Here is a 72089-nt window from a genome sequence, read left to right on the forward strand (position 1 = left end):
AATAGTAAATAGTGGTATCTTATATCCAATGACAACCAAGGACTTTGTGGGGACAAATAGTATAAACAGTAAATAATAACATAATACAATATAATATAAAGTAAACAGACAAAAAATGTATCACCATTTCTCCAGTCTATGTTATCTATGTTATCTGATAGAGAGGGGGCGTGTGCCTGCCCCTTCTCTCCTCATTCATGGCGGCACCCACTCCTAGATCTATACAAAATCCCTGCCTCCTGAGCAGACCATTCTAGCACGAACCTTTGGACAACCACAACATGGCCGCCATTTCAATGGATTATTATGGCAACATCCTATCTAGAGTTATTTCTATGTTGTGCTCCTTCTTAAAGCTGTGGTCCAATCCGCGGCGGGCAGAGCGTAAACGCGGAAGTGGAGTCTCCTTCTGCCTCTGAACGCTCACCGCTAACTCTCACCGGTGGGTCGTTCGTGTCAGGAATATGGCGGCCATCAGTAAATATTTGACTGTCAAAAACTCTTCCATAGGAGCTGGAGTATTGTTGCTTTTATACTTGGTCAAACAGAGACGACGGGCGAGCCGACGGCACAGGTACAGGAACACATGAGCGCCCATTGGCCTGCGCTGCACTGATTGACACGAGTTGGATGCAGGTGCCCAAACAATGATATCATGTTTACAATTGCGTCTTTTCTTTGCACATTTCCATCCATCTGAGCCTCATGTGTAGCCTTCTTTTGATAAATACAGCGTTAGAACACCAGTAGGTCTTCGTTGTAGCTCAATTATTCACCTCAGAGTTACTGAGTTGTCGCGTTACGGCATACATTGTGCTTTCGAACTTTCAATTATTAGCTTATTTCGACCCCTCGTCTAAATGGTTCGGTCATTGAAAAGCTATAACAGAAGCGAATTGTAGCCTGTTTGCTTGAGACGGAGAGGCCATCTAAAACCGAGTCAAACTTTATCCATGCCTTGTCTGATGTAGTAGTGGTAGTACCCATGCAGTACTGTAAGTATGAGCAGCAGTGCTCAGACTGTAGTCGTTATTTCAGAGTTCAGAGTTCAAACTATAGCTGTCTATGACTTATTGTCTTGTGTTTTGTTTCTTAGACAGGGATCCACAGAGCTCCTCCAGACCACAGAGGTAAGTGCTTGCTCTGAAACATGTGCCTGAGGGAGCTGACCTTTCACCTGACACCTGTCTCAGTCTGTGCATTACCTGTTGCAGTCACATGTTCATATCATTAGGTGTGTTTAAGATGAGCGAGGCGGGCCCTGCAGGTGAGCGGTGCATGCCTGTCAGAGTCGTGTCCAAGATGCCACCGCCTCGCTCTAACGCCATACGTGTTCAGTGTTCTCGTGAGTGCGAGGCGGCTGCAGCGGCGCCACCAGGCGGGACAAGTTGCTTTTCACTGCCTGGGCATGAAAGGGATGATTGGAAGTGACGTGCCCTGACAGCAGACTGACAGACGATTGGGTCTGAGTTGGGTTTTGATCAGACACGCGTCGCCCTGGCGGTCTTTTCTCATCTAACTCTACTTGGATCTGCAGAAACGCTTCAAATTTGGCAGAAAATCCAGAGGATGTTGTTTATATACATTTGAAATAAGTCATAGGAGGAGATTCCATGATAATTCTTTCTGTGGAAGTGTTGATATTTTGTAGTTGTAGATCTGTAGCTCATCTCCGCAGTGTCACTGTGATCTAGATCCTTCAGTTAAGTGCTAAGTGAATTTAGCGAACAAAAAGGAGCGGAGAGAAGAACGATCTTATGATGTTTGCTCCTTAGTAAAGAGTTAAATCTTACTTTGTGTCCAGCAAATCCTTTTTGTCCCTCTCTACTGGGTACTTTTGGACTGTACATGTACATTTAGTGGTGCGCGAGGATAGCAGCCAGCGGGCTGACATTGCTGCAATACCACCACCTTGTGACTAGGTGCAAATTCAGAAGCGCCACTTCAATGTGAAAACCAATGGGACACATGTCAAAAACAACTTTAAAGCCTGACTTTAAAGAAATAAGACGTTAATGTGATAACTGTGGGGTGGGTACAGTTTATTAAACTTCGTGGGTTTTTGTTGTATGGATTTGCCGCAAAACAGTTTTTTTAAATTGCCATATCTTTAGCTGTACAAAACTGTATGGGGGCATCTCAGTCTGTTCATTTTTTTAATGGATTTTTCCTATTTCTCTTCCTCAGAATGGTAACAGGAATGAGGTAGCCTGGCCTTCTGTAAACTCCGGTCAATTATCATGTACATGTACGTCTGGGTCTGTTGAATTCAATCCTACCATTCAGCGAGCGGGGGAGGCGGGTGTTGTAGGTGACGTGACGTCAAGCATTTGCGCCGCAATTGGTTGTAGTTTGGCAATGGCGGCGGACACGAAAGTAATGGAAGCTCTTTATTCCGTTCTGGCTCGGCTCCAAATATCGAGAAATTTAAAATGAAGCCTTTGAATGTGCAAGGAATGGCCCCAAGAGTTAGGCTAGAGTTAGGCTAGAGTTAGGCTAGAGTTAGGCTAGAGTTAGGCTAGAGTTAGGCTAGAGTTAGGCCAGAGTTAGGCCAGAGTTAGGCCAGAGTTAGGCCAGAGTTAGGCCAGAGTTAGGCCAGAGTTAGGCCAGAGTTAGGCCAGAGTTAGGCCAGAGTTAGGCCAGAGTTAGGCCAGAGTTAGGCCAGAGTTAGGCCAGAGTTAGGCTTCTTCTCCTACGAAGAACCACGCATGCACCAAGAAAGGCAGAAAGTTGTGGTCTTGTTGTAGTGCCGGTAGCTTTTCAGTGTTGTGTGTAAGTGTTAATAATACACCAGCCTGATGTGGTTTAGATGCACGGCTGAATGCTGGCTTTTCCTCCTCCCTCCGCGGCCGAGTCTGAAGGAGTCGCTAATCAGCACAACTAGGGCTGTGCAATGAGTCGAAATTCGATTACGATTTCGATTATTACACTAGACGATCACAAAAATAGCATAATCGAGAACAAACGACTATTAAGGATGCCCTCCCGCTCGTCCATCCAAAGCGCAAAATGTCCGCCCTGTGCGGTTTGTGTGACGCGTCTGATCAGCAGAAACACCAGCGCAGTGACAGAACTGTAAATAATATCGTACTAATATTTTTTATACCTAACTCTCGAGAAAACGCCACTGTTAAGAGCTCACCTTGTGCTGAAGGAGAACAGCTGTTTAGAAGCCTCGACATCCTTTGCTCAGGCCCTGGTTTTGTTTAGTAGAAAAGTCTAAAACTCTTCTTCAGGCTTTGGTTTGACATAAAAACATTAGCGCTGTGTGATGTCATCAGGCCACGCGGCTCTGATGGACAGATGTGAGGGGGGCAGGTGACCCCTGCTGGCCAGCAGGATTAGTTTAGAAACGTGAGCATATAAAAAAATAAAAATGCTTTTATTGTCCAAAGAAAATGTAGTCCATAGTTATTTTTTAAAATAATAATAAAAATGAATAAATAAAATAAATAATTTTTTTTTAAGGCAACAAATCGTTTGAATAATCGTGATTTCAATTATTACTAAAATAATCGTGATTATTATTTTTTCTATAATCGAGCAGCCCTAAGCACAACAACTAAAAAACAAATCAGATCCCTCCCACATCATTCTGATTATTTCTAATTTCTTTCTTTCTTACTGTGATAAACACTGCTGAATACTGGCCTGATGAAACATTTCCTTCACAGTCATGTGTTCACAGCGTCACGGGTGACTTTGGATCAGGATGCCCTTGTGTTTTAATATTGTGCTTTTAATTTACAGAAAGATGGGCGAAAGGACAAAGCTGCTGTGGACTGGGCGTTCTTCATGCGGATCTTACGGATACTGCGCGTCATGGTGCCGAGGGTCTTCTGTGTGGAGGTATATTCTGCGGGCTCTCAGTTTATGAAGTTTATGAGAATAATTCAAGTTCACATCATGGACAACACAGCAAAGAGCAACGCAAACACACACACACAGATACAATAATAGACCAATACAAATTTAAAAGCAGATAAAAAGATGTGGTTTATACAAACCAAATGTCTTTGTTCTGATTGACATTTCCAATCTGTCATGATTTTTTGAAGCGTATCAGTGTAGTGACAACTGACAAATAATGATCACAGCAGCCACAAAAGATGCACCAATCTAAGCACACCTGACTCTTTTCTTATGCTCTTTTTATGGTGCCATGGCCTATGTTACCCCCTGATAGTAAACATGAGCTAATCCTGTCCACTGCAGTGTCATCTGTCACCTCTGGCCCAGACTCCTGGTTCCAGAAGTCCACATGAGAGCCCACGTGACCTCCCCAATCGAGCCTTCAGAGAGCTGATAGCACCAAGGCCATCCTGATAGTAACTTTATGATGTGCAGCTCTGGTTAACTCTGCTGTGTCTCTCCACAGACTGGGTGCCTGCTCCTCATCGCTGCCATGTTGGTGACTCGCACCTACTGTGACGTGTGGATGATCCAGAACGGCACCATGATAGAAAGGTGACCCTGGGCACTAAAGGGAAAACCCCTGGGCTTTTGCCGTACTCCAACTGCCCCTCAGTTATTCATTAAAAAGTAGTTCTAGTAGTATTATTATTATTATTATTATCATTTATATCAGTGTCGTTTGATTTGACGTTTAAATATTCAAACTTGTGTCCAAATATTTCGACTTTCATGTATTTGATTTGAAAAAGAAAAAAAAACAAAGATTCAGTCTCTTTATTTGATAATAGTGGTAATTTTGTATCAGTTTCATTCAACTGTATTCAACTTAAACTAATCTGAAATAAGATTCCCCTGGAATAGCCCTCGAGTGTCTTTCCTCCGAGTTTGGAAACAACTAAAGATCATATGAGAGGATTTTTAGGGTCTGATACGATATGTAGGGGGTTGGCATGGTCCTTATATGACGATCAACCAACTGCTACTATCAGTTTGAAAATGATGGACCAAAGCTTAAGATGCCTCTTCTGAATGTAATTATTTGTTCCGATTTGATTAATGCCTCGATTAGACCAGCCACAGCATCCAGTGGATAAACAGGTTTCACTTAGTAGAGCGTTTATTCAGGATTCTCATTTAAGTTTGAGAATTTCCAGCAGGTCTTTTTGGAAGCTAAGTAGCCCCAGCAGTAGCATTGGTAAGGCAGTGTGTGCCATGACAGCGTACAACACTGTCTTCCTTTTACGTGACTCAGGTCTGTGAAAGCTTGTGCTTCGCGTTCCCTCTTTGACTTGTCGAGCTGGAGTGGCAACTTTTAGTCCACAGGGGCTTCAGCTGGGAACTGGTTTGCTCTGTTCAGTTCTGTCTGCCCCATCTTCACATTTATTAGGTTTCTACTTTCCAGCTCTAAATAAAAAATAATGGCAGCAATGCATTAGGGATCCCGTCAGATCTGAAAGCTAAGCCTGTTTGGTACTTGGATGGGAGACTGTTTGGAAACACCATTGAAGCCTGGGGTGAATGCAGTGTGTGAGTGGGTGGTGGACTGATATAAGCTGCATGTGGTGATCACCTTTGCTTTGTTTCACTCTAGTGCAATTATTGGCCGCTCCACGAAAGACTTCAAGACTTTTCTCTTCAGTTTTATCAAATTCATGCCAGTGGTAAGTTGAAGCTCTCACACTTAACATGTTTATGCTTGTTGGAAGATTATGCTGGTATTTCCTATTGGTTTGCTTACCCCATTGAAGTATTGATTGATTTATTTTCCCTGTGGTGTGTGTGTGCAGATAGCCTTAGTAAACAACTTCCTCAAGCTGGGCCTGAATGAGCTGAAGCTGCGATTTAGAGAGAGACTCAGCAAGCACCTGTATGACCAGTACCTGCAGTGAGTACCACACTTGCCTCCATCTACAGCTATGGGGACGAGGATCTGCTATAGCAGAAGCTCCCAGAACGGAAAACGTGACACAAACGTACATATTATCACAATATCCTAAGTCTTTCACCAGAGTATTGACCTTTTTATCTCACGGGAGGGTCCTCGGGCTAAAATGCAGTTGCAGAGAGAAGTAACACTTTTACTGCCATATTCTTTGCATATTGTGGTAACCCTGTGTGTACTTCCGGAGCTCTCAGATCAATCATTTGCATATAGAAAGTAGGTGAGGGTGCACAAAAGAAGCCTGGTATGATCCAAAATGATCCATCAGAAAAAGTTTTCTAAGGACATTGGTCTTCAGCAGGCATATGTTTTGGTAATGGCACTTGTCCAAGTACCTCAAAATGCTTGGATGTCAAGCCCTGCAGTTACACTCATGTAATCTATGGAGTACTTATACACTGCTTTTACCTTTTTATATTGTTAATCCAAATAAGTGCCAGTGATAAAGAACCAAATCCTTTTTCTGACCATTACTTGTTTCTTTCCCTGGGCCCCAGAGGGTACACCTATTACAAAATGGGAAACCTGGACACCCGGATCGCCAACGTAGACCAGCTGCTCACACAGGACGTGGAGAAGTTCTGCAACAGTGTGGTAGACCTCTACTCCAACCTCAGCAAGGTGACTCCGCCTGTATACTGAGAAGCACAGTTTCGCTGGACCTCTTCTCCAAAGTGCAGCATTTATTGAATAATAATTACCTTTTGCGTTATTTTGCAGCCGCTGCTGGATATTGGTCTTTACATTTTCAAACTCACAAGTGCCATTGGAGCCCAAGTAAGTGTCCACCTGTGCATAGTGTCCTTGTACCTATGTGTTCTTCGTTTTTCATGTTCTGTGATTTCAGTCTGCAAGGTCTGCAGATTGAAATCAGCCCAGCCCTAGAATCTGGCATATTTACATTTGCTTTAGAGGGAGTTTAAAAATGCTCCAGCAATGTCCTAATTTGTAGAATGAGCTCAGACCTGTTCACCACAGTTGCCTCTAAAATCCTGCACTGTCACTCAAAAAGGTATTGATTCGTGTCTGAAGTAGCCTGGCCTCAGCCTTCCGTGAACTAATTTCCCTACATGTACATCTGGGTCTGATCTCAGTGGCCGCGTTACATCGGTTGAATTTCAACCTACCATTCAGCGAGCGAGGGAGACGGGTGTTGGAGTGACGTCAACCATTTGTGCTGCATTTGCTGGTTGTAGTTTTGGTAATGGCGGCAGATGCGAAAGTAATAGAAGCTCTTCAATCCGTCCTGGCTCAGCTCCCAAATATCCAGAAATTAAAATTTAAGCCTTGGAATGCGCAAGGAATGCCCCCAAGAGTTATGATAGCTGCTTCACTCACTTGACCAGGCTGAGTCCGTAGTGCCGTCATGCACGAGCTTAATATAGAAACTGCAGTTGCACATAAGACCTAAGGGGGCAGTAGTGAGTATAAAATGACCAACTTGCATCTAAGTCCCTTTTAATGTTCAGTAACAGTGGGTTGAAAAAGTATCCCCCTTTTAACTTTCCAACATTTTGCCATGCTATGGACCACAAACATCAATATATTTAGTCTAAATTTTTCGTAAAAGACACACGCTAAGTGACACACAATCGTGAAGAGAAATGAAATTTATATATGATTTAGATTTTTTTGGGGGGGATTTTTATAAAAAATGGATAAGTGTGATGTGCATAAGTACCGGCTCCCCTTTCCTTTTATTGCAACCAATTGCCTTCAGAAGTTGGACTATTGACTAATAGTCATACACTGCGCAAATCTGGCGTTTGTGCGGCTAGAACAGGGGTCGGCAACCTTTAACACCGAAAGAGCCATTTGATCCGGTTTCCACGGAAAAGAAAACACTGGGAGCCGCAAATACTTTTTGACATCTAATGCTGGGTTTACACATAACGACGACAGGTCACGAATGCCACGAATCCACATTCGTGGCCGAGGATCACGAATGTGAGTGATTCGGGGTAGAGGTTTCACGCGCCGCCACGAACTGTTGCGACCTGTTACTGCGTGTTACGATTAATGGCACGAATTATTACGCACGGTCACGAATATGCGTCTCTCACTGCTGCGTGCGGTGGCGCGCTGCTGCGAGTTATTGGGAATTGTCGCGGGTTGGAGGCGGAGCAGAGACGTCTCGCTCCGCCGTGCGCCCCTGACTCGTTGGGCTCTTGCCAAATCGGGTTAAACAAAAAGCAAATAGACCAGCTCAGTGTCGGGCCTGTATGCTGAAGAATAGCAATAGTTTTTCAGTCTATGGGACAGTCACACCAGTTCAACCCCACTCCTGTCAACGTGTAACACGGGCAAACTCAGACTGAATCTATCAAGACAAACGCATCAACAAACGCACGGGCTTCATGTCAGATAAGTCCGTGCAACAGCCACACATTAAGGGCTATAGATACTTTTGCACACCCCACTTTTCAGTTTTTTTTTAATTCATAAATAAAGTTCAGCATCATGTATAAATTTCACTTCACAATTGTGTGTCAGTTAGTGTGCATCTTATACATATGCTTAAAATGTTATGTGAATGTAGAGTATGAGATTGTGGACCGTAGCGTGACAAAATGTCAAAGTTAAAGGGGTACAGACGGATACTTTTGCAACCCACTGTATATGCAATGTTTTGACTTATTTCTCTTAAACAGTTTGTCATTACACCCAGATGTTTCGAAGACTCCATCTGATTGTTGTATCAGTGACCACAGGACAGACATGGTTTAATTTAAAGGAATAGGCCACCGTTTTTACATACTAAGATATGTTCTTACCTCACTTTAGTCGAGTTAATATATCCCCGTCTGGTCTTTGTCCGCGCGCTCTGTCAGGCAAACGGAGCACATACGCAGCCTCTCCCACATGTCATATAGCTCCGAAAAAGCTCACGATAGAAGCTACCAAGCTCTTCCATGTGTTCCCTATTTAAATAAAGTTACGTGAAGTGTTTTCATGCGAAGTATATTTACACAGAAATGTAACATGTCGATTTTATAAGCAGATAAAAAGGGGTACTATATTGTGAGGCGTAATGATACGAGGAGCAAAACGTCCGCGCAGTAACTCCTAAAGGTTATTGACGGAAGTGAGCGGGGGAAGTCTTTAGGAGTTACTACGCGGACGCTGTGCTCCTCGTATCATTACGCCTCACAATATAGTCCCCCTTTTTATCTGCTTATAAAATCGACATGTTACATTTCTGTGTAAATATACTTCGCATGAAAACACTTCACGTAACTTTATTTAAATAGGGAACACGTGGAAGAGCTTGGTAGCTTCTATCGTGAGCTTTTTCGGAGCTATGTGACATGTGGGAGAGGCTGCGTATGTGCTCCGTTTGCCTGGCAGAGCGCACGGACAAAGACCAGACGGGGATATATTAACACGTCTAAAGTGAGGTAAGAACATATCTTAGTATGTTAAAACGGTGGCCTATTCCTTTAAGTAGGTGACTGTATGTACAGGCTGTGACAACATGCAAGTTTAGTCCTACACCTCTGGCAAAAATCGAGTACAAAAATGTTGAATCAAACCAGAGTCATTCATGCGCCTCAGCATCACACTACTGCAGAAGGGAACTCCCCTGTTGTGCATTCACTCAAGAAAAGTCCACATTTGCGTTGTTTCCCGGGTATGTCCAGAGAGGTGCGGTCCTTCGATTGTTCTGTCATATCCAAAACACAGCTGGCTTGGTGTGCTGCCGCGGTCCAGCCGCCACACCAAAACGATCCACCATTATAAACACATGCCTTATTCATGGATTCTACAAGCGACATGCTATTAACATGGAAACAGAGCGGCAAGTGAATAAATACAGTTAAGCTACACCTAGCTTATCTCGCTGCTTGTGTAGGCTGTTTTACTTTATGTAGAGAATATATATATGTGATACAGTTTTTGCCCTTTGGCTTAGGGCCCAGCGGTCATGATGGCCTACCTGCTGATCTCCGGTTATTTTCTGACCAGACTGAGGAGGCCCATGGGAAAGATGACGATGATAGAGCAGAAATATGAAGGAGAGTACCGCTACGTCAACTCCAGACTCATCACCAACAGGTAACTGCATTTCAACACACATTTTTCCCAGAGAGGAAAAATAAAAGCTTTGCCCTTGCAGTTGACTCTGCCTCACTTACATGGGCCTGTTCAGAAGGTGGGCCACAGGTGGGCCACAGGTGGGCCACAGGTGGGCCACAGGTGGGCCACAGGTGTGCCACAGGTGGGCCTGGCAAATTCTGCAGCGGAAATGGTTTTAACCTGCTGGAATAGCCAAGTGTTTGTATTTAGTTTATGAAATGCTGTGAAAATATAGCTGATCTTATACATATCTATCGATCTATCGATCGAAACTTTAAAACATTTTAGGGCATACCAAAAATAAAATGGCACATTCAATCAATCTACTAAACATCACATTTTAGCGGTGAACAGGAAATTTGCAGTTAAATAGTAAAAGTACAATAAGTAAAAGCAAAAATCTTAAGGGGCAGAAATCTTCACAGTCTTACTGTACAGTAACAGCAGTGGGGTTGAAGGCCTTGTGGTAGTGATCCTTCTTGCACTGAGGGTGTCTCAGTCTGCCACTGAAAGAGCTGCTCAGCTCCTCTACAGTGGGTGGGAGGTGTTGTCCCTCACCACCTCCAGAGTCCAGGAGCAGCCCAGGATGGAGCTGGCCGTCCTGACCAGCTTGTTAGGCCTGAGTGCCATCAGGGCTGGCGAAGGGCCTCTTGTAATCGTATACTCTCCCAAAGTGCGCGGAGCGCACATGAAATGAGCACGACAAATGATACAACCTGGCTAACACCAGGCTGCTGTGTGCGCTCGAATCATTTGGAACTGCACAGCAGCCTGGGGACCATGGCCCAAATTTTCGCATGGATTTGGGAACCAATCACAGAGCGAGGAGGGACCAAGACGATGACGCACAATTCTATATAAGGAAGCTTGTAGTTTATTTACGGATAAAAAAAAAAAAAAAAGTGTATTTATGGATCCAACATGACAGCAGCAGACGCGATGGTATTTTTCGATCAAGCTTTAGACCTTGTTCTAAATAGTTTAGCTCAAAAGTTTACAGCGGGTACGTCATACGTCATCTCATACGATGATACGATTGGCTGTGGCCTCGTGCAGACGCATGATAGACATTTTTTTTTCGTGTCGCCCAATAAACGACTATGGACGATCGTAAACCACACCTCTCCTACGAGAAAATGAATTGGTGTCCCCAGACTAAATATCACTTGTGATTTTAGTCTGGCGTTAGCCAGGCTAGTGCACATACATGTATAATGCAGATTTTGGCCCAAAATTCAAACCCGATCCAATGAAGTTTGTTGTAGAAGCATAAAAATCGGTACAGACGTGCATCATGACAATTTGTCCAAAAAATATTATTACGGCAACGCCGTCGGCCATATTGGATGTCAGCCATTTTGGATGACAGCCCGCAAAGCGGGAATATGCCTCTATTTTTCACTTCGTACAAAATCGATCTCCTCCTAGAGCGTTTATCGGAACAAGCTAGTTTTGGGTGGAAAATGATCTTGAGAAGTAGAACTTTAAAAGTTATCCAAATTACTTTTCGAAGTTTTACGTTTTTTATGCGGCGAAGCCGCAAACTGGACGAAGTATTTTGCTATTTTTTGCAAACAATAAATGGCTCCCATTCGCACATATGAAGCCCGATATTGATAATTTTTTTTATCAGTTGTTAAAGTCACAGTCCTAAACACTCTCATTAGGCAAAATTCAAATTTGGCGCGATAGCGCCCCCTATAGGAATTATATGGTGAGTACAAATTTTAGTTTTACGAAAATTAAAATAATATGGCACAAAATTATATTTGGTCGCTCCGATCAGAAAAGTCAATCACACCTATGCCATATTTTTCACGGCGTTGGCTCAGCCATGTGTTAAACTCCATAATTCAGCAACATGTGCTTTTTCTATCTCCTCCGAGGAAGACCTGGTGAAGAAGTTCTAGAGAAGTTAGGAACCAAAGGTTATCCAATCCATCCTATAGTGTGATACAAATTCATACACCACCTTCTAAATTATTATGCAAATTGTATTTCAGTGTCCAAAAAGGTAAAAAAAAAACTTTAATGGATTTAAGAATCTTGAAGCTGCTCAAAGAAGGTCTCCTATGTCAAAATATAACTTGACCTATTGAGATGTTTTTGATTGAAATAGGATTTGATTTCAGTAAATATGACCTCCTAATGCTGCAAATTCAACAAATAACCATCTTCAGCTAATTACAAGGTTTAAAATATATTGAAACGATGAGTTGCATAATAATTTGGAACTGTAGATTTTGAGTTTTTTATCACTGGGAGATTTTTTCAACCGCATTTAAATGATCCTCTACCAGTTAAAGACTTGAAAATTGACTCTGTGCATTAAGCTAGCGGTTAAGTCGCCGCCCAAAAAAACGACTGCCGGTTTCAAAATAAAAGCACCGGCTCATTCATTAGTTCAGCAGGTACTTGCTACTGTAACGCAATCGAGACACATGTCCGCTCTGACTTTATCCAGTGACAATAATAAAAAAAGGTGAAGCTCAGCAGCATGTTTACGATAAGGACCAGTCTTTTCAGAGCCAGGTTTACATTTGTTGCAGCGTGAGCAGATAAACAGTGGATTTTAAAGGATAACTTGCCTGATAAGCACTTTTATAATTAGAAAGATACACAAATAAACCAGCAGCAACAGCTTAAAGTTTAGACATAGCTAGCAGCAGAGCTAGCGTTAGCATTTGACCTGTTGTACAAAATTTACCTTAGAAAAGTTCCATGCTAGAAGAGTAAGGGGAGAGATGGTACAGGCTGCAGAGCGAGGACGAGCCAAATCATCCAAAAATAACTTTCTTTCAGTTGAGATATTCATTGTGTTTTGTCTGTTAATAGTCAGACATAAAAAAAAGTTGAACTAACGAACTGCTGAACAAACTAATGAATGAGGCGGTGCTTTTATTTTGACGTGCTAGCAAAACCGAATGTTGTTTTTTGGGTGGCGAGGAATGCACAGAGTCAATTATGCTGACTCTCATTTAAGTTGACAAAAAATGTCATTTGCATAATTAAAAATAAAACGCGGTGTACACATTTTTCTCTGTATAATGTATAAATGAATAGCAGAGTTCTCAGCATTGTCAAAAAACTCTTCTTTTTTTTTCTGAAAAAAACTTTGTTTTTTAAATTTTTTCCATAATGTGTCCTCTCGGTATCTGACAAACATAAAGGCAGTAGCAATACCGTAAATTTAGATTGAGGGAGACAAAATGGCGCGAAGCGCCCCCTTGCTTTGGGCAGGGCGGTCGGCGAAGGCCAATAATCGCCACTTGCGGCTATATTTCAGTCTGTTCTTGTGCCGCTCTGTGCGGCCGGGGCCCAGCACACGGCAGCGTAGTGGAGAGCAGAGGCCACCACAGAGTCATCAAAAGTCCTGAGCAGAGGCCTGCTCACTCCGAACGACCTCAGTCTCCTCAGAAGGTGGAGGCCACTTTAGCCCTTCTTGTACAGGGAGTTGGTGTTGTGGGACCAGTCCAGTTTATTGTTGAGGTGAACACCCAGGTACTTGAAGCTGTCCACCTCCTCAATGTCCTCCCCCTGGATGTTCAGTTGTGTGTGCGGTAGTGTCTTCCTCCTGAAGTCTATCGCCATCTCCTTCGTATTACTGGTGTTTATTATTTATAGAGTTAATTGGAAATATGCAACATCTTGTTTGCATAGGACACTTTTTCACTCACAGCAGCCACTTTAAGTATCAAATGTTGGTGTTTACTCAAACCCCCAGTATCGGTGCATCTCCAAATCGGGCGTTCTGCTTTCCCAAAATTTCATCCACAGAGCGGCACTGTGATAAAAAATGACACCGTTTGTTGTTTAGCGCACTTCCTGTTGCTGTTATTCTGCATTCAGACTGAACGCGATGGAGACTTTTCTGTTCTGTTTTATTGCCTTAATGGTTTGTGCAACCCTGTGAGGCGACTCCTGTTGTGATATTGGGCTTTACAAAACCACTGATTGATTTAGACGTCAGGGGCGAGTGATTTTGAATGTGTTCTGAAGCAGGAAGGAGCTGCTGCTTTAGTTCTAACTAGTCCCTCTTTGTTACTGCCATGTCCTATGGATCTTCAACTATAGCTACATACGATCTACGCAAGGATCTCCCTAGTATTTAAGCTCATATCCAGCCCATACGTCAGAATAAAGGACTGTTATTTGTGTCAGTGGACAATGGTTATTTCAGGTTAGCCCCGTTAGCTTGTTACAATCGCCTAAAGCTCATTGTTGATGAAAAGTCCTCAATAAACCACAAATGCATCAAGCCCGGCTCAGTGTGTGATCATCTCAAAGGCAGCTTTATATAGTTACCGGCTGTATTGACGTTATTATTGCATAATACTTGTTTTCACCGGATCTATGCGCTGCTAAGGAGCTAGTTAGCTCCGGCCGAGCGGTTAGCAGCTCGGCTACAGACTTATTTTTTGACATGGCTGATGTTCTCACGTTGAAAACACAGACTCAATAAAGTTGTATTGGGCAGAGAGATAATCAGAGGCTGTCAGTGCTTATGAAATGGCTGCTTTTTTACTATAGTCTCCCAGGGACAGCTCAGACCCCAGGGGCAACGGTTAGCTATCCCGCCCAGCCTTCGAGGCTCAGTTGCTCCCCCGCCCATCGGATGAAATTTTGGGAGAGCAGAACGCCCTAATTGAAAGGATTGTAATAAACGATGCAGTATGTCTTGTGTGTAGTGAGGAGATAGCCTTCTACAATGGGAACCTGAGGGAGAAACTGACCATGCACAGCACCTTTAAGAAGCTGGTAGGTACTGGCTCTATATGTTTACCATGGTATTAAGTCGACTGTAACCCTCTGTCCTTCCTTCATGTGCTCAGGTGGACCACCTACACAGCTTCATCTTCTTCCGCTTCTCCATGGGCTTCGTGGACAGCATCATTGCTAAGTGTAGGTTGTTTACTCTACTGTAATACCTATTCCACATAAGTATTACATAAAAACCCCAAAGAAAACATAATTAATTATTGTAATAAATATTGTGAATTTATTTGTATTTTTCTAAACGGATCAATAAATTCAAACTGATCAAAAACAATTGATCAGTTTGATTGGTCATTTGAACGTTAAACCGTTGCGGCTCTTTGAGACTCTCAATTGGTTTGAAATCGTCCAAAATGGTTCGTTTGATGGTTGCAGACCCCTGGGCTATAGATAGATGGATGGATAGAAGGAGCAGGCATTTCAATACAAACTGTAGAATTTGCACATGCATATTATAAATTGGCATAGCGGCCCATTCATTCCTATAGGTAGCTTAGCATGAGTAGCTTCCATTATGCCGGCTAACGTAATGCTATGGAGAAATAAATTTGTGGTGGCTGCATCATAGACGCTGATATTTTCACTGTCCATGCACGATCTACTGCGCACCTTAACTAGACTGAGAAATAAACAAAAACATGCACGTCGCCGTCTCTCTCGCAGCTTCATTCACTCCTATGGGCCGCGGCCGTCATCTGTATGGGGCAAAATTGTGTGCCTCTACGATTTGGAAATTGCCTTGTGTAATATCGCGATAAAATTGCAAATGCAATTAATTGTTCAGTCCTAGTTAGCATAGGCTTTTAAGCGTTATTTTTCTCCAATAAATGATTGTGCATTCACATGCAAACATCTATTTTTTGTACAACCAGACCTAGTTTAAAATCAAATCAAGACTTGAAAGCGAGTCTAAAATGGACCATAAAGCGCCTAAACCAGTAAAACATTAATGCATTACTTTAATGCATATTCTTTGTTTTCTACATCATGGCCAGGGGACTACTGATGAGAATAACCCTCTGACTAATTCTGACTTAAAAAAAAAAAAAAAATCCATATGGAATGTTTTATTAAATTGCCATGTCCACTTTAAAATAAACAGATTTAGCTAATTTCTAAAGCAGTCAACCCTTGGAGCCATGACTCCGATTATAACAATGAATGGAGTTCATGACCCCCGCACGCTGCTGTAGGGTCACATTGTAGGAAGCGTACATTAGCCTATATAATTCTTAAACAAATGAAAAAATCCTCCTAATCAGCTCAACACAGAAAATACAATTTCTACAGTGAGTAATCAGAGAAGTGATTTGGATGAGAACTTAACGTATTTAACCTCTTACCACCTGCCAAAACCAAATGCATTCACTCCTCTTTGCCATTGTCGTCACTTTTTATTATTATTTATGTGTTTTTGTCACTTTTTTATGGCACTTTTGGTTTTTTTGGTACTTTTTGATGCATTTTTGTCACATTTTTGTTGGATTTTTGTCACTTTTTTGCTGGAATTCTGTCACATTTTTGTTGGATTTTTGTCACTTTTCTTGCTGGATTATTATTATTTTTTTGCTGGATTTTTGTCATTTTTGTCAATTTACATCCTCATTTTCTTCTCGTTTTTTGTCGCTATTTTGAAGAAGCTTTTAGATTTGGAGAATTTGGAGAACAGAAAACGTGTTCAGGTGGGAGTTAAGAAGTTAAATCTCAAATTCTCCAATTCACATCTCCATGGAGACGAGCAGGAGACGTACCTACTCCCGTTAAAGTTGCAGTCATGTCTAAGTGGAGCTGAGCCGCTCCTAGCAAAGGCACATGTTCATTTCTGATGTATTTTTCAATGATGAACATCTGTCATAAAATAAATGCTCGCATTTAAATTTTATTTATTGGGTAAAATTCTACGCAGTGTGGCTTTAAATCAAATTAAGAACAAATAATGACACTGTGAAAATGGCACACACATGCTACAATAAAATAATACAAATAAAAAGCATTTTATTTCATCTACATGATCTGGCAACCCCACCCACCTGAAATTTTGTCCCAACTCCCAGGTTGAGACCCACTTTTCTCAAGCATCAATGAAAATATCTCTGAAATGGATGCTTAAAATGCAGATGGCCCTAGGTACCACCTGAAGGAGCCACATTGTGAACTGAATACCTACTTGTGAGGTAGTTTAGCGGGATGTGGCCAAAAAGTGGCTTTCGAAGGAAACATCAGAAGAAAAAAAACATTTTCCTAAGTTGGGAATTTATTCACAGTGTTGCCAGACTTTTACAGGTTTCACGTCACTTCATGGTTCCCTCACTGTCCTCCCCAAAAAGCAGCCCACACCTGCCTAAAACAATGGCCCATTCCACTTCATTGGAAGAATTACAATAACACACAACCATATCTTCTGGCTGCGATTCACACACAACTGCAATACAGTAATGAGTAACTTAACATTATTTGACAAATTTAATGCAATAACCAGATAATTCTCCTACGATAATAAATGGAGGAAATGTTTGTGTGACCCCTCCCCAAGCACCTCCCAGGTGGAAACCAAGGAAAAGGGTACTAACACACAACAACCTTAACCAAAACAATACACTTAAATTAGATCAACCTTTGTTATTGACTGTACAGGAGATATTTATGTAGAATAAGAATTGAACTAATAAGACAAAGGCAAACAAAACCCGAGATATGCATGTGCAGCTTATTAGACTATTGCAGAAAACTAAGGGACAACTGCAGTGTAAATCGCACTTCGTCACACTTCCTTACTTCGTGTCTATTTAAATAATTGTTTCATTTCGTACTACAGTCATAATGTGCAAGGTTGGCGACGGCAAAGGCCTCCCCTGTGGTCAGTTAAAGGCAGGAGGAATGTTTGAGTTTTTTGTCCTACTTTACTACAGTCAGTCTTGCATTAACAGTCCTGCCTGTTTGTCCTGTGTGTTCCTGTGTGCAGACATAGCTACAGTAGTGGGATACCTCGTAGTGAGCCGCCCATTCCTCAACCTGTCTGACCCAAGATACCTGCACAGCACCCAATCTGAGCTGCTGGAGGTGAGTGAGTGCACGGTGTTCTGCCATGGGCCTCTTACCTGTGTGATGAGTGACTATGGGGCTTTTTTTGCCCCAAGCCGTTCCTTTTCCAACTGTGCTAAATTTTTATCTTAATCTTCTGATCAGGATGTTATGAAATCCGATCTGAGCTTCCACAGTGTACAAACTTGTCACTGGTTTTCACTGCAATGTAGTGATGGGTAGAATATACCTCAAAGGGAGTTACAGACTTTTACAAATTGTCACACTGTATCACGCAGTGTTGGCAGGCTTATAGGCGCCACCTGGTGGTGAAAAAGCATTGCACCAGTGAGCCTTAAAACAGAAAACTCAACACTGAAGGCCTGAGCTAATTGATGCTCGTGCAGCAATGTGAACCAAATCATCAGGACTGAGAGTAGAAACAAAAGAATGAGAATGAATGAAAAGTATCAGTGATAACAACCATCATATTTCTGCTGTTGGTGTCACTTCCCTTTCCCCTGGGTAGGATGGACGGATTAGGCAAAATAGCTCTGAAGCTGTAGTTCACTAACTGCACAGATCTAACAGTCGACCCCATGAAAGGTTAAGGATTAGTTGCTAGTGTTAGTGCTGAGAGGCTACAATTTGATGGTTTCGGACGCAGCCACTGACTGTCGGTCACGTGACCTTCCTTAAAATGGTACACTCGGTGAAACAGCTCGGCTGAGGCATTACTTTCTGTGCATGATACGTGTATCGCTGCCTCGGCTCGTTTAGCCCATCACTACAATGTCTCTCTGCTCCCATGAGGCCTAGGCAGCTTTGGGAGGGCTCATTTAACAGCTCAAACTAAGACCTTACAATGCGAAATTCAGGAAGTCTGTATCACATTTGATTCCTAAACTATCCCCTGTACACTCCTGTCCTAAAGCCAACATCCCCCTGTGCGCTCCTGTCCTAAAGCCAACATCCCCCTGTACGCTCCTGTCCTAAAGCCTATACCCCCTGTACGCTCCTGTCCTAAAGCATGCATCCCCCTGTACGCTCCTGTCCTAAAGCCTATACCCCTGTACGCTCCTGTCCTAAAGCCTATACCCCTGTACTCTCCTGTCCTAAAGCCTATACCCCCTGTACGCTCCTGTCCTAAAGCCTACATCCCCCTGTACGCTCCTGTCCTAAAGCCTACATCCCCCTGTACGCCCCTGTCCTAAAGCCTATACCCCCTGTACGCTCCTGTCCTAAAGCCTATACCCTCTGTACGCTCCTGTCCTAAAGCCTATACCCTCTGTACGCTCCTGTCCTAAAGCCTACATCCCCCTGTACGCCCCTGTCCTAAAGCCTATACCCTCTGTACGCTCCTGTCCTAAAGCCTATACCCTCTGTACGCTCCTGTCCTAAAGCCTATACCCCCTGTACGCTCCTGTCCTAAAGCCTATATCCCCCTGTACGCTCCTGTCCTAAAGCCTACATCCCCCTGTACGCCCCTGTCCTAAAGCCTATACCCTCTGTACGCTCCTGTCCTAAAGCCTATACCCCCTGTACGCTCCTGTCCTAAAGCCTATACCCCCTGTACGCTCCTGTCCTAAAGCCTTTACCCCCTGTACGCTCCTGTCCTAAAGCCTATATCCTTTGTACGCTCCTGTCCTAAAGCCTATACCCCCTGTACGCTCCTGTCCTAAAGCCTTTACCCCCTGTACGCTCCTGTCCTAAAGCCTACACCCCCTGTACTCTCCTGTCCTAAAGCCTATACCCCCTGTACGCCCCTGTCCTAAAGCCTATACCCCCTGTACGCCCCTCTCCTAAAGCCTATACCCCCTGTACGCTCCTGTCCTAAAGCCTATACCCCCTGTACGCCCCTGTCCTAAAGCCTATACCCCCTGTACGCCCCTCTCCTAAAGCCTATACCCCCTGTACGCTCCTGTCCTAAAGCCTACACCCCCTGTACGCTCCTGTCCTAAAGCCTACACCCCCTGTACGCTCCTGTCCTAAAGCCTACACCCCCTGTACGCTCCTGTCCTAAAGCCTATACCCCCTGTACGCCCCTGTACTAAAGCCTATACCCCCTGTACGCCCCTCTCCTAAAGCCTATACCCCCTGTACGCCCCTGTCCTAAAGCCTATACCCCCTGTACGCTCCTGTCCTAAAGCCTTTACCCCCTGTACGCTCCTGTCCTAAAGCCTACATCCCCCTGTACTCTCCTGTCCTAAAGCCTACATCCCCCTGTACTCTCCTGTCCTAAAGCCTATACCCCCTGTACTCTCCTGTCCTAAAGCCTATACCCCCTGTACGCTCCTGTCCTAAAGCCTATACCCCCTGTACGCTCCTGTCCTAAAGCCTACACCCCCTGTACGCTCCTGTCCTAAAGCCTACACCCCCTGTACGCTCCTGTCCTAAAGCCTATACCCCCTGTACGCTCCTGTCCTAAAGCCTACACCCCCTGTACGCTCCTGTCCTAAAGCCTATATCCCCTGTACGCTCCTGTCCTAAAGCCTATACCCCCTGTACGCTCCTGTCCTAAAGCCTACATCCCCCTGTACGCCCCTGTACTAAAGCCTATACCCCCTGTACGCCCCTGTACTAAAGCCTATACCCCCTGTACGCCCCTCTCCTAAAGCCTATACCCCCTGTACGCCCCTGTCCTAAAGCCTATACCCCCTGTACGCTCCTGTCCTAAAGCCTATACCCCCTGTACACCCCTGTCCCGAGGCTGCTGCAGGGTGAAAGTGGCCCTCGTGAGGCCTGGGAAGTAACTGCTGGTCTGTGCTGCAGGACTATTACCAGAGCGGGCGCATGCTGCTGAGGTTGTCCCAGGCCCTGGGCAGGATCGTCCTAGCAGGGAGGGAGATGACCCGCCTCTCTGGGTGAGTTGCAAATACTTTCTATGAGAAAACGGTGCCCTGTTCCTTTTGAGATATGTTCTTGCCTTAGACGAGTTGACGCATAACTGTCTATGTACAGTATATTACAAATACATAAATAAAGTCAGTCTGGCTTTATGCCAGACTAAAACTGGAGTGCACTGAGGCTTTTTCAAACCGTACAAGTCGAGAGCCCCCTCTCAAAAATCCCCCTCCCCCCCTCCCCCTATCGGGCTCGGTTTGGATTCGATCACTGCTGTCGGACAAAAAACGGCTCGTGTTTATTCAAAAAAAAGTTTCTTTGACGGGAGAATTATCCTCCAGACCAGAAGTTACTATCAACAAAGAAAAAATAGTCATTCGACAGACTAAAAAAAATGGATACGCCACTACTCAAAATGTACCTCCAAAACACACATGCCTGTGCCCAGGTTCACGGTGCGGATCACAGAGCTGATGAAGGTGCTGAAGGAGCTGAACTCAGGCAGATACCAGCGCACCATGGTCCAGCAGAACGAAGGTACTGTCACATTCAATATCTTCCTCTTCACACTCCATTTTGATCTTTTTCCTTTGAAACCAAACTGCAAATAATTTGACCTAAGCAATGAAACATGTGTCTTTACTGTCAATGCTTTATGGTGAGCTAAACGTATAGCCTGGAGTGTTCTGCAGTGTGCCTTTTATTATTGGGTACATGTTTTATATTAAATGATCTTAAATGTTATATCCATTCATTTGCTCACAATAAATGAAATATTGTTTATTTTTCTGCCATGCTGTGTGTTCTAGAGTCTGCCACTGAGAGGCTCCAGCTGACGCCAGGCAGCGGTCGAGTCATCAACCAGGACAACATCATCAAGTACGTTTGCTCTCTGGTTTCTGTGTGGGGAGGAAGAGGAGTAGATTGATAGGCTGAAGAGGGGGTTTGCACATAAAGCAACAAGAGTGAGAGACTGTCTTGGGAGGTGATTGGTTCAGAGGCAAAGATAGCAGGCTGTGATTGGCTGACAGTGACAGGTAGTTGACAGGAGGGAGGAACAAGCAGCAAATGCTGGATTCTTAGATTTCATGAAAAGGGAAGCAGAGTATGAGGGAGCGCAAAGTCCTAAGAAACCTAAGTAACCAAGTTACACAAAAGGCTTGTGTAGTCAGGCACAATTTAGGAAATTCCACTTTTTCATAGTTACTTTTTCATGCCCGTTTAGATGGAGAGATCACATTTGACAGGAACATGATTTTTTTTTCCTGTGAGAAAGTGATATCCAAAAAACTCTGCACTCTGGAGCTTGTATCGCTCTTCCTGACTCAGATTGCTTCGAAACACTGTCAGAGCCTCTTTCAGTAACATCTGCTCACGTGACCGTCTCAAACTGCTTCATTCTGCGAGTTGCGTATCGTGTCTCAAAGCGGGTCATCAGCCTTTAGCGGCGAGGCGCTAAACAGCGGATGTTTCCTCGTCCATATAATGATGTAAATCATTAGTGATAGATAAATATATGTGCTGTATTTCACCCATTTGGCGAAAGTGGCTGGCATGGCATCGCGATGGTGGCTCTCCATCGTGATGTTCTTCACTCATCACGATGGACGGAACAACCCTAATAGTGATCATGCACTCAGATGAAGTCTGAGTAAGACTATCTGAAAAACTAGTCAAATGTATCCTGTGTTTTTGCAGGTTTGAGCACACGCCATTGGCAACGCCCAATGGAGACGTCCTCATCAGAGACCTGTCCTTTGAGGTAAAGCAATACTGTAACGCTGTCGTGTTTCAGTGTTAAATATATCAATATTGCAGTGCTACAGTATGTCTTAGGATCGATTTGTACTCAAGTATGAACGGGAAAAGTAGACGTCCAAATGGACATTTAGTCTAGAGTCTAGCTGGTATCACTGCTTTGTGGTTCCCTCTGTCTGTTTGACGTGCACATTCTCACTCTGTTCCATCTGCCATCTACAGGAAGCACAAAATGGACTGGCACTTTAAAAAGTTCCTGTATTTCTGTTCGCAATTTCCCCTGGGTTTTTCCCCAATGCACTCCAAATGGGCACTTTATCCTCCACTTCAAGTCCCAGACTGAGCTGCTCACTCCAAACAACTACTTAAATATGTGATGCCTATACACATATTTATAATTGTCTGCGAAGAATAGAATGTGCAGAAATTATTCACGTATCCACAGAGCACAGCTGTGACTGTGTCCTAAAAACATAGTTTGTGTGAGATTAGGGGTTAGCGATAACCCTGTTTTTTTTTTTCCAATCCCTCAATGATCGCAAAAATATCGTCTGAATATCGATAAAGACATGTGTGCAATCTTGCAAAGGTCGTCCTGGCCTTTTGACTTGACGCGTCTGACCCATTATTGTATTGAGTTTGCTGTACATAAAGATATTAGTCATTACTGATGGAATACTTGAATACTTGAATAATTACTAATGGGGGCGACAGTGGCGCAGATGGTAGAGCGGGTCGTCTCATGATCGGAAGGTCGGGGGTTCGAATCCCACCTCCTGAAGGTGCACACTGTCGTTGTGTCCTTGGGCAAGACACTTCACCCACATTGCCCCCAGTGTCTGCATACATTGGTGTATGAATGCGAGAGTGAATGGGTGAGTGGATCCTTGCTGTAAAGCGCTTTGAGTGCCTAATGTAGGTGGAAAAACGCTATATAAGTTGAGACCATTTACCATTACCATCAGTACAGAAACACGTTTCAGACAGCTTTTGGGTCGTCAGAATTAAATATCAGACTCGCGATTGTGCCCATTTGTTCTGTGTCAAAATGTTGTTGCTGTTTTTGCTTAGCATATTTTATTTAGAATCTACTGGTCTAGTTGCACAGTGTATGTGTCAGGCTTAGCCCTGTGTTGCTAACAGGTGCAGTCTGGTACCAATGTGCTGGTGTGTGGACCCAATGGCTGTGGGAAGAGCTCCCTGTTCAGAGTCCTTGGAGAGGTCTGACATATCCACTACAACATGAATGTATATTCATAAAAGAATGTATTACTCCTTACAAACTGTTGCTTTTTTTGTTTTTTCAGCTGTGGCCTTTGTTTGGAGGGGAGCTGACCAAACCAGATCGAGGGAAGCTCTTCTATGTCCCACAGGTGACACAGCAGACTCCTGCTCAAGTCAGGAATCTCCTCTCCACACACTGAAAAAATGAAAGTCTGTTTTCTTCTGCAGAGGCCGTACATGACCCTGGGCTCTCTTCGGGACCAGGTGATTTACCCTGACACCCAGGAGGATCAGAGGAGGAAAGGCATCTCCGACCAGGTACAGCCCTCCCACAATCAAACAACAATCCTCTAACTTTCCTGCCCAGTAGTGACGCACAGGTCAGGTCAATGGCCCTTTCCCAACTCCGCACTTGTACCTCTCAACTGTGCGTTCCGATGGATGGGGACTACTGTGTAGAGTGGCCTATCACCCCGCCCTCTTTGCGCCCGTCATCCACACCTGCAGTTTGGGTCATATAGGTCACAAGAGTCGCTACAGGAAACAAAAGGACAAATGTGGAGGTTCAGGGCTGATATCGCAGCCTGTAAACGGAGTGTTTCTATATGCAGGTGCTGAACCAGTATCTGGACAACGTGCAGCTGGGACACATCCTGGACAGGGAGAGAAGCTGGGACTCTGTGCAGGACTGGATGGACGTGCTGAGCGGAGGAGAGAAGCAGAGGATGGCAGTGAGGACCACACTACACCAGGACATGCACACTGACATCTACTCAGGAGCCCCCCCTGGAGCCCGAACAGAGCCTCAACCTGGGCTTCAACATTTTGTATTTTTTCATAATTATCTGTAATAAATATAGAAGCTATAGGCTTAGTCTATTGGTCACACAATGTGATGATACTTATTAGAAATTAGAGGAGTCATTCTGTAGTTCAGCCATGTTTGGTGCTGCGCTTTGGGGGAGTGCGTATACCAAGGGTAGGAAGGTTTGCATTGGGGAGATGATTTTCATTGTCGCCAAAACACCAAGGACCTCACCATTGTAGTCCAAAGTAAAGAACCATTTTCTGCAAACGCCAGTGTTTTACATTATATATGACCAAATGGGATCTTCTGCCTGGAAATGAAGGTGGGAAATACTGTCAGTATTTTTTTTTGAGTACTTTAATAGGTATTCTATCTCTTATTGTCGTTATATTTCTTAAAATCATCCTCGGGGCCAGAGGTTCCCTTATTTGGCCCCCTGGGCCTGTCGTTGCCTACCCCGATGTATACAAACATGCCATGTTGGTCATGTTTCCCGAAACATGGAGAGGCCACTGGCCAGCGCTTTGACATTGGGACCATCGCTATAAGCTCTCTCTGTGGGCAGTGGAACTCAGTGGCTGAAGCCAGCAGTTTGGTTTCTGTTTGTGCGTAAGAAGTTTGGTAAATGTTGGGCTATGTTTATGAACGATGGAGAAGAGGGACTGTTAAGTGTAGCGACTTAAACTCCAATCGATAGAATATCTAACGTTACCTGTGTTCCTCTCCAGATGGCCCGCCTGTTCTACCACAAGCCTCAGTTTGCCATCCTGGACGAGTGCACCAGTGCTGTGAGCGTGGACGTGGAGGACTTCATCTACAGCCACTGCCGCACGGTACAGCAGGAGGAATCCATTTGCCGATAGAGAGAATAAAGAATAATGTGACCTCTTTCATGTGTGCAGGTTGGCATCACTCTGTTCACAGTGTCTCACCGACGGTCTCTTTGGAAGCACCATGAGGTAAGCTCTATATTCTGTTGTACAATATCCTTCTGAAAGCAAGATTCAAACTGAGGAACTTTACACCCAATGATGAAAATGCTTCACCCGGCCCACAAATGGCTACACATGCTAACTCATTCCCAATTCCCAGCAAAATTTAAGGGGAGAGGACAAATAAATGAATTTGGTCAGCGGTTACTGCGGTTACTGTTATTTAGCTCATGCAAATAAAGTGATTGGGTTCAGATGAAGTGTATTCATGAGATATTATTAAAAGTATTCTTTAGTCTTGGGTATAGGGCCATAGTGGTTGCAGATGGTGCTGCATTGACAAATCAATGCAGCTTTTATACAAGTAAGAACTAAGCCATGACCAGTAGGATGGTTACGAACCCAGTATCATATCGGCCACATAGGCTCCAGCCTTAACGGTCTTATCGAGGCTGACGAGTCGCGCTAGTCATGTGTGTTCAAATAGTCCCTTTAAGAAGACTCTCCTTACTTAGATGCACAGAGACGTGCAGAAGGCAAATTAGCACCAAGCTTTAAATGTCACTATTGCCCTGCCCACACAGTTACACTAGCCTGACTCAGGACGCAGTGTCTGGAACACTCCATAATACCATCGCTGACTCCACTGAGCTGTCTTCATTCTGTGGCCTGTTTGACTCTCCAGCGCTGTGTCAGATGAAGTCCTTCAGTTTCACAGCCACATATTCCAGAGCCCGAAGTGCGAGAGCCTCAGGTGATGCTCACTTCATGGGCTGAAAGTCTGGATAAGCCACAGTTTGCCGATACCTGACCTCGACTGAGACCAGGGCACTTTCAGCAATAGTAGATGATTTATGGTCCATGTCAGGGAATTGGTATGCAGTGAGTGATAACCGGATGTTCCTACACTAAATACAGGTCAATTTGAAAATGATCCTATTGGATAATTGAACTTAATAGCTTAACTTAAAAGCCAAAGCAAATGTCTGAATTTCAGTCAAATCCTTTTGAGTCCAGTCTAACCTTGCAGTGACCTAGGCCTCACAGTAAACCTGACTGCTGTGATCAGACACTCTCGGTACACGTCTGAAGCACTAGTCGTTAGTTAGGGGATATAGGATTGTTTTTGGTAAATGTATCGAACATGTTGTAGGATGGAAAAGTTGTTTGGATAATACTCAAAACTGTGAACAAACAGAAATGAGACCCGCACTTTGCTAGCTGCTATGACTACACCAATCAGCAATCAACATGAAGCGGGTCCAAGGACCTGCTCATCATGTGGTCCTTAGTGCTAGTGCAGCCTGCAGTAGTTAAAGCTCAGTGACTGAACTCTGTTGTGACTTAAGTCTTGTTTCCTGTGTGCGCAGTACTACCTCCACATGGACGGCAGAGGAAACTACCAGTTCAGGCCCATCACTGATGACACGGTGGAGTTCGGCTCCTAACACTATTTATTGACAGTGCTCGGTGCCCTGACCCAGCCAGGCCTCATTTGCACTCGACATGTGAGCAAATGAAGTCACTAAACATTTTTAATGCCTGCACCAGTTTCCACCTATTACCATTAGAGCTGTGGCCTTGTTTAATCACTTTTTATAATTATTTATGTCATTTATACGGTTAGCTGCTTTCTGGGGCTAGCTAGCCACTTGCTAGCCCCAGAAACTATTAACTATTAACACATTTGATGAGTATTAAAATTAAGTAAACAGTATTTTTACACTAAGTGCTTCTGTAAATGTAGGATTTACCAAACTGTAAATCCTGTATTTACTAGTTACCCTGGTAACACTTTAGAATAACTACACCTTTTTATTTAGCCTTAGTAAATGAATTAACACTTAATTCATCATGAACAGTTCATTAGTTAAGTGTCACTAACACTTAATAACCTACTACAGTTAATGCCTAACTCATAATGAATAGTTCTTCACATACTTCACTTATTCGTGGTTAAGTAGTTATTAAGTGTTAGTCTCACTTAACTAATGAATTGTTGATGATGAATTAAGGGTTGATTCATCATTTATTAAGGCTAAATAAGGTGTAGTTATTATAACGTGTTACTGTGCGCGCTTGTAACATTTGGCGACAAAAATGAGCAGTTTTCCTAATGCTCCTTAGCGCTGCGACCACAGAAAAACACTGCTACAGGCACACTTTCTAACAAATACTAATATTGAATGGATGTGATCTTGCAGCTGGTTGAACCTCCAGAAAAAGACGGGTCTTACTGAGAAGTAACGGTGTGCTCCAAGCGACTGGTCACTGGTTTACATGTTGTAATTACCACTTGGAGCGGCGTTCCAAGGCAGAGTTCAGATATGTGATGAAGACGGAGAGTCGCAGCTAGTGGTAAAACTTTACTCTTGGTCACAGCCTTCAATATAACATGTCTGGTGTGGAGAAGCATTCCTAAAACGTTCTCTCGTATCGTACTAGCTAGCTGTTGTAGCATTAGCCATTTTGTTTCCATATGACTTTATTCAGCTGGAACGCTCTGTGGGAAGAATACTAGTGACCAGTCGCCTGGAACACACCATGAGAGGTCTGCCTGTGACTGCACCGGGATGACAGCTCGTGTCTGAAAGGACCAGCAAAGTTAATTTCAGCGTTTTATATATTGATCATGAAGTTTTGTTTGAAATGTATGACCATTGCTTTGTTTCTTAGAAAGATCTGTCCTGCGTTTAACTCGACATAGTTAAACCCACACTGGCCTACATGTGTAAAATGTTGATATTTGGCCTAAAGGGGCATTTAATTAAAAGCTATTCTGTAAAATACTCTTGTTTTACATGTATGTAATTTTATTGTATGGAATAGGGATTGTATGAAGTGCAATGGCCACATGACAGTCTTCCTCAATAGAACCATGTCTTAGTTTTTAAATCGTGCTCTTCTAATCAGACTGAAAATAAAAGAATCGTTTGAATAAAGAACTGACTGATGGTCTTTTTATTTCCACAAATGTACTGTCATGGTTATACAGTGCATCTGGAACCATTTTCCACATTTTGACATGCTACAACTCTTCTGTTTTCAGAATCAATCTTTTTTTATTGCCATTGCCTGTAAAAAGGTTAAAATAGATTTAAAAGAAGTCAAATATAAGACGACAAAAATGTCATAGAAGAACAGTGGGATTGGATTTGCATATTGTCTAGGTGTAAAAGTGATGTATAGTGATAAAGTAAAATATAGTGATAGTGATAAAGTAATATACAGTGATAGTGAGAGCAGTGGATCCAAGTGTGGACATACCACATAGTGCAATAGTCTGACTGCAGTGGGGAAAAAACTGTTCAAAAGTTTAAAAAAACTTGCTAAAATTCCTAATTTCTATTTTTTTGTTTTTACAGCATAGTGACATACATTCATACAATAAAATGCATTTTCAATTGTAAAGTGATTTTTTTTTTTTTTTTAAATATGAATAAACAAATCACATGTACACAAGTATTCATTCCCTTTGCTCTGACACTCAAACCTGAGCTCTGCAGTGTCCTGTTTCCACTCATCATTGGCTATTGAGATGTTTCTACAGCTTGCCTGGAGCCACAGCGCCTTTAGGAGCTGAGAGCTGAAGCCAGTGACGTCTGACTGAAAGAGGAAGTGCCCAAGTCCTGCACCTTCCCCTGTGCTGAGAGCTCACTGACTTCTGTCACTGCGTACTACTGCGTACTACTGCGACTACTATTACTGCCGCAACTCTCAGTACAGCTACAGCAGGGTACTCTGAAGGCTCGGCGTCATGAGGAGGTGCTGTCTGCTCATGGTCCTGACTTGCCTCTGCTTTCTGGGACACGCTGACCCACCAGGTAACTGAACACACAGGACTGTTGCTGCTTGCCTTAGCGTGACCCCGTGTGGTTATGAAGGGCTGATCACATGACACTAACGGCAGTAAATGCAGTGTTATCTGAAGTGCCTGAGCAGGTTCACCAGTGAGTCAGAGTGCGTGGACGTGTTGGATCACTGCTCACATACCACTTAACTGACAATCATTTCAATTCAGGTTTTTCTTGGAGCAAGTAGAATGCTGAGAATAAAATAAACAGAAAAAACACTAAAAGCTGCACAGACAAGTTCCAAACTGGCTTTCTTTTATATTTTATGCCACTTCATTCATTTTTGAATATGCTGATATTAGCGTGTGATGTGATCTCTCAGAGCTGAGGTTTGCAGTGCTGGCAGACTGGGGCGGCCTCCCCCTCCCCCCGTACCACACACTGCACCAGGCGGCTGTGGCTGCAGAGCTGCAGCGGCTGAGCCAGGGCCCGGGACTGGACTTTATCCTCAGCCTGGGGGACCATTTCTACTTCAACGGGGTACGAGACGTGGAGGACCCCCGCTTCAAGGTCAGTCACTCTGCTCTCAGTAACATGGAATCATTCTGTAACCTTTCATTTGCTCAAATATGATCCCAAGCTCATGTTGGGAACCACTGGTTTAGATCAATGTTCCAGAAACATTTAACAGCCACGTCAGATCAATAACTGGGCACTTACTAAAGGTTTTTAGAATCTTCAGTAAGTGCCCCACTACAAGAGGTCCTTACTGCATCTGATGTATTAAGTCCTTTGCAATCAGGATTTGGAAAGCAGCATAGCACTACAACAGGTTCTACATGACATCATGAATCTATGGATAAAAAGCAACATTGTGCCGCCCTCTTTGTTGAGCTCTCGAAAGCTCACAGTGAATCACTCGGTACTAAGCAAAAACTACAGAATATTGGATTGTCAAACCACATGGTTTGAAAATCATCTGACAAATAGGACACAATGTGTAAAGGTCCAACAGAAAAATCAAGTCCTTTTATATCATGGAGCTTTATTACAAACATAAGATTGGTGACTCATCACTGCGTCCTCCTCCTGCTCTCAGGACCTCCTCCTGCTCTCAGGACCTCCTCCTGCTCTCAGGACCTCCTCCTGCTCTCAGGACCTCCTCCTGCTCTCAGGACCTCCTCCTGCTCTCAGGACCTCCTCCTGCTCTCAGGACCTCCTGCTCTCAGGACCTTCTCCTGCTCTCAGGACCTTCTCCTGCTCTCAGGACCTCCTCCTGCTCTCAGGACCTCCTCCTGCTCTCTGTGCCCAGAGGGCAAACAGACCTGGGTAAAAAGGCCTTTAGATTTGATGCTCCACACTCTTGGAACGAGCTACATACTTTGAAATGACGTACGTGCACACTTCCCTAATGTTACGCCGTGGTCACTTCTTTCCCTCAGGGTTAAATACAGTGAGGCTTATAGACACGAAGCCACGAGAAATGCACTTTAATCGGCTCATGAAGAGAAAAGTTTTACTGCAGCGGGAAGGGAAAGCCATACTTTGATTACTTAAAGTTGATCCATTTTGCCTCGTCAGAGCAGCAATCCAAATGGCGGCTAGCTAAAGCTTGGAGCCTTTGTTTGACTGTTTCCAATGCTTCAGGTATGGGCATCTAATGGACTCTGGTGAGGAACCTCCAGAGGTCCCTATGCTAAAGGAAGCATGCAGGCTCCTTTTCCTACCTCACCGACAGGAATGGGTTAGGACGAGTGCTTCTTATCAGTTTGCTCAGCCCTCGTTTGGCCAGGTAGCGTCTGGGTCGGTATGTCATTCATTTCATTAGGTGTGTTTAAGATGAGCTGCAGGCGGCTGAAGGCGAGCGCTGCATGCTGGTCAGATTCGTGTCCAAGATGGCACCGCCTTGGCGAGCGAAGTTGCTTTTCTCCGCCTCACTCGGCTGACTGAACTACAAAGGCCAAAGGGATTATGGGAAATGAAGTGCTGTAAACATGATTGGATCTGAGCTGTGTTTCGATCAGAAACGTGTTGCCCTGACGCTCCGCAGCTCCTGCCTCCTCTTTTCTCATCACCAGATGTACTTTGATCTGCAGAAATGCTTCACAGGCTTCATATCTGACAGAAAGTGCCAGTGTGTTCAACATATGGCCTACATTTAAATAAGCATGAGTTTAGTATTCTAATCCTAAACTGTAAGAGGAGAGTCTATTCTTTTTGCTGTAGTGATGGGGCGTCGCTGCGTGATCTGAGGCTCCTCTCTGTTCTCAGGGCTGAGATGTGTCTGACTTAGAGGCGCCTTTCTCCGCCCTCGTCTGGAATCAAGGCGAGGCGCATTTCATGTTAAACACAACTAATGTCTCATCATTGCATGAGGCAGGCAGGTGCTTGCCTAAGGACCCTCACTGGTAGGTGGTATATTGCTAATTTCCCCAGCGGGAAGTTGAACCCAGACCCTCTGCGTGCAAGTCAGATGACGTACCAGTTGAGCTAGTCAGCTGCTATATGTATATGTATATTTATATTTATATCTGTATCTACTTTCAAAATCCTCCTGCATAAATGTTTCCTTGTGGCTCCACAGCACACATTCGAGTCGGTTTACTATCAACACCCTCTGGTGGATGTACCGTGGTACTTGGTGTCTGGGAACCATGATCACCGAGGGAATGTGTCTGCACAGATACAGTACTCCAGTGTCTCTCACCGATGGTACTGTACACATGCCAGATACTTCAAATACTACTTCAACTACTACACCAAACACATCCATCTTTTCTAATGATTGTGCCAAGTCACGCCAAAGTACTACCAAAACTACTACAAACCAAATACATGAGCCAGCACCTCTGCCATTGACGGTGTTTTAAATGCATCAATGGGTCTTCTGCACCAGGCACCAAATACTTCAAACACGACTTCAGATACATCCACCTCTTCCATTTTGGTTTAGTGAACGCGACTAATCGGAATAAAGTTTTGCCTACTGACTCCGGCTCGTCTTTTGATGAATACCAAAAGAAAAAAACTGTAGCATTATTGTAACTTCCTTGTGTTTGCAGGAACTACCCGAGCCAGTACTACTCGCTGCACTTCCCTGTCCCCGGGTCTAACGTGTCTTTGTGTGTCCTGATGGTGGACACTGTGGTACTCTGTGGGAACACCTGGGACAAAGAGCAGCCTGTGGGGCCAGAGAACCATGAGGAAGCCCAGAAGCATTGGGAGTGGATCCAGACCACCCTCCAGCACACACGGTCAGAATGTTCAAGTGACATTTTAATGTCGTGTAGATAGGCCCAACCAGGGACTGGAGGTGAAAATTAGCACTATCTATACACGCATTTTGCAGCGCATCAGCTACAGGCTTGTTTTGTACCATGTCCCTGTCAAATAAATAAACAGATAAATAATTAAATATATGCACGGTTAGACTGTTGTGACCTGTGTATGTGTGTGACATACGTAGCTTTACTTGTATAGCGCCTTTCACAGACATGGTCACAAAGCACTTTACATGAGGTCATTTTGCATTCACTCCATCCTCAGTTTCCCCTGTGGTAGACTGACAGGAGGCTGTAGCAACTGCACACATTACAGTATACATATACAGTATACGGTCAGACTGTTACAGTGACATACAGTATACGGTCAGACTGTTAGTGACATACAGTATACGGTCAGACTGTTACAGTGACATACAGTATACGGTCAGACTGTTACAGTGACATACAGTATACGGTCAGACTGTTAGTGACATACAGTATACGGTCAGACTGTTACAGTGACATACAGTATACGGTCAGACTGTTACAGTGACATACAGTATACGGTCAGACTGTTAGTGACATACAGTATACGGTCAGACTGTTAGTGACATACAGTATACGGTCAGACTGTTACAGTGACATACAGTATACGGTCAGACTGTTACAGTGACATACAGTATACGGTCAGACTGTTAGTGACATACAGTATACGGTCAGACTGTTAGTGACATATAGTATACGGTCAGACTGTTACAGTGACATACAGTATACGGTCAGACTGTTAGTGACATACAGTATACGGTCAGACTGTTAGTGACATACAGTATACGGTCAGACTGTTACAGTGACATACAGTATACGGTCAGACTGTTACAGTGACATACAGTATACGGTCAGACTGTTACAGTGACATACAGTATACGGTCAGACTGTTACAGTGACATACAGTATACGGTCAGACTGTTACAGTGACATACAGTATACGGTCAGACTGTTACACTGACATACAGTATACGGTCAGACTGTTACAGTGACATACAGTATACGGTCAGACTGTTAGTGACATACAGTATACGGTCAGACTGTTACAGTGACATACAGTATACGGTCAGACTGTTACAGTGACATACAGTATACGGTCAGACTGTTAGTGACATACAGTATACGGTCAGACTGTTAGTGACATACAGTATACGGTCAGACTGTTGGTGACATACAGTATACGGTCAGACTGTTACAGTGACATACAGTATACGGTCAGACTGTTGGTGACATACAGTATACGGTCAGACTGTTACAGTGACATACAGTATACGGTCAGACTGTTAGTGACAGTATACAGTAACAGTAGACTTACTTATTAAGTCTGTATAACCAAATTTGCAGATAATTAATTCAGACATCCAGGGTGAGAGGGAGGGATTGTAAGAGTGATTAAAGGGTTATACTTTTCAACTACCTTCTTTCGATCATTGAAAACAGTAAATCTGTGAGTATGTGGTAAGTTTATGTTTTGGAAACTTTTTTACTGATTGTTCTTTGCCAGGGCGAAGTATGTGCTGGTGGCTGGGCACTACCCGGTGTGGTCCATTGGGCACCACGGCCCCACCTCCTGCCTTCTGGACAGGCTCAGACCTCTACTAGAGAAGTACAGGGTCAGTGCCTATGTTAGCGGACACGACCACAACCTACAGGTACCATATGGATTAAATGAATGAATGAAGAATTTTATTGTCATTATACAAATGTCACTGACTGACTATGGCTGCCATGCTGCATATACAGCATATACAGCATATACAACATATACAACATATACAACATATGCTAATTTATTTTATTCATAGGGACAGTACTTGTAGATGAACACATAAAATATATAAATATGTCTCAAATTTAACTATTTACCAATTTCCATCTATTTAGTTTCACTAATCGTGCATATTCAATATGTTCCCTAAAGCAGGGGTTCCCAAACTTCTCAGGTCGCCCATAATCACTCAATCAGCTACTCTGGACCCCCTTCTGTAAAATGCTTCATTTTCAAGTATTTGGTATTTTTAAATATATGCTTATTCCGTTGACTCCCGTAGCTGGTGTGGAGGTGGGTGGGACTGTTAAGCTGCTGGTAATGCGCCTGTATGTTGCAGTTCATCCGGGACGGGGCCGGCGTTGCGTACGTGGTCAGCGGCAATGGGGCGATCAATGACGTGGACTCCTCCCACCGGAACAGCGTGCCTCAGGAATGGCAGCTCTTCTCCAGCCCTGTCAATCAGACCAAAGGGGGCATGGCCTACTTCCAACTCCGCCCGGACCTCATGACGGTCAGTTACGTGCAGACGGACGGGAAGTGTGTGTACCAGGCTGAGCTGCCCTCTCGCCGCTGGGAATAGGAGCCAGTCCAACACAAGGAACCACCTCAGGGAGCAGCATGTGTGACCGCCGCTGTCATTCTTCACATACACACAAGCACTTTTAACAATTTGATGAAAGGATGATGCTGACAAGGTTGGCTACTTCACACTTACAAACATATGTTTCAACAATAAATATTTGATTTGCTAATGTGGCATTTTGTTGTTTTTGCTTTGCTACATTTCGAGACTTCACCTCACCTAATCTAAATTGGACCTGTTTTGACGGTTTTCATCTTTTTTTGTTTTGTTTTCTGTCTTATGCTACAGGGTTTATAGCAGCAAGTCAAATTTAATGCATAATGCTTGCTAATATTAGTTTAGCAACGTCATTGTTTTAAGCCAAAAATAAAATGTTTTTGCACAATTCTTTTCATGACTTAATTGGACTGTTTTGCTCTCATTTGTCCAATTAGCTGTTGTTGTTTGTTTTTTTCCGTTATTTCAAGTAATTTCAGATAGTCAGTAATATCATCAGCAGCAGAAAATAAACTGAAGTTTATGAATCTATGCTTAATATTTCGTTTTTGGACGGAACAACCAGTGTTTTCACAGTTTCTTTGGATCAGCTTGTTTTTCTTATTTGACAAGGAGTGTTACACTGAATTTATACCTCAAATGCTGCAGGCAGTAAACTGCTCGTTTTGCAGCCGTCTCACAGCATCTTTTCTAGCTCACTTTTCTCACACTGATTCCCACCAGAGCTCTGTCCTGCTTCTACAAAGCTACGAGTAACGCCGAATTTACACCAGGAGCTATTACTGGATGTGACGTACGCGGCGCGTGACACGTGCGCATTTTCGAAAGCGCAAATTTACACATACGGCGTCAGAGCAGCTAAAGCTACGCGTGTGTGTCTCTGCTCTTCCCCAAATCACTTGGGATCATTTTGCCTATAAAATGGGTGTGTAATAACATTTCTCATGATTTATCATACGTTTTGCTAGTCGTGGGACAAGGCCTCGTGGAAGACCCAGGACACGGTGGTGGGACTATGTCTCCGAGCTGGCCTGGTGTCGCCTCGGGGTCCCCCCAGAACAGCTGGAGGAGGTGTGTGTGGACCGGGAAGTTTGGGCATCTCTGCTGAGACTGCTGCCCCCGCGACCCGGCCCCGGATAAAGCGGAAGAAAATGGATGGATTTTGCTAGTCGTACATCGAGCTCCGCTAATTCATGAAGATTTGCATTTTTTTTTTTTTTTTCAGCTTACTTTGCTTAGCTTGTGCATTTATTTATAGAAACAGCACCGAGTAGAAGGCGCACCTTGGCCTTTCTTCTTTTGGTAGAAGAAGTGAGGAGACAGGAGAGACAACAGACCAGGCGACTATGGTACATCCAATAAACCAGCAGCGTCATCAGCAAGGTGACTTCTGCCACCTTGTGGCCGAGCTGAGGCTTGACAGCCAAAGACACCACCAATATTTTAGGACGAGTGCCGAGCAAATGGATCACCTACTCTCCTATATTGGACCAGAAATCTACAGGCAGAGCACCAACTACAGGGCTGCAATTGAGCCAAAACAAAGACTTGCTGTTGCTTTGAGGTAAGCAGGAATACACACAAGCAAACAGGAACATGTTTATTGCAATGTAAAGAATAAACTTTTTTTTTAATGACATCCATTTCAAAAGGTACTTCTGTCAAACTGAAACATAACACATGCATGAGTACACAGAAATGATATCTATATATTTTTTTTATGTTTTACAAATCCTGAAAGGTATTGTGCTCAGTAGCGCCACTTTGCTCCCATCTCTGATCAGACAGCATTTGCATGTATGATTGCCTTTGTTGGGAGTGTGACAGGAAAGGGCTTGATTGAACGTGGATGGGACGTGAGGCGAGAGACGAGGACGCCCTAGGAGATTGTTGAGGGACAGTCTGTCTTCTATCTTCAAAACTTCCTAGACAATGGAGAACGGCCAATTTTGCTTCTCTTCTGGTTTGTCTTTCCATTTGATTAAGAATTGGTACAAGGCTCATGGCAAAGTAATATGATTCATCCAAATCTGTTTCTGGCGGGGCAGTTTTTTGTACAGGCTCTTCTAGAATGGACAGAAGATGTTCTCCTAGAGTTGAATTGGCCTGCTGGGGTCGCTTTTGACTCTTCTTTCCCTGGGTAGTAGTGGTTGCAGTAGTAGTTATTGTCGTAGCAGCAGCAGGACCAGAACGAGACTGCGGCGTGGCAGCTCTGGAGACATCAGTGGATGTTGATGGTGTGGGTGCAGGTGTGCGTGATGCAGATGACAGGTGACTGCTAGGAGATAAGTCCTCTGCCTCCCCCGGTGGTGTGGGGTGCTCATCCTCATCCTGCTCCGGCTCCTGGGTGTTGCTTAGGTTAGATGTAGAACTGTTTAGGATAAAGAAAAAGACTCAAGGATGCAAGAATAAATGATATATAAAACAAACCACACATAGAATGTTTTGAAGTTAGCATTATTCTCTCATCTCTACATCTATGTAATAACTTTATTATATATGTATAGAAATATACAAGTATGTTGTTCAAAATCTAAATTTCAAATTACCTTCTTGTTTGTATAAATGGCAACAGAAAGGACATAATGTCCATGTACTTCCAAACCTTCTGAGATCCTCCTTTTGATCCTCCTTTTTTATTTGAATCCAACTTCTATCTGCAGATCTCGGGTACGAGTATGGGCTCCAAAATGGCCCCGAGCTTTGCATCCCTCTACGTCGGACATCTCGAACAAGAGTTCATCTTCAATCAAGCCTGCAATCCATACCTACTGAACATACATAACTGGAAACGGTACATTGATGACATTTTCTTTGTTTGGAGAGGCACTGCGGAACGACTGAAAGACTTTCACAAGTTTATGAACACTAATGACTATAACCTTAAGTTCACAATGGAATATGATGAATGTAAAATGAACTTCTTAGACATTCTCATCTACAAAGACTCAAACAAACTTGCTTCAAACTTGTACAGAAAAAGCACCGACAGAAACTCTATCTTACACGGTGACTCTTTCCATCCTGTACCTCTAAAAAGAAGCCTACCATTGTCCGTACACTATCAGATACAAGCCGAGGACTTAAGTAAGCGCTTTCAACAAAGACACTATAAAAGTGAATGGATCTCAGCAGCTTAAAATCGTTTCAACACAGTCTCCCAGAAGGAATGCCTCGAACGTACCAACACGAAAAAAACAGAATCCAGATTGAATTGTGTCCTACAATACTCTCCTCTTGCTAAAGACTTTACAAACGTTATCAACAAACATTGGCACATCATCAGATCGGACCCAAACTTGAAAGACTTTGCCCTCTCGCCTCGAGTTGTTTTTAAAAGACCGCCCAACCTGAACAATATGCTTGTGAGGGCAGATTTGCCTCCCCTCACTCAGACTCATTTTCTACAAGACATCCCTCATGGCAACTACAGGTGCGGACATTGCACCCAATGTAACTTTACACTAAAGACTAAGACTTTCATTCATCCAAGAACCGGCAGAACATACAAAACTAGAAATGCAATGGCTGCGCCATTGCGATTGACTGCGGAAATGCGGGAAGCGAATGCAGAAATTGCATAAACTCTTCAAATTGCATAATCAAATTTGCATAAACTGGTAAAATGCATAAAATGTCATGTTGCATAAACTGTATAAACTGCATAAAGTGGTAAAATGCATGAATGGGTTAATTTGCATAAATTGTGTAAATTGCATGAATGCTTTAACATTCATAAATCCTAAATGGCATAAACTCTTAAGTTGCATAAACGCTTTAAAATGCATAAACTGGTTAAATCCCATAAAGTGGTTACTTTGCATAAATTGTTAATATCGCATAAACTTTTTAAATTCCATAAACTGGTCAAACTGTTGAAATGGCCTCAGTGCTTGATTGGCAGAAGCTGCACAAATGGCTGAAAGGCCTGGAGTCTCCCCATTGGCTGGATTCCCCCATACACACTAATGCAAAAATGTCAAACTCCCGTATAAAAAAACTGGAAAACTGCAGAAGGACGATTTTTTCTCAAAACCCACAAGTTGCAGAAGCTGAACATGCACAAAGTGCAGAAATTGCATAAAATGCAGAAAAAAGTGCAGAAAAGCATGGATTTGCGGCAGCCCCATTATAAGTCAATGGGAAAAATCTCCGACATTTTGGCCGATTGCAGAAAAAACGTAAGTTGCAGAAGTCCCAAAAGTAATAGCACCTTTTCCTCAACATGCGGAACGTTTTGATGCATAACTTGCATAAATTGCACAAAGCATGAAGGTGCTGAAAGCTCTAGAAAATCAGGAAAAAGATGGAAGAGGAATAATAACTAGAAATGCAATGGCTGCGCCATTGCGATTGACTGCGGAATTGCGGGAAGCGAATGCAGAAATTGCATAAACTGTTCAAATTGCATAAATTGCTTAATTTGCATAAACTGATTTGCATAAACTGGTAAAATGCATAAAATGTCATGTTGTATAAACTGTATAAACTGCATAAAGTGGTAAAATGCATGAATGGGTTAATTTGCATAAATTACGTAAATTGCATAAACTCTTTAAAATTCATAAATCCTAAATGGCATAAACTTTTAAGTTGCATAAACGCTTTAAAATGCATAAAGTGGTTAATTTGCATAAATAATTAATGTTGCATAAACTTTTATATTCCATAAACTGGTCAAACTGTTGAAATGGCCTCAGTGCTTGATTGGCAGAAGCACAAATGGCTGAAAGTCCTGGAGTCTCCCCATTGGCTGGATTCCCCCATACACACCAATGCAAAAATTTCAAACTCCCGTATAAAAAAACTGGAAAACTGCAGAAGGCCAATTTTTTCTCAAAACCCACAAGTTGCAGAAGCTGAACATGCACAAAGTGCAGAAATTGCATAAAATGCAGAAAAAAGTGCAGAAAAGCATGGATTTGCGGCAGCCCCATTATAAGTCAATGGGAAAAATCTCCGACATTTTGGCCGATTGCGGAAAAACCGTAAGTTGCAGAAGTCCCAAAAGTAATAGCACCCTTCTCCTCAACATGCGGAACATTTTGATGCATAACTTGCATAAATTGCACAAAGCATGAAGGTGCTGAAAGCTCTAGAAAATCGGGAAAAAGATGGAAGAGGAATAATAATAAAGAACATGAAAACCAATAATTGACTGCGGAAGAATTCCGCAGTCAATCAATAAAGAACATGAAAACCAATAATTGACTGCGGAAGAATTCCGCAGTCAATCAATAAAAGGAGTTATCACCTGCAACACCTACAACGTCATCTACATGCTCAAGTGTCCGTGCGGGCTTGCCTACATTGGCAAGACCGCAAGACCCCTCAAAACAAGAATCACGGGACACCGATCGAACATTCGTAACAATGATTCTAGGAGCCCTGTAGCGACACACTTTGCCGAAGCACAACACAATATCAGCACACTCAGGTATGTGGGCATAGAACATGTGAAACTTCCGAACAGAGGCGGTGACATAAACAATCAACTATTAAAAAGGGAGGCCTATTGGATATACACATTGGACACCATGAGTCCCAAAGGCATGAATGAAGAATTTGATCTCAGACCTTTTCTCTGACTCCAGTCTGTTTTTTTCGTTCTAACAAGGTATCAACAGTGTTCATGTTCAGCTTCTCTCTACCCCGGGGTAACTCTGATGTAAATATTAGTAAATGTAAATATATGTATATATGTAAATATGAAATGTATATTTCGTAATATTTTGCACATATACTGGTGCGTATATACATACGTTTTTTACAAATAATCCTGTGGTTGTCACTCGCCATGTTAAAGTAAGCCTACACTCATCTGTCTCTACTGTCCTGCACAAGAACCTGTTTAGTTTGGTTCTCTGTGCGTGGCAACACTGTATGTCATGTCTCTTTGTGAAACTCATATCATGTGACATGTGTCATGTGACAAGGACACATGACCCCTACAATTAAGCTGTGTGCATATATACAGGTGTGTCAGAGCTGATTTTTATTGTCTGAAGAAGGGCTAAGGCCCGAAACGTCACTACCTGGTGAGCATTAAATAAGCTTTGGAGCGACTAAGTTGTGCGGATCTTTTATTTATTTGTTTTTGTGACACATCCTCCTTTTGATCCACTTGGATCATATTTTTTTCTATGCCTTACAAAGGCATCTCTCAGGGTCTTCCAACGTGATTTGCATAGTTCCACTAAAAAAAAGAAAAGAAAAACAGTCAAAATATAAAATAAAAAAAAATTAAAACATACTAAACAACACAGCTGAAAGTTTAAATGTTACTGTTTGTGTTTCCTTCTCAGATTTGTGGCCTCTGGTGACTCCCTACTCATAATGCTTCCAGAGTTCTTACCAAAGCCTACAGAGGACACCTGGAGAGAGATTTCCCTGGACTTCTGGGAAAGATGGAATTTTCCAAACTGCCTGGGGGCTATAGATGGAAAGTACGTCACCATCCATGCACCACCTAGGTCTGGAAGTCTTTTCTTCAATTACAAGAAGACCTCCTCTGTGGTTCTCATGGCTCTTGTAGATGCGCAATACAGATTTCGGGTCGTTCAAGTGGGAGACTATGGGAGGACAAGTGATGGGGGCGTCTATGCAAGATCAGCTCTGGGGAGGGGCATGGAGCAACAAACATTACAAGTGCCATCAGATAAGATAAGATAAGATGAACCTTTATTGATCTCACAAAGGAGAAATTCACTTGTTACAGTCGGCGTTACTTCACAGTCTTATTGCACAGTCTGACAGCAGTGGGGATGAAGGCTTTGCAGTAGCGCTCCGTCCTGCACTGAGGGTGTCTCAGTCTGCCACTGAGAGAGCTGCTCAGCTCTTCTACAGTCCCGTGCAGTGGGTGGGAGGTGTTGTCCATGATGGAGGTGAGCTTGGCTAACACCCTCCTGTCCCTCACCTCCTCCACAGAGTCCAGGACGGAGCTGGCCCTCCTGACCAGCTTGTTCAGTCTGTTCTTGTCCCGCTCTGTGCTGCCCGGGGCCCAGCACACGGCAGCGTAGTGGAGAGCAGATGCCCCATTACCTGGAGCAGCTCACCTGGGAAACATCCCTTTTGTCATTGTGGGGGATGCAGCCTTTCCTCTCAGAACCTATCTGATGAGACCCTATGCTCAACAGAATCTCACAAAGGAGAAGAGGATCTTCAACTACAGACTCTCAAGAGCTAGAATGGTGGTGGAAAGTGCCTTTGGTATTTTGGCCTCAAGATGGAGGATTTTTTACAGGGGAATTAATCTCCATCCTGACAAAGTGGACAACGTGGTAGTGGCAGCCTGTATTCTCCACAATTATCTCCTCACTCCATGTGACAATTAGAGACTACATGATGAGCAACCAAGGAGGATGCAAGGAGTCAGGAATATGGCTGGAAACAGGGCGTCTCAGGATGCTTTGGGTCTGAGGGATGTGTTTTGCCAATAATTTAACTCCGCAGAGGGAAGTGTGGCTTGGCAAGAAAGGATGGTCCCAGATAGCAAAAGGACATTGTTTCAACATTGAAATAGTGCTATGACCTGTGATTGAATAGATGTTGAAAAATGACGTTGAACTGCGATTGAAAGCGCTCGATATGATAGATGTTGAAAACAACTTTGATTTTTGATCTTTCTGACATGGAATCAATGTCATGCAAATAACATTGATTAGGAGTTGAATAGATTCAGAAATTCAAACGTTTTTTAAACATGGATTCAACATTGATTAAACTATTGAAATATGCCTATATTCAACCTTTTTTAAATTATATATAATTTATATATATACATATATATATATATATATATATATATATATATATATATATATATATATATATATAGTATATATATATAAACTGGAGCTACTTACTGGAGCTACTTACTACTACCTGAATCAGCCCATAAACAGCATTCACCGCGGTCATCACGTTGAGTCATTTCCACAGGCATACCCAGTCCAATCTATGAATTTGAGTCATACAATCTACTCTCGCCTGTTTGTGTACATTATGCATCCACATAGTACTCAAAATCACCACTTTATCCAAGTTTACCACGGTATAACATTATGAAACTTTACAGCGCATGCCCCATTTAAATTGTTAGTTTGGTGCCATGACAGCGCCTCCTGTCGTCCAAGACAGATATTACAGCGCAAGTTTACAGCATTTGCAATTTACTAGACAGAGCCCCAAAGTTTTTCAGCCTTTGCTTCCATAAATAAATATAGTTTAACCCACAACCAGAAGATGAAGAATGTACGGTAAATTAAATCAAACAAACAAAAAGCATTTGGAGCAGGAGAGCAGGAGACATGGAGGACGGGCAGGAGACTGAGTTTGTGACCAAATAACACCAGATAAAATGATACACTCATTACTTAATATTCATTTTTCTAAAAGGTGATCTATTGGGGTAGGTTAAAGTATGTAACAGTAATCTCCACAGCAGGGGCGTCGGACTGGGGGGGTAAAGGGTCCTGAGTACCCAGGGCCCAGAGCAGGGTAGGGGCCCTCAATAATGCTGCAAAAAGCGTTATGTATTGTACTTTCTAAGTTTCTTCATAATTGATGCTATAAGAACTGAACAACCGGGCTAAAATACAGTGGCTGCTACACAGAATTTTGCACAAACAATAATGATGGATAATATCTCAGGGCCCTGACACCCCTTTAAAAATGTGCCAAATGGTTCAGCCCACACACCGGTGTTCAGCACCGTGCGCTTCAGCTCAGCAGTGACTTGATGAGGTGGACTCTGTGATGTAATGACACAGAGCTATGAGGAAAGACAGATATTAGTCTTACCTCGCTCTAATGTGCTTTTATTTAACACTAGCCTGTTCTAGCGGACCTTAGAGGAAACTTTCTTGTCATAAATGACAGTTAAACATGAGGTGAGTCCTGCCTCTGCCTGCGCTGAGGATGGTGCGGAGTCAGAGACAGAGCTCCTTCTCTCCTCGTTTTAACCTCTAAAGTTTCTCTTTCCTCATATTTATTGTAATTGAGCCATCAGGCCAATACAGTGACAAAAGCCACAGGTCGTGCACGCCGTTTTCGCCGAATTAATGATGCTAATTAGCCGCGCGCATTTGGAGACTCGTATTATAAATGCGCAGCTTTGGAGACGAGTCAGCCTGGTTCTAGTGAAAGGTGGAGCATTTAGTCTATTCCAGCGTAACTTTTTACAACAGCAATTTACTGATTATACACTTAAAGGCTTCAAATATGGTGAGACTAAATCAGACTGAAGCCCTTGAGTTTTTTGTTCAGGCGTGTGGCCACAGAGACATCATAGTATCATCATTTTTTGTAAAATAGCATTTTAATGCCTATTTTAAAGTCACACACGTGCTATTCTCAGCACAAATATCCTCTGTCTCTAGTTCAGCCCTCCTGTTTAATGTGATGCTAATAATCATTATGCTCTACCTAAAACTAGCCATTTCAATTGGCCCAATTAAAGTAGAATAGTCCACCCTAATCTAAATATCTATGTCACCACAGGGTTAAAGGTTATTCAATTTCTGTAACTGAAGCCAAATCAGATGAAATTTCAAGTCAAACATGGACTTGAAACAAACAAACAAACAAACAAATAAACAAACAAACCATGGCCAAAGTACCCATTGGATTGGATATGTGTTTGTATATGAAGCACTTTTTTGGGTGTATATAATAAATAATAAAGTTATAATAGAATATAAATGAACTGCACTGTCAAACCACTAAACCACTGTCATGTGGTCAAAGAACATAGAATATGAAATGTGAATTTCAAATGGGGGGGGTCCACCAAGATAGTTTGTACCCAGGGCCCAGAATTTGGTGCTACGCCCCTGCTCCACAGCATTGAGTAAAGAATGTTTGATTTTTGTGCATTGAATTCCCTCAATTTGTAGTTGACAAGATAACCATCATAATGAAGGCTATATCCAGGTAACTGTAGTGTGGCTGTAAACGTGTAACAGTTGTTGCAATCAATATTCAGTCATACATTTGAATTGAAAAGAATAACTTTATTCCTTTTGCAGCAAAATATGTTCATCTATAAAACATTTTTTATAGTATTAATTATAACAATCCAAAAACATAAAACCCAAGGGTTCAGACACAAAAGTGCAAATTACAGTTGATAAAATGGCAAAATATGGACTATAGGAACAGTGGGCAAAAGTAAGTTTGTGTTTAGTTCCACTGGGAAACCATCAGAGGAAAATGTGAGAAGGAGCCAGGAGAGCGCTTGGGAAATTAGTTCAAATTTCCCGGGCTTTTCACCCCATACGTTGAAACAACATTGATTCATAGTTAATATTTCAATAACAAAAAATGAAATGAATTCTCAATATTGATTCAACGTTATACTTTCAAGGGTTGAATTTACATTAGTAAAATAGCATTGATTCAACGTTATGTTTCAATGGCTGGATTTACATCTGTAAAAAACGGTTGATTCAACATTATCTTTTAAAGGTCCTATATCATGCAAAATCGACTTTTTAGAGCTTTTAGCCATGTTGTTCTGCTATTTCCTTATCAAAAACACCCCCAGAGTGATTTGTGGCTTCATTCACGCAGCTCTCAGTAATCCTCCTGAATCCTGCTCTCTGAGGCTCCGCCCTCCTGCTCTCTGAGGCTCCGCCCTCTCCTGGTGAACGACTGAGTGTTCAGTTGTGTCGTAACAACGGAACGGAAGTGCTCGACGTCTGTAATGTAATGTCTTAATTCTATGCTTACGGCCTGATTTTAATTTGTAAAACAGCTTTTTCATTATTTCTGTCGTAAGAAAGAAACAAAGAGTAAAAAATGAAAATAAAAAGAAAAAAGGATGTGCCCGAGGTGCTTCCAGGTCAGCTGTGGCCAAAACAAACACATCGCGTCTGAACAGACGTCATGTTTGCGCTGCAGCTGAAGATGGAGCTCGTTACCTACTCTGGACACCTGTTTTTTATTCTTAAAGAACAACTAACCCCAAAATCAACTTTTTTTTCTAGCTAAGTTGTATAGATGGGTATCTTATAGTGTTGTCTACGTGTATCTGTCACTATTTTAACAATTTGGTGCATATTTGTTGAAATCCTGTCTTTGTGTCCCAAACCGTCTGTGTGGCGCCATCTACAGCGAACTGTCTGTACTGCATTTGATTTTTTGAATTCGGCACCCAATTAGCGGAGCGGAGAGAGATGATGTCACTGGCCCTGCCACTCTGGGGTATAAAACGGCTCAGTCTCGCTCACGCCCCCGTAGCGAGTTGGAGTTGGAATAGCGAGAGAATATTTTCATTGATTGTCAGGTTTGCGATTAGTTATCATAGCATTTGGGTAGATTTTATTAGGATAGCTTGTTTATTATAGATAATTGTATAGTTTTAGTAGTGTTAGTTGAATAGTATTGTAGTTGTAATCACTAGCTGCTTTTATTGTTAGATTAGTTAGCTCAATTTAGCTTAGGGCGTTTGTTAGTATTGTTTTTAGTGGTCTATCTTGTATAATTTAATTGTTAGTTGTTAATTGTACTGTGTTAGGATGGGGAGGAAGTGTAGCGTAGTGGGGGGCCACAGTTCTGTAGGTTTGCACAGGTTTCCGCAGAACTTAGAAATGAGGCGCCAGTGGACGCGCCCCCGCCATTGGCTTGGGGGAAGACTGCGAACTCCCTGCTCAGGCTGGAGTTTGCAAACAACATTTTACGCGCGATTCCTTCGCCAACTTCATGGAGGTTGAACTGGGCTATGCTAGTCTTCTCCGTTTGAAGAGCGAGGCCGTCCCCACCCTTGCTCTTCCACGACTGAGCCTTAGCCCACCGACACTGCTGCCCCGCCAACAGGACGATTTCGGGCGCCAATGTGAGGTGAGTGAGAAAAATAATGATGATTTACCCATTTTGGATTTGGTAATAATTGCATTGATTGTAGCTGCTGTAAAAAGAGGCACTTGTCAGTAGAAGCTACTTTGCTCACAGATTGAGTCATGTACAGTATATAGAATTTTGATGTGCACGTCAGAATAGATCGTTATTGTAGTGTCTCAAACAAATTCTCCGTTTTGGCCTCTGATAACACCAATCACATGAGTCGTGTAGATCTGTTGAAAAAATATGGCGTGTAAATAGACTATGCAGCCTTCAGCTCCAGGCGACGTGTCCCGCACTCGCTCACTTTGGCTGAGGAACAGCAGCCACTGGTTATAAGCGCGTCTACTCGCTGCCCGGGGCAGCCTGCTAATGCATCAGTCTGCAAAGTTACGCCAACACTGTGCGCAAATGTGCATGAGTCTGAGCACCAAACTAATCTAAGTTTGATATGACTGTAGCTTTTGACAGTAGCTACAAGCTAGCCTGTAAAGCTAACGTATAGCTAGAATGTACTGTGTGTCGGAGGCTAAACCGACCGGCTCCGTGCGCGCTCTGCTCCCGTTTGATGCTCGATTGCGGTCAGTGAGGAGAGGGCTGACCACTCCAGGTGGACCGTGTGGTCAGTGAGGAGAGGGCTGACCACTCCAGGTGGACCGTGTGGTCAGTGAGGAGAGGGCTGAGCTCTCCAGGTGGACCGTGTGGTCAGTGAGGAGAGGGCTGAGCTCTCCAGGTGGACCGTGTGGTCAGTGAGGAGAGGGCTGACCACTCCAGGTGGACCGTGCGGTCAGTGAGGAGAGGGCTGACCACTCCAGGTGGACCGTGTGGTCAGTGAGGAGAGGGCTGAGCTCTCCAGGTGGACCGTGTGGTCAGTGAGGAGAGGGCTGACCACTCCAGGTGGACCGTGCGGTCAGTGAGGAGAGGGCTGACCACTCCAGGTGGACCGTGTGGTCAGTGAGGAGAGGGCTGACCTCTCCAGGTGGACCGTGTGGTCAGTGAGGAGAGGGCTGAGCTCTCCAGGTGGACCGTGTGGTCAGTGAGGAGAGGGCTGACCTCTCCAGGTGGACCGTGTGGTCAGTGAGGAGAGGGCTGACCACTCCAGGTGGACCGTGTGGTCAGTGAGGAGAGGGCTGAGCTCTCCAGGTGGACCGTGTGGTCAGTGAGGAGAGGGCTGACCACTCCAGGTGGACCGTGTGGTCAGTGAGGAGAGGGCTGACCACTCCAGGTGGACCGTGCGGTCAGTGAGGAGAGGGCTGACCACTCCAGGTGGACCGTGTGGTCATTGGGCGTTCACAGATCTGAGCTGTTCTTACGTGCTTTCAGAATCAGTATAGTTGTTATTGCCATTGTTGTTGAACAGGTTCACAAAGTAGGATAAATTCTGCTAATTATGTTAATGTTGACAAGTTTTCTGAACTGAACCAAAGTTTACACCTATTTGGACGCAGCTATTCAAAATGCCAAACCATTTGGCAGTTTTTAGTAGCTACTGTAGCCAGAATGAACCTGATACAAATATTTGGTTTATCTGCAATAGGGGGGCATATTCTAAAGTATATCCTAGGTTGTTTTCCTATAAATCATCAATACAAGTTTACAATCTATGTGCATGTCACGTGTGTGTGCACTTTATGAATATTATTTATTTTTATGTTTTCAGCCAAAAGTGAGCAGAGGAATTGGTTGCCAGACTGATCCAGTCATTACAAGGCATGCAAGTGTCCAGGCCAATGTGAAGCCGAGCAGGCGAAGCAAAGGTGATATCTATTTATCCTTTATACAGTACTGTCATTTTATGTATAAAACAGTCTACACTTTTGTTTTTTTTATATAGTTAGACACAAGTTGTGTAATTACTGCCATTGTGTTTATTTTGTTTGTGTCTTGTACAGCTACTCAAGCCCGGACCGCTTACACAAGCGTCTGTTGTGGGACAGGGGACCTGATGGAAATCCCTCTTCCTGACAGTCCCAGAGCAGCCTCTACACCTTTAAAAAGGAGAAGGTGTGAGGTGTCAGCGTCTGACCCCAGCTTCCACATCGATGACAGTGCCAGCACTGTGAACTGTTCAAGGTACAAAGAAAAGAGTTTTAATTGAAAAAATATATACAGCGTCCTGGTTTTTTGAGGGATGAAATATCCTTTATTTTATATAGCATTCCTGCTGAAGTCCCTCCACACAAGGACAAAGAACATATTGTTCTTGAGGACCAACTGCTGGAGCTGTTCAGGCGCTGTCCTGTCTGCACTGGTCGCTGTGCTGTGGACACCATCACAGTCGGCACACTGCTTCGGGTCACTCAACAGTGTCCTCGCTGTGAGTTCTCCAGTCAGTGGTCCAGTCAGCCCATGGTGAACAACATCCCAGCTGGAAACCTACAGCTCTGTGCTGCTGTGCTGTTCACCGGCTCATCCTTTAGCCAGATTTCAAAGGTACTACAAAAACATTTTATTTTTCCATATATTATCCGATGATAACAGATGTTTTAATGTAATAGTTCTTGGGGGCCTTCAATATTCAGGGACTGTCAGAGCAGTGCTTCTATAGGCATCAGGCAAAGTTCCTCATCCCTACGGTCAACTGGCAGTGGAAGTTGGAGCAGGATGACCTCATCAGGGAGGCTCTTGAAAGCGGCTCTGTTACACTGGGCGGGGACATGCGGGCAGATTCACCTGGTAAATACATTTCAGAAACATTTATCTGAAGTATTAAAAGTCAGCTAATGTATAACTTGCATTCATGTAGGACATTCAGCCAAGTATGGCAGTTACACCATGATGAATCTAACATGTAACAAAGTCATTGACATCCAGCTAGTCCAGGTAAAACATTACAATACAAACATAACTATGTCATTTGGGATAACTGTGCATTATGATAGAATTCTTTATTCTTATTTTTTTTGTCTTATTAGAGCAATGAGGTTGGAAACAGCGTGCGCATGGAGAAGGAGGGCTTTGTGCGGAGTCTGACCATGCTGGAAGAGAGGGGTGTCAATGTGGAGGCCATTGTGACGGACCGACACACTGGCGTTCAGACGTTTTTACGGGAGGAAAGAAAGGAAATCAGTCACTACTTTGACCCATGGCACATGGGAAAGGGTATGCATTTTGGTTATGCTGTATAATATTATGGTTATTGTGCATTTAGTGAAAATATATTTTAATACCTAGGAATTGGGAAGAAAGTGGATGAGCTGGGAAAGAGAAAGAGCACCCAGGACGCTGGCCAGTGGAGGAAAAGCCTTGTAAACCACCTCTATTGGTCAGCTTCTACGTCCTCCTCGGGACAAGAGGCTGTCGCCAAGTGGACTTCTGTGGCCAACCACATGCAGAATGTCCACACGCATGACAACGTCCTGTTCCCTCAGTGCCTCCATGGGCCTCTGGTTGGGGAAGGGTCAAGAGTGTGGCTCAAACCAAGTAAGTATAGCAAGCAATACTGGCCCTTTGGCCATTGTATTTTATGGATTTAATAGATTTCAGGCTAGCATTGCCATTGTAAATGTCATTCTTTAAAATGCTTTACTCTGTAGGTACAGCAGCGTGTGAGAGACTCACAGACATTCTATTGGCCCCACGCTTTGTCAAGGATGTAGAAAAAATTAGTCCAGTGTACCACACATCAACCCTTGAGGCTTTCCACAGTCTGATTATCAGATTCTCCCCTAAAAGTGTGGGCTTCTCCTTCAAAGGAATGTTCGCTCGGTAATACCTACAGAAAGTATTTCAAATGTTTATGTTCTGTGTATATATATATGTAAACATACTTTTTTCCCCAGGTTGCAAGTTGCTGCATGCATTACAATGAGAATGCAAATGACGGTAGAGGGTGTGCTTAGGTATGCAATTGTGTACCCAAAGTACAAACACGGAGACTACACTGTGAGAGCCCTGAAGACAAAACCTACCTCATGTATGTCACATTTACAAAATGAGCTGATGGCACTGCTCTTTGACAGTGTGGTGGAGGATCCTCTCCTGTATCAGGAGCATTCAGAAAAAGTCCCTGTGCCTGAACCACTCTGTGCACAATATGAGAGGCCAGACAAACAGGACGCTGTGAGCAGGCATAGGTCCAGATTCTTCAAGAAGACATAAGGTGACCAACGCACCTGTACTGCATACAGATTTGAAGAAAGTTTGGACTTGGTCATTTTGTATGGCAAATAAATGACGTAGATTATAGAGCTAGCTTATAGAGCTAAACTATAGTGCTAACCATTAACCAAAGTCCAATGTGTATTTTTGTCATGTAATTGTGTAATTTTGCCTGTGATTTAATTTTATATATCATGTAACAATATATATATATATTTTTGTCTTTGTTGGGTGTCCCAGGATCGGAAAAAAATGATGCGCTGGGCAAGAAAAGGTGAACGGAGGAAATGACGAGGTGGAAGAAAAGTGTTGTGAACCATCTATATGAACCATCTCTACTGGTCACCATCAAAGTCCTCCTCAGGTGATGAAGCTGTGGCCGAGTGGACATCTGGGCATCACTACATTCAGAATGTCCACGGTAAACCCCCTGTTCCCTCGCTGTCTTCACAGGCCTTTGGTTGGGGATGATGCAAGAGTGTGGCCAAAATCAAGTATGTGTAATTACAATTACTCCTCCCAATATCTAATTGATATTGATGCATTTACACTTCACATATCAATTTATTATTCTATGTAATTCTTTATAATTCTTTATAGGCACAGCAGCATGCGAGAGACTCTTACTCTTTTGTAAACACCACGTTTTTTGAAAGATTAAGCTAAAATAAGCCCACAATACCACACTTTGCATATTGAGGCATTCCATAGTCTGATTCTCTCACAATAGTCTGGGCGTCTTATTCAAAGGAAGGCTGGCCAGGTAATGAATCCTAAAGGTTCAACAAATATTCACTAGAGTTATTTTAGCACTTTGAAATGTTTAGAAAATAATACATAGATACTGCATATTAATGTTTATTTGTGAAATGTTAGGGTGCAGGTTGGTGCCTTGAATTATGATTAAAAAAGGCAAATCGTCATATGCTGCTGTATGTCATAGTGTATCCAAAATTCAAGCGTGGAGACTACACAGTGAGAGCCATGAAGACCAGAGCTACCTCAGGTATGTCACATTAAAAACAACACAACCAATGCTTTTACAAAGACAAATGTTTTGTGCTTTGTTTACAGTCTACTTTGACCAACTAATGGCCCTGCTGTTTGAAAGTGTGGTCGAGGATCCTCTCCCATATCAGGAGCACACAAAGCACCTGTGCCTGAACCACTCTGTGCCCATTGGACAACGTAATAGATTAAAATCAATGTTTCATGCAAGATGTAATTGTGGGCAGTGGAAAAAAAATGAAGCCTGTATATGTTCTGTCAGATATGTCACAGGAAGGTGTATGCAGCACCACTTTCTGTTTCTAGAAGCTGAAAACTTACTGCATGTATAATTATTACAGTTGGTATTGTATAACATAACCAGTCAACTTTGTCTGTTCAATTTGTTTATTGCACACATCTATGGAGGCCAAGTGAGAGCCACATGCAGCTCAACCTCAAGTGAAATATGAGCGGTCTGATGTAGGAAGTTTTACCAAAGAAATTGTGCTACAATGGGGAAATTGCACTGTTGTAAGAGCCAGAAGTGCAGAATCAAGTAAGAAAACTGGTACAAAACAAGATCTATAATTTTCATTAATATTTCAATATTCAACTAAAACAGCATACATATAAATACTTCATTATAGTCTTTACTCTACAGTGTCATCATTCAGTGGTAGTTTAGTGTATGTGTTAACGTTGGTTAAACCTTTAATTCACTAAATTTAGTTATAGAAATTACTTCAGGCTATTTACTTAGGGCTGACTGGCTCTTTGGGTTCACAACGTTAGAGTCAAGCCTTTAGAGAAACATAACCTGAACGATATAAATTCTGAAAGCAGCCAGGACAGTTACGTCCCTTAGCTGCGATGCTAACGTCGATCGAGCTCAATGCTAAGCCGCTAGCTTAGTAAATGACAGAGGAATAAATGACCCAGCGCCTCAGGTACAAGGCCGCTGTCTGCCACGATGCCCCCCCTGTGTAGAGAGAGCTGTAGATCTGTCCCAGTGGAACATGTTGCTAAATAAGTTAGCTCGCTGGAACTCCATGCTCCCATGCTCGGACTTTGTTTACGAGGAGCGCTGCAGGTGCAGCGTCGAAGTCAGAAGCCTCAAGCCTGTCAATCACAGACCCAGGCCCCTCCCACCCCTCACCCCTCCCGCGTGCCCCTTAGTCCTCCAGGCAACGCCCCCTTTCTGTTGAGATTTTCAAATCTGAGGCTGAGGCTCTGGAAGGAGGGGTTAGTAGTTCTTTAACTAACGATAATGTCACGGACGGAGAAAAAGAAGCGCGTTTGGCTACGAGGACGAGGAGTTTATATTCAACCCTTTTCAGGAAGAGGCCACTCAGCTGTTTTTTTCTCCGGGATTCAGCGACTATCAGCCAAAATATTGTTTTTCTGTGACTGTCTCTGATGGATGTTTGGTGAACCTTTGCCAGAATCAAAGTGGATGAACTTTTATAACCAACGCGAGTCCCATAATGTAAACAGCGATGGAACAGAGGGTGAGTCAATCCAAACGCGTGTTAGCTTGTGTGTTAGCCATTTATGAAGCTGTGTTGCAGATGTCAACTCCGTATAACTGCATCGTGAAGTGACTTCACTTATTGCTGTTTATTTATATTACGGTAAAGTTGTATGTGCGGAGAGAGGGGGCGGAGTTAACTGAATCGAAGCGTTGTGTCTTCCGGGTTTGAAAAATACCTCCAGAAAACACTTATATTTATCACAAAAATGAGTGCTCCATAATGGTAGAGGTACAATATATCATATAAATGCCTATACTTAACTTTGGAATGGCTAAAATAGCATGATATAGCCCCTTTAAATTATTTATTTACTAGCTGAGACCCGGCCTTTGGCCGGGCCTCGCTAGTCTCCACATTAGATATTCTGAGATTGTGAGTGATTACAAAGAAATGTCCAAGCCGTCACACAGTTCAGCTGTAGACCAGTGGTTCCCAACCCATTCCAAAAACTATGGCCACTACAAATGTGTAAAATAAAGAATGCTAAAAATAATTTCAAACAAACTGCAATTGGAGTGTTTGATGCACCCGTACTACTTTCTTATAAACTACAACCACAATATGTTCGCTAAACTCAGGGAATAGAATTCAAGAGACAGTGGAATAATTATGGATAAATATTAGGGGTTCAGCTCCAACGGTCGGTTCACGGTGCAGGACCCGCGGTTTGGTGCATCACGGTAGTGTACAATCAAAAAAGTAATAAGTTGGTTTTGAACTGAAATAGCCTAATGATCGTTGTTAGACAGTATTTATAACCTTACAATAAAATTGGCAATGCTTTCAAAGCTGCTTTAGAATAAAATGTACCTCTGGGCTCACAATACGTGAAAGCAAATAGAAAACAAATGGTACAGCAGCAAAGTGAAAAAAAAAGAAAAAAACTACGCAGTGCAGGCCATGCGCTCGTTAAGTGGTAGTTTCATTTTCGCTTTTACTCAGACAAAGCTTTGGAGACGGCATATGGCCAGGATTGGATCGTACGCATGTGTCTGCGCCTCTGACATTACGCAGCGCTGGATCCATAATGAACCACAGCCTCGGTCACTGCAGGAGAGACTTAAACAAAGACACGCAGATGTCATGTGTGTTGGAGGATGTAACTGTACCTGTGCGGAGCGTCTACAGCTGCAGTTTAGGGTGAGTGACGATGACACACATCGTCCTGTTTGGATGAGCGCGCGCACACATGCACACACACGCACGCACACGTACGCACACACACACACACATACACACACGCACACATCGCCCTTTTTGGATGCGCGCGCGCACACATGCACACACACGCACGCACACGTACGCACACACACACACATACCCACACACACATGCACACATCGCCCTGTTTGGATGCGCACACGCACGGCAGTCAGATGTCGTGCAGTCGCGGTTTTGTGATGGCGGGTTGTCCTCGGACAGCAGCACCGCGGTCCATATGGACCCGTGGTCAATGCCCGCGGCCTGTGGGACCGTCACGTGGGGGCCGGCCGCGGATGTAATAATACGCACATCAGCCCAACCACGCACACACTCACTACTCTCGCCAGGCTTCCTGGTGTTCCCAAACGGTCTCCCATCCCAGTCCTAACCAGGCCCTTCCCTGCTTAGCTTCAAAGTCGGTATGGGAAATAAATATGGCGTCGCCCATGGCGGCGTTCATTGAGATTGCGTTTTATATTATAGATTACTCGTAATAAAGCATTGAATCAACATTAATTTTTCAACCTCAACCAAAAGTCAACCATCTGACCTTAAATCAATGTTGAAACAATGTCCTTTTGCTATCTGGGGTGTAACCTGGGCACTGTTTTAGGTTTTAACCTGTAGCCTCTGGGACATGTTCTAAAAATAAAACTGTTGGGGGAAAAATGCATTTACAAATTGACTAGGTCTACGTAGCCTATAAGCCTATGTGTTTATAACAAAGTAATTACATATTTAACAAGTAATTACATTTCTCCATTATTTGTGAGATCAATATACTCTTATGTCATTATTTTAAAAGTATATGAAACACTATAACTGCAAAAACATCAAACTTATAGCATTTTAAATATGAATTGATTGTTCCATAGATACAGCTATTATGCAGTGCGTTTAGATGTTATATCTTAAAAATAATGTGAAGTATTAGCATTCACTAAATGATGGGCACGTTTATTGTATGCTAATGTTTACTTACCGTCGCAATTTAGACTTGTGGCAACTGAGCGCCATGCCTGCATATTCTTCACGTTGTCTTTGTAAAGTTTGTGTTGAGCATCGTAAAGTGTGCTGTACTTCTCCACTTCGACAATCAACTTTTCGTCGTCCATCACAAACACAAGGATGCTGCGTGTTGTGAACTTCGAAAAATCAACAGAAAACTTATTTTGACAGGGTGTCGGAAGTTTACTTTGAAAGACTGTACCATTTTCCCGTCTAAAATTCCAGAATTTAGGCGCAGCCTCGCGTCAATACGCCCGTCCGACGCGCGTATAACAAGGCTAGTGTAAATATCATGATAGGTTAGAGTGGAAACAGTGACGCGCGTATAACAAGGCTAGTGTAAATATCATGACAGGTTAGAGTGGAAACAGTGACGCGCGTGTAACAAGGCTAGTGTAAATATCATGATAGGTTAGAGTGGAAACAGTGACGCGCGTGTATAACAAGGCTAGTGTAAATATCATGATAGGTTAGAGTGGAAACAGTGACGCGCATGTAACAAGGCTAGTGTAAATATCATGATAGGTGAGAGTGGAAACAGTGACGCGCGTGTAACAAGGCTAGTGTAAATATCATGATAGGTTAGAGTGGAAACAGTGACGCGCATGTAACAAGGCTAGTGTAAATATCATGATAGGTGAGAGTGGAAACAGTGACGCGCGTGTAACAAGGCTAGTGTAAATATCATGATAGGTGAGAGTGGAAACAGTGACGCGCGTGTAACAAGGCTAGTGTAAATATCATGATAGGTGAGAGTGGAAACAGTGACGCGCGTGTAACAAGGCTAGTGTAAATATCATGACAGGTGAGAGTGGAAACAGTGACGCGCGTGTAACAAGGCTAGTGTAAATATCATGATAGGTTAGAGTGGAAACAGTGACGAGCGTGTAACAAGGCTAGTGTAAATATCATGATAGGTGAGAGTGGAAACAGTGACGCGCGTGTAACAAGGCTAGTGTAAATATCATGATAGGTGAGAGTGGAAACAGTGACGCGCGTGTAACAAGGCTGGTGTAAATATCATGACAGGTGAGAGTGGAAACAGTGACGCGCGTGTAACAAGGCTAGTGTAAATATCATGATAGGTGAGAGTGGAAACAGTGACGCGCGTGTATAACAAGGCTAGTGTAAATATCATGATAGGTTAGAGTGGAAACAGTGACGTGCGTGTAACAAGGCTAGTGTAAATATCATGATAGGTGAGAGTGGAAACAGTGACGCGCGTGTAACAAGGCTAGTGTAAATATCATGATAGGTGAGAGTGGAAACAGTGACGCGCGTGTAACAAGGCTAGTGTAAATATCATGATAGGTGAGAGTGGAAACAGTGACGTGCGTGTAACAAGGCTAGTGTAAATATCATGATAGGTGAGAGTGGAAACAGTGACGCGCGTGTAACAAGGCTAGTGTAAATATCATGATAGGTGAGAGTGGAAACAGTGACGCGCGTGTAACAAGGCTGGTGTAAATATCATGACAGGTGAGAGTGGAAACAGTGACGCGCGTGTAACAAGGCTAGTGTAAATATCATGATAGGTGAGAGTGGAAACAGTGACGCGCGTGTATAACAAGGCTAGTGTAAATATCATGATAGGTTAGAGTGGAAACAGTGACGTGCGTGTAACAAGGCTAGTGTAAATATCATGATAGGTGAGAGTGGAAACAGTGACGCGCGTGTAACAAGGCTAGTGTAAATATCATGACAGGTGAGAGTGGAAACAGTGACGCGCGTGTAACAAGGCTAGTGTAAATATCATGATAGGTGAGAGTGGAAACAGTGACGCGCGTGTAACAAGGCTAGTGTAAATATCATGATAGGTGAGAGTGGAAACAGTGACGCGCGTGTAACAAGGCTAGTGTAAATATCATGATAGGTTAGAGTGGAAACAGTGACGCGCGTGTAACAAGGCTAGTGTAAATATCATGATAGGTGAGAGTGGAAACAGTGACGCGCGTGTAACATGGCTAGTGTAAATATCATGATAGGTTAGAGTGGAAACAGTGACGCGCGTGTAACAAGGCTAGTGTAAATATCATGATAGGTTAGAGTGGAAACAGTGACGCGCGTGTAACATGGCTAGTGTAAATATCATGATAGGTTAGAGTGGAAACAGTGACGTGCGTGTGCTGCGCTACCACGCTTACGCGCTGTCATTCCTCTGGGGTAAATTGGGCGTAACAAGGAGGTTTTAAAAGTAGTGACTAGTGGAAAGATAAGCCATGTGCGTGAGCTTTGCATTGCATTATGATTTGTTAATGTTGTGTATGGTCAACCTAAAGAGTCAACATGCGACTTCACATATTGACTCTGAAAGACGACCATGAAGGTAAAAATACCCATTTAGTCACATTTTGACTAAAAAGGTAAAAAATTAGGTATAGCACCTTTAACTTTTTAACTCCCACCTGAACCGAGCATGTTTTCTCCCGTTTGGCATTACCCAAATTGAACAAAAAGCATCAACATAGTGAAAGCGAGGATGTAAACGCAACCAAAGAGCAACTAAAACATGATAAAGAAAAGCGATGAAAAAATGACAAAAACACAAGTGGGACAAAAATGACAAAAATGAATATGAAAACGCAATAAAAAAGCCACAAAAGAGCGACAAAGATTGGGACAAAAAGCAATGACAAAAAAACATCTCATAGTGACAACAAGGCACGTGGAAAAAGATCAGTTTAGATGAGTTTCGTAGGTCTTAGCTTTCAAATGAGGAGTTACTCTGGCCTATAGGCTGAAAGGTTAAAGAAGTTAAGAATGTAGTGTGGTCTAAAAGTACTTCCTTCACACCTGTTTAGATGAGTGCAGGAATGATCAAATGAAGTTGACCCATCACAGATTATTTTGTGTTTTTCAATGATTTTATTCCATCAGTGCAGATCAGAAACATAAACTACTCTGTGATAAAAAATAATAAATTAATACAAAAATAGATTTCCCACAGTGTTCCCAAAGTAATAAATAACTCGAGCTAGTGTTTGTAAAGCCTTCAGTGGACAGGACATCCACAGGCACAGCACACTCGGACATGAGGCGACAGCAGAGTGACCCAGAGTGACCCAGAGTGAGCCAGAGTGATCCAGAGTGAGCCAGAGTGACCCAGAGTGACCCAGAGTGACCCAGAGTGATCCACTTGAACAGACAGGGGGCAGTGTTGCAGCTCTGAACTGCACATTTACAGTGAACGTATCAAAATACAGCAGAACAAAGTATACTAAACAATAGGCAGATCAGTGCAGCAGCTGTAAGAAACCATACAAGAGTGGGGTCAGGAGCAGCGCAGACGGTCAGTTAGGTCACTACTGTGAGGATAGGGGAGCATTATCCCAAATGTTTGTGGAGCTTACGGCCATGTTGCTTTCTCAGTCAAATACTTAAGTCTTTAGTCTGTCATGTCTGATCAAAGATCCCGTTCCAGCTGAGGCTACAGCAGGAGCTGACCTCCACTGAGACAAAGACTACAGTGTAGGGGCTTTGAGAAACTTGTCAACACAGGCTTGTAAAGTGCTTGTAAGCTAAGGCTGGGTATTGATTCTTATTTCCCAAATCGATTTGATTTGATTCAATTCAATTCACAAAGGCCCGATTCGATTAACGATTCGACTGATTTCTATTCTGTTCAGGATATCACGCAAAACCAATTTTACTTGGATATGGAAGACGTACTTAGAAGGATTAATGCTACAAAGAGTAGAAACTAACTCTAACTTTAGTAAAAATAAGAATATTTACATTAAGAATTGTTGCCATAATCATAGCCAATGGCTGCCACCATAAGCCAGATAAGTACCAGGAGGTACAGGGAGGCAGTCATTAAAGTCCACAGTCCTATGTCTGAGTCCATGCCCTCTTTGACTCTTGCATTGGCAGCCATGTTACCCCAGGGCAGCTGTGGCTACGTATGTACATTCGCACTTTGTGTAAAGCTCCTCCCCCTTTCACTATGCCAGTGCCCCTGTAAGTGTGATCAGCAGCATTCGTGTGGTGAGTCCAGACAGAAACATACAGTACAAAGCTAAAGGAGCACAGCAGACAGTACCAGAGGGCCAGCCCTGGGTTAGTGTAGTCCATAGAAACAAGTCTCCAGGGTGACCATAGTGCAGTTTCATGGAAACTAGAGTCCGTGAAAGCAGCACGGTGCCTTCACAGTACGTTCTGAGCCTGTGCCTTTTCCGTCCTCTGCTGTTTCTTCTTTCTTCTGCAGCAGATCACAATGACTGCAATAAGCCCTGCCACCAGCAGGAGGGGCAAGAGGACAGCTCCAGCAATGACCACCACGGAGTATTCTGTCAACACAGAGTAAAGAGTGTTTCAAAACCATATTTGATATTTCAATCAAATTGGTTACTGTAGCTAAGGGGCCTAGGGGCCCCTGGGACATGTGCACCACATGGTGCTGACCGTATAACTTCACTTAAAGGACTAAGAGCACCACTTTCCAAGTGCTTCTTGTCAAATAAATCTCCAGATGATTTGCTAAAAATTGGACAACTATCAAAGAATTGTATTTGTGGACGAATAAACAAGGAAAAACAAACTATGACTACAGAATTTCTGGGTTAATTTTAATTAGAACATTTTTGAACAACGTACTACAATTAGAACAGGAGGGCTGAGATTTTGAATAAATATGAGTGATTATATAAACAGCGGTGACTCCTCAAATACTGAAAACATTGACTAGAATTCTCTGGTTGTAGTCTACTACTACACTGATGCTAGAGTTTGGGGACAGAGGAGAAAACATCCCTCAGGTCTGTCCGTGTTTGCTGAGCTCAGCTCAGAGGGAGTGCTACTTCAACATTCCACAAACATGATTAAAAAGAGAGTAGAAGTTTGACTTGGCACATTCCAATTCCCAAATAGCCTCACTAAGTTAAGTGTTGTTTCATGAGATTTCATGAGACCAATCTCAATATATGGACTACTTGTAAAATCTGCCCTGGAGGAGCTGGTCATAACCTGCTGTTCCAATAATCACATATCTTTGGCACCTACAGGTAGTTACTGAAAATGTCAAATACCTAAAAATACACCACAATGCTTTAATAAGTTGTTTATACATTTGAAATGAAAACGTTCACGAGTCAGCATTATTTTTGAACTTGAGATGTGATTGTCTCTTCCACTCATTTCTCAAACCATCTCTTCTCTTTGAAAACCCGTATTCTTTTCTAATTAGGGTAGAGTACTCACGGTCGAGGAGGGAGGGGTCCCGCTGAGGCGTGCACTGGGTCTGGCTGAGCTCCCCCAGCTGTGAGTGGGGCTCCCGGGAGCGGACTAGAGCCTGCAGCTGGAAACAGTAGCTCTGCCCCCGGTCCAGACCCTTCAGCTCCAGCAGGTTGGACCGAGACGTGGCTTTTTTCTGAAACACAGGAGGAATGAGGCTTCAGTGCTGGGGTGTCCTGGCTCAGTCAGTGCGCCCGCCGCACAGATGGGAGGTTAGCGCCCCCTTTGGGTCAAACAGAAGCTCTCAGATCATTCACAGAGAGGACGTTTAGTGCTTATACAGATTGTGTTCAGCATGTTCAGAACCAACAGAAAGTGCATGTAAAATGTCAGTTATCAAGCCTAGATATGTAGAAAGTCTTTGGAGAGCGACTGATTGGAGATGTTGTTCCACTGGGAATTGGAATTTGGAGCAAACGGCCCAACAGTTGAGTCACTTTGTCTGCACATGTGTGTTCTTTTCTCCCGTCTTTAGCCGCTGTTGTCTACCACAAAGGAAATAACCATATTTGGTCACACAGCCTTTTGTGCTACACGTGGACACTAAATATTCAGTATTTGTGAATGAATAAGTATGGGAAGCCGACCATTGTGGCGCGATGTTATGTTAGTTTTTTATACTCTGACACTTTAAGACATCTTGGTTTTAATGTCAGATCTGAATGAAGCCAGTGATCTGATGTGTCGTGAGTGAGACTGGAGAAAGGATGTGAGAGTGTGTAGTTGAAGGAGTGTTGCCCGTAGTGGAAGGAGGGCCTGGCAGTACCTTGCCGGTGCTCTTGTTCCTCCAGTAGGTGACCTTGTACTCCAGCTCCTCTCCGAACACGTCTCTGATGGTGAGCTGCTGTCCGTCTTTGAAGGCAGCGGTCAGGGGGTCGGTGATGTGGACTGTGGTGGTGCTCTGGTCCGGAGCCACCTCCAGCTTAAAGGACGGGCTCAGGATCACCGCTGGAACACACAAGTCCACAGTTCATCAGCACAGCGTGGGACCTTTCCTCAAACTAAACTAAATTGCTGACTTTACTGCTGATTCTTGTTTAAAAACATGTAACCCTACAGTTACTGTAACTTGAAGTCTTTCGTATCCCATACACTCTAAAGCTCCTGAAGTAGTCCTTGCTCCCCCGGCATAAGTACACTAAACGATATTTGTATGGAGATATGCTTATGGCATATGTCAGGAGAATAAGATTTTTGAATGCAGTGTATATTTGTATCATACTTCAAACATACTGTAGGTAGTTGGATGATGAACAGAATTGAACTTGTGAACTGTTAGCTAATATAGAAACTCCTGTACTTATACTTTGTGTACAATGGCCAGTTTAGCATGTATTTGAATCTTCTTTATTAAAGGCCCTATACTGTGTAAAAGTAGTAATTTATGAGAGAGAAAAAAAACAGCTTATTCAAAAGTGGATGTGTCCAGTTTGCATTGTATTATGATTTGTTGATGTGACATAAGGGTCAGACGGTGACACTGAAGGACGGACGTGACGGTAAAACATATTTCATCAGATTGTGACTAAAAGGATATTTTGTCAAATATCCTTTTAAAGGATCCTTTAAAGGAACAACATTTGTTTTGTCATCCTTTACTACACTGTAAACAGGAAAACTCTGTGTATCTAGTTAGAAAGCGTTTGTAAGTAGAGAAGTGTGAAAGGAGGTGAGTCCGTCTGTGATGTGACTGTGAAGTGCACTGAAGCACTCAGTCTGTCAGGGATACGTACTGTCCTGGTCGGGGCAGAACTTCGGGGCCCTAGTGAAGGGGTACTCCATCGGCTCTGCGGGCACTCCCTCGGGGGGCTCGGACACCACGTACGCCGTGTAGCAGGCGGTCAGGTCGGACATGCTGCTGGACAGGTCGCACTGGGTCTGGGACGTCTTGATACAGTGGGGGTTCCTCTTCTGGTCCTGTCCCACCCTGCAACAAAGTCCCAGCACAGCACACGGTCAGACTGTGACAAACTCACAGCATCATCATCACCAAATCACAGTTTCACCTGTGCATGACACGCCCCGTCCAAGTGTTTCAAACTCACAGCATCATCATCACCAAATCACATTTTCACCTGTGCATGACACGCCCCGTCCAAGTGTTTCGCTTCCATTTGACAAGATCCTTTGTTAGGACCCGTCTACACCAAATAACTCTAGGCCTACTTTCTGTACTTAAAGGAACTTACTGCAGCTGACCCCTGCTGACAGGCCAGTCCCCTGCATGAACACTGACCCCTGCTGACAGGCCAGTCCCCTGCATGAACACTGACCCCTGCTGACAGACCAGTCCCCTGCATGAACACTGACCCCTGCTGACAGACCAGTCCCCTGCATGAACACTGACCCCTGCTGACAGGCCAGTCCCCTGCATGAACACTGACCCCTGCTGACAGGCCAGTCCCCTGCATGAACACTGACCCCTGCTGACAGGCCAGTCCCCTGCATGAACACTGACCCCTGCTGACAGGCCAGTCCCCTGCATGAACACTGACCCCTGCTGACAGACCAGTCCCCTGCATGAACACTGACCCCTGCTGACAGACCAGTCCCCTGCATGAACACTGACCCCTGCTGACAGGCCAGTCCCCTGCATGAACACTGACCCCTGCTGACAGACCAGTCCCCTGCATGAACACTGACCCCTGCTGACAGGCCAGTCCCCTGCATGAACACTGACCCCTGCTGACAGGCCAGTCCCCTGCATGAACACTGACCCCTGCTGACAGACCAGTCCCCTGCAAGAACACTGACCCCTGCTGACAGACCAGTCCCCTGCATGAACACTGACCCCTGCTGACAGACCAGTCCCCTGCATGAACACTGACCCCTGCTGACAGGCCAGTCCCCTGCATGAACACTGACCCCTGCTGACAGGCCAGTCCCCTGCATGAACACTGACCCCTGCTGACAGACCAGTCCCCTGCATGAACACTGACCCCTGCTGACAGACCAGTCCCCTGCATGAACACTGACCCCTGCTGACAGACCAGTCCCCTGCATGAACACTGACCCCTGCTGACAGACCAGTCCCCTGCATGAACACTGACCCCTGCTGACAGGCCAGTCCCCTGCATGAACACTGACCCCTGCTGACAGACCAGTCCCCTGCATGAACACTGACCCCTGCTGACAGACCCTTCTTTAGTTTGACCAGCTTCCAATACTTTCCAGGATACTTCTACACCAGTGCAGTAAAGAAAACACACAACTACACACTCCAATTACAACATGCACTTCACTTTGGTTTACTGCTAATCCACTCGCAACTGACTGACTCGGACGTGACGGCACCTTTATCCAGACGCTGACCGCAGTGTGACGCCTCAAACACGTGAGCTCAGGCTGAGGCCACCCACAGCACCCACAGCAGTCACAGCAGTCACAGCACCCACAGCACCCACAGCACCCACAGCAGTCACAGCACCCACGCACCCACAGCAGTCACCGCATGTGTGTGTGTGCCTGTGTGTGTGTGCGCGTGCGTGCGTGCGTGCGCGTGTGTGCGTGCGTGTGCGTCTGTGCGTGCGCGCGTGTATGTTCGTGTGCACGTGCGTGCATGAGTGTACGTGCGTGCGTGCGTGTGCGCATGTGTGCGTGTGTGTGTGTGTGTGTGTGTGTGTGCCCAAGGTGGGAATCGAACCCGGACCTTCTGGCTGTGAAGCACAAGCACTAACCGCTGTGCCACCGTGCCGCACATTAGTATGAAGTGAATAAGAATGTGAGTGAACCTGTAGCTCAGTATGACTGTATCTACTGCTGTAATACTACTGTAATACTGCTGTAATACTACTGTAATACTGCTGTAATACTGCTGTAATACTACTGTAATACTGCTGTAATACTGCTGTAATACTGCTGTAATACTGATGTAATAATACTGCTGTAATACTGCTGTAATACTGCTGTAATACTGCTGTAATACTGCTGTAATACTGCTGTAATACTGCTGTAATACTACTGCTGTAATACTACTGTATCTACTGCTGTAATACTACTGTAATACTGCTGTAATACTGCTGTAATACTGCTGTAATACTACTGCTGTAATACTACTGTATCTACTGCTGTAATACTACTGTAATACTGCTGTAATACTGCTGTAATACTGCTGTAATACTGCTGTAATACTACTGCTGTAATACTACTGTATCTACTGCTGTAATACTGCTGTAATAATACTGCTGTAATACTACTGTAATACTGCTGTAATAATACTGCTGTAATACTACTGTATCTACTGCTGTAATACTACTGTATCTACTGCTGTAATACTACTGTATCTACTGCTGTAATACTACTGTATCTACTGCTGTAATACTACTGTAATACTGCTGTAATACTGCTGTAATACTGCTGTAATACTGCTGTAATAATACTGCTGTAATACTGCTGTAATACTGCTGTAATAATACTGCTGTAATACTGCTCTATTAATACTGCTGTAATACTACTGTAATACTGCTGTAATACTACTGTATCTACTGCTGTAATACTACTGTATCTACTGCTGTAATACTACTGTATCTACTGCTGTAATACTACTGTAATACTCCTGTAATAATACTGCTGTAATACTACTGTAATACTGCTGTAATACTACTGCTGTAATACTACTGTAATACTACTGCTGTAATACTGCTGTAATACTGCTGTAATACTGCTGTAATACTGCTGTAATACTGCTGTAATAATACTGCTGTAATACTACTGTAATACTCCTGTAATAATACTGCTGTAATACTACTGTAATACTGCTGTAATACTACTGCTGTAATAATACTGCTGTAATACTACTGTAATAATACTGCTGTAATAATACTGCTGTATTAATACTGCTGTAATACTGCTGTAATACTGCTGTAATACTGCTGTAATAATACTGCTGTAATAATACTGCTCTATTAATACTGCTGTAATAATACTGCTGTAATAATACTGCTGTAATAATACTGCTGTAATAATACTGTTGTAATAATACTGCTCTATTAATACTGCTGTAATAACACTGCTGTAATAATACTGCTGTAATAATACTGCTGTAATAATACTGCTGTAATATTACTGCTGTAATAATACTGCTGTAATACTGCTGTAATAATACTGCTGTAATAATACTGTTGTAATAATACTGCTGTAATAATACTGCTGTAATAGTACTGCTGTAATAATACTGCTGTAATAATACTGCTGTAGTAATACTGCTGTAATACTGCTGTAATACTCCTGTAATATTACTGCTGTAATAATACTGCTGTAATAATACTGCTGTAATACTGCTGTAATAATACTGCTGTAATAATACTGCTCTATTAATACTGCTGTAATAATACTGCTGTAATAATACTGCTGTAATAATACTGCTCTATTAATACTGCTGTAATAATACTGCTGTAATAATACTGCTGTAATAATACTGCTGTAATAATACTGCTGTAATACTGCTGTAATACTCCTGTAATAATACTGCTGTAATAATACTCCTGTAATAATACTGCTGTAATAATACTGCTGTAATACTGCTGTCATAATACTGCTGTAATAATACTGCTGTAATAATACTGCTGTAATACTGCTGTAATACTCCTGTAATAATACTGCTGTAATAATACTGCTGTAATAATACTCCTGTAATATTACTGCTGTAATAATACTGCTGTAATAATACTGCTGTAATAATACTGTTGTAATAATACTGCTGTAATACTGCTGTAATAATACTGCTGTAATAATACTGTTGTAATAATACTGCTGTAATACTGCTGTAATAATACTGCTGTAATAATACTGCTGTATTAATACTTCTGTAGTAATACTCCTGTAATACTGCTGTAATAATACTCCTGTAATACTGCTGTAATAATACTGCTGTAATAATACTGCTGTAATAATACTGCTGTATTAATACTGCTGTAATAATACTGCTGTAATAATACTGCTGTAATAATACTGTTGTAATAATACTGCTGTAATAATACTGCTGTAATAATACTGCTGTAATAATACTGCTGTAATACTCCTGTAATAATACTGCTGTAATAATACTGCTGTAATAATACTCCTGTAATAATACTGCTGTAATACTGCTGTAATAATACTGCTGTAATAATACTGCTGTATTAATACTTCTGTAGTAATACTCCTGTAATACTGCTGTAATAATACTGCTGTAATAATACTGCTGTAATAATACTGCTGTATTAATACTGCTGTAATAATACTGCTGTAATAATACTCCTGTAATAATACTGCTGTAATACTGCTGTAATAATACTGCTGTATTAATACTGCTGTAGTAATACTCCTGTAATACTGCTGTAGTAATACTCCTGTAATACTGCTGTAATAATACTGCTGTAATAATACTGCTGTAATAATACTGCTGTATTAATACTGCTGTATTAATACTGCTGTAATAATACTCCTGTAATACTGCTGTAATAATACTGCTGTAATAATACTGCTGTAATAATACTGCTGTATTAATACTGCTGTAATAATACTGCTGTAATAATACTGCTGTATTAATACTGCTGTAGAAGAGCTGAGCAGCTCTCTCAGTGGCAGACTGAGACACCCTCAGTGCAGGACGGAGCGCTACCGCAAAGCCTTCATCCCCACTGCTGTCAGACTGTACAATAAGACTGTGAAGTAACGCCGACTGTAACAAGTGAATTTCTCCTTTGTGAGATTAATAAAGGTTTATCTTATCTTATCTTATCTTAATACTGCTGTAATAATACTCCTGTAATACTGCTGTAATAATACTGCTGTAATAATACTGCTGTAATAATACTGCTGTAATAATACTGCTGTATTAATACTGCTGTATTAATACTGCTGTAATAATACTCCTGTAATACTGCTGTAATAATACTGCTGTAGTAATACTGCTGTAATAATACTGCTGTAATAATACTGCTGTAATAATACTGCTGTAATACTGCTGTAATAATACTGCTGTAATAATACTGCTGTAATAATACTGCTGTAATAATACTGCTGTAATACTGCTGTAATAATACTGCTGTAATACTGCTGTAATAATACTGCTGTAATAATACTGCTGTAATAATACTGCTGTAATACTGCTGTAATAATACTGCTGTAATAATACTGCTGTAGTAATACTGCTGTAATAATACTGCTGTAGTAATACTGCTGTAATAATACTGCTATAATAATACTGCTGTAATAATACTGCTGTAATACTGCTGCAATAATACTGCTGTAGTAATACTGCTGTAATAATACTGCTGTAATACTGCTGTAATAATACTGCTGTAATAATACTGCTGTAGTAATACTGCTGTAATAATACTGCTGTAATAATACTGCTGTAGTAATACTGCTGTAATAATACTGCTGTAATAATACTGCTGTAGTAATACTGCTGTAATAATACTGCTGTAGTAATACTGCTGTAATAATACTGCTGTAATAATACTGCTGTCATTGAGGTGCTGTGATGATGTCATTTCCCTTGTGGACCAATAAAGTTTGATCATGATCAGCTAATCTGAGCACAGTCAGGCCAGCACTGATTTACCAGCACTACCAACAAAACAGCAGAGAAGCTGCACTGACTCTTGGCTTTCTCCAAAAAAAAAGTCACCCTCTCTCCCTTTCTTCTCTCTCTCACATTCTCTCCCGTCTCCCTCTTTCTTTCTCTTTCTCTCTCTCCTTCCCTCTCACTTTCTCTCTCTCCTCTCCCTCTCTCCCTTTCTCCTCTCTCTCACATTCTGTCTCTCTTCTCTCTCTCCTCTCCCTCTCACCCTTTCTCCCCTCTCTCACCTTCTCTCTCACTTTCTCTCTCTTCTCTCCCTCTCTCCCTTTCTCCTCTCTCTCACCTTCTGTCTCTCTTCTCTCTCTCCTCTCCCTCTCACCCTTTCTCCCCTCTCTCACCTTCTCTCTCACTTTCTCTCTCTCTCCTCTCCCTCTCTCCCTTTCTCCCCTCTCTCACCTTCTGTCTCTCTTCTCTCTCCTCTCCCTCTCTCCCTTTCTCCTCTCTCTCACCTTATCTCTCACTTTCTCTCTCTTCTCTCCCTCTCTCCCTTTCTCCTCGCTCTCACCTTCTCTCTCACTTTCTCTCTCTCCTCTCCCTTTCTCCCCTCTCTCACCTTCTGTCTCTCTTCTCTCTCCTCTCCCTCTCCCTTTCTCCTCTCTCTCACCTTATCTCTCTCTTCTCTCCCTCTCTCCCTTTCTCCTCGCTCTCACCTTCTCTCTCACTTTCTCTCTCTCCTCTCCCTCTCTCCCTTTCTCCTCTCTCTCACCTTCTGTCTCTCTTCTCTCCTCTCCCTCTCTCCCTTTCTCCTCTCTCTCACCTTATCTCTCACTTTCTCTCTCTCCTCTCCCTCTCTCACCTTATCTCTCACTTTCTCTCTCTTCTCTCCCTCTCTCCCTTTCTCCTCTCTCTCACCTTCTGTCTCTCTTCTCTCTCTCCTCTCCCTCTCACCCTCTCTCCCCTCTCTCACCTTCTCTCTCACTTTCTCTCTCTCCTCTCCCTTTCTCCTCTCTCTCACCTTCTGTCTCTCTTCTCTCTCTCCTCTCCCTCTCACCCTCTCTCCCCTCTCTCACCTTCTCTCTCACTTTCTCTCTCTCCTCTCCCTTTCTCCCTTTCTCCTCTCTCTCACCTTCTTTCTCTCTTCTCTCTCTCCTCTCCCTCTCTCCCTTTCTCCTCTCTCTCACCTTCTGTCTCTCTTCTCTCCTCTCCCTCTCTCCCTTTCTCCTCTCTCTCACCTTATCTCTCACTTTCTCTCTCTTCTCTCCCTCTCTCCCTTTCTCCTCGCTCTCACCTTCTCTCTCACTTTCTCTCTCTCCTCTCCCTTTCTCCCCTGTCTCACCTTCTGTCTCTCTTCTCTCTCTCTTCTCTCCCTCTCTCCCTTTCTCCTCTCTCTCACCTTCTCTCTCACTCTCTCTCTCTCCTCTCCCTCTCTCCCTTTCTCCCCTGTCTCACCTTCTCTCACTTTCTCTCCCTCTCTCCCTTTCTCCTCTCCCGCTCTGCCTTTCTCCCCTGTCTCACCTTCTGTCTCTCTTCTCTCTCTCTTCTCTCCCTCTCTCCCTTTCTCCTCTCTCTCACCTTCTCTCTCACTCTCTCTCTCTCCTCTCCCTCTCTCCCTTTCTCCCCTGTCTCACCTCTCTCACTTTCTCTCCCTCTCTCCCTTTCTCCCCTGTCTCACCTTCTCTCTCACTTTCTCTCCCTCTCTCCCTTTCTCCTCTCCCGCTCTCCCTTTCTCCCCTGTCTCACCTTCTCTCTCTCTTCTCTCCCTCTCTCCCTTTCTCCTCGCTCTCACCTTCTCTCTCCCTTTCTCTCTCTCCTCTCCCTTTCTCCCCTCTCTCACCTTCTGTCTCTCTTCTCTCCTCTCCCTCTCTCCCTTTCTCCTCTCTGTCACCTTATCTCTCTCTTTTTTCTCTCCTTCTCTTTGATCTCTTTATCACATTGGGACAGATTTACAGATTTCTCGTTGGGACAGGCTTTTAAGTGCGGCGCTTATCTCTGTTCCCAAGGTCAGTGTGCAGTTCCTCAGAGAGAGTCTCTGTCTGCACTGATCCATACAGTATAGTTCCATATACAGTTACACATGTAGTGACTATAGTGGCCACTGGGCTCAACACACAAATATAATTTATTAAATAAACCCCTTTAAACAATGAACATAAAAGCACAAACCAAATAGCAAAGTAAGTATAATAGAAATGTTGTCCTGTCTGTATGTGCTGTATGTCTTTGTCTATGTTTATTAGCTCATTTGTTTGTGCTGGTGTGTAGGGGTTGGTGGCTCCTCAGAGAAACAAGTGAATATAAGAAACTCTGTGTTATGAATGAATGTTGTTGTTGCGGTGAACAGTGGCTAATATTGTCCATAAATATGAAATCCATTATGACCTAAGTTTAGTGCACCACAGTGTCTGCTGTATCCTGCAGCACTGTAGAGGGACTACAGGGAGCAGAGGGAGAGTGTGGGGGTCGGGGTGACTCGGGTACTCACTGGGAGAACTCCACAGTGTAGGAGTAGTCGGCCGTTGGCGCAGGGCCCCAGGTCAGCACCGTTTTGAAGTTGGCGGACTTCCACGTGACGTTCTGGGCTGGAGGGAAGGCCGCTGCAGGACAGGAGCAGGACATGAGCACAAGAACACACCAAACGTTCACTCTGCGCACGAGGCTGCAGTTCACAGGCAAACCATACGAGGGCACAAGATCTCCTAGTTCTTCAGCAGCGTGATTAGACATGGAACTACACCATGGAACTACCATTAAAGTACTGCATTACTGCATATGATGATTTTCTTTTCTTTTACTTCACTACATGTTTGAGCAGACACCTGTACTTTCTACTCCACTTCTATGTGCACTCTTAATCCGTGCTTAAAGATGAACCAACTCCAAATTGCACTTTTATCATTTGCATTGGTTGTTTCTCGTGATGGAGCTGTGTTATAAGAGCTGGTCGACTGCAGCTACAGCAGCTTTTGGTTTTTGCTTTGGCACTTCGTATGGTCACATATTATTTCATACTAGGACTGAAACAACTAGTCGAGTAATCGACAACTAATCGATTATTGTTGAATCCTGTTCTAGTAAACACAGACTCAAATAGAGGAAAAATGACATGAATATGTTTTTTATTTTTGATGGAAGCCTACGTTGTTTTTAAAGTTAGCATGTACTGTTATATCTCTGTCTCACTAAGAGCCTCCAAAAACACATCCACATGTCCTTAAAGGAACTTTTCCTGATTTTTTTTTCTAATTATGGAATGATCTTTGTTTTGTCTTCCTTAAGTGCTTTTGTGGGGAAAACACTGTAGATCTAATTATAAAGCATTTGTATCAATTTCAGGAACTCGCAGGTTCGTTTTCTGGCATTCTTGTGAAAGTGACCATGAAAAGTGACCCTGCAAGTTGTGAAATGTGGAAGATGAGGGAGGAGTTTGTACCCCCACCAACATGTCTATTTACTGGCTACCTCTTTCATTTTTTTAGAAAACGAAAAAAAAAAGAAAAATCAGGTATAGGGCCTTTAAGGAACAAAACATACATACACCATTCACAGCCAACCTAATAATCGAAAAATAATTGTTAGTTGCAAGCCCTATTTCACACATTCAGCCCCAAAACTAAAACATGTATAATAGGTTCCCCTCTGGGGCCAGGACTCCCCTGAAAAAGTGATTCTTAATCTCTCCGGTCAAATAAAGGTCAAATAAAAATGTGTCTGTGATTCCAGCCGTGACAGACCTTTGTGAGCGTGTTCTGACGGTCCGTGACCGCATGTTGAAGACATGGGAGGAGTCAGGTCCGATTAGAGATTTACATCCATTTATTCAAACAGATAAGTTACAAAGTGTGCCTTTGTCACAGAGGTGATTCAGAGTACTAATACTTCAGAACAACATTACTCCATTAGAAGTTCAGAGTCGGTTAATACTCGA

The 72089-nt window shown here is 43.2% G+C and overlaps 3 protein-coding genes and 1 long non-coding RNA gene across 4 annotated transcripts in view; 3 read left to right on the forward strand and 1 right to left on the reverse strand.

The window, feature by feature from the left end:
- The first annotated feature begins 390 nt into the window (after positions 1–390).
- On the forward strand, positions 391–26936 carry abcd3a (ATP-binding cassette, sub-family D (ALD), member 3a). Its single transcript, XM_079575933.1, has 23 exons — positions 391–574; positions 1097–1130; positions 3751–3849; positions 4379–4467; positions 5507–5576; positions 5703–5800; positions 6355–6478; positions 6578–6634; positions 9771–9913; positions 14623–14692; positions 14767–14836; positions 17673–17770; positions 20504–20595; positions 21024–21112; positions 21385–21454; positions 22274–22337; positions 23477–23554; positions 23641–23706; positions 23786–23875; positions 24169–24288; positions 25094–25198; positions 25268–25324; positions 26668–26936. The coding sequence occupies exons 1-23, from the start codon at positions 465–467 to the stop codon at positions 26743–26745; spliced, it is 1971 nt and encodes a 656-aa protein (XP_079432059.1). The 5' UTR covers positions 391–464; the 3' UTR covers positions 26746–26936.
- A 2051-nt stretch (positions 26937–28987) lies between these two features.
- On the forward strand, positions 28988–34869 carry LOC306978154 (tartrate-resistant acid phosphatase type 5-like). The gene is made up of 6 exons (XM_079576645.1): positions 28988–29121; positions 29474–29661; positions 31676–31803; positions 32154–32345; positions 33904–34051; positions 34508–34869. Exons 1-6 carry the CDS (start codon positions 29055–29057, stop codon positions 34748–34750), a joined length of 966 nt encoding a protein of 321 aa, XP_079432771.1. The 5' UTR covers positions 28988–29054; the 3' UTR covers positions 34751–34869.
- Positions 34870–41342: 6473 nt separating this feature from the next.
- Positions 41343–42228, forward strand: LOC306977638. The gene is made up of 3 exons (XR_013793852.1): positions 41343–41398; positions 41770–42174; positions 42205–42228. It is a non-coding gene; the product is annotated as an uncharacterized lncRNA (long non-coding RNA).
- A 17199-nt stretch (positions 42229–59427) lies between these two features.
- The window catches only part of f3a (coagulation factor III, tissue factor a), a 13549-nt gene continuing 887 nt past the window's right edge, over positions 59428–72089 (reverse strand). Inside the window, exons 2-6 of the mRNA XM_079576484.1 lie at positions 70647–70758; positions 62391–62584; positions 61424–61605; positions 60625–60793; positions 59428–59714 (exon numbers count right to left, since the gene is read on the reverse strand). Of these exons, the coding sequence (XP_079432610.1) occupies positions 59572–59714; positions 60625–60793; positions 61424–61605; positions 62391–62584; positions 70647–70758 (800 nt within the window). The 3' untranslated portion in view covers positions 59428–59571. The remainder of the gene's footprint in view (positions 59715–60624; positions 60794–61423; positions 61606–62390; positions 62585–70646; positions 70759–72089) is intronic.

This window comes from Gobius niger, assembly GCF_951799975.1.
Source record: "Gobius niger genome assembly, chromosome: 18".
Taxonomy (NCBI): domain Eukaryota; kingdom Metazoa; phylum Chordata; class Actinopteri; order Gobiiformes; family Gobiidae; genus Gobius; species Gobius niger.

What these genes read in the sequence shown, in the direction of transcription:
- abcd3a (XM_079575933.1), top strand. Translation starts at nt 465, where the DNA reads ATGGCGGCCATCAGTAAATATTTGACTGTCAAAAACTCTTCCATAGGA. An exon ending in CCCAATCTGAGCTGCTGGAG is followed by an intron (nt 17,771 to 20,503) that starts GTGAGTGAGTGC and finishes TCTGTGCTGCAG; the next exon opens with GACTATTACCAGAGCGGGCG. An exon ending in TGTTCAGAGTCCTTGGAGAG is followed by an intron (nt 23,555 to 23,640) that starts GTCTGACATATC and finishes TTGTTTTTTCAG; the next exon opens with CTGTGGCCTTTGTTTGGAGG.
- LOC306978154 (XM_079576645.1), top strand. Translation starts at nt 29,055, where the DNA reads ATGAGGAGGTGCTGTCTGCTCATGGTCCTGACTTGCCTCTGCTTTCTG. An exon ending in TCCAGTGTCTCTCACCGATG is followed by an intron (nt 31,804 to 32,153) that starts GTACTGTACACA and finishes TTGTGTTTGCAG; the next exon opens with GAACTACCCGAGCCAGTACT. An exon ending in GACACGACCACAACCTACAG is followed by an intron (nt 34,052 to 34,507) that starts GTACCATATGGA and finishes TGTATGTTGCAG; the next exon opens with TTCATCCGGGACGGGGCCGG.